This window comes from Triticum aestivum, chromosome 7B (genome assembly GCF_018294505.1).
Source record: "Triticum aestivum cultivar Chinese Spring chromosome 7B, IWGSC CS RefSeq v2.1, whole genome shotgun sequence".
In the NCBI taxonomy this organism is placed as follows: Eukaryota; Viridiplantae; Streptophyta; class Magnoliopsida; order Poales; family Poaceae; genus Triticum; species Triticum aestivum.
The window spans coordinates 578,534,930-578,607,018 of NC_057813.1; the positions used below are offsets into that span (position 1 = coordinate 578,534,930).

At 45.3% G+C, this 72,089-nt stretch overlaps 2 protein-coding genes across 2 annotated transcripts; both read left to right on the forward strand.

Annotated features, from left to right (window-relative positions):
* Nucleotides 1-39,583: 39,583 nt before the first annotated feature.
* Nucleotides 39,584-44,252, forward strand: LOC123155797 (zinc finger CCHC domain-containing protein 10). The gene is made up of 2 exons (XM_044573929.1): nt 39,584-39,865; nt 43,025-44,252. The coding sequence occupies exon 2, from the start codon at nt 43,077-43,079 to the stop codon at nt 43,878-43,880; it is 804 nt and encodes a 267-aa protein (XP_044429864.1). The 5' UTR covers nt 39,584-39,865; nt 43,025-43,076; the 3' UTR covers nt 43,881-44,252.
* A 188-nt stretch (nt 44,253-44,440) lies between these two features.
* LOC123155799 (probable inactive purple acid phosphatase 28) lies at nt 44,441-47,713 on the forward strand. Its single transcript, XM_044573930.1, has 4 exons — nt 44,441-44,674; nt 44,749-44,899; nt 46,035-46,426; nt 47,013-47,713. Exons 1-4 carry the CDS (start codon nt 44,498-44,500, stop codon nt 47,457-47,459), a joined length of 1,167 nt encoding a protein of 388 aa, XP_044429865.1. The 5' UTR covers nt 44,441-44,497; the 3' UTR covers nt 47,460-47,713.
* Nucleotides 47,714-72,089: the final 24,376 nt, after the last annotated feature.

Consider the following 72,089-nt stretch of genomic DNA (forward strand, 5'->3'; position numbering starts at 1 on the left):
TTTTCCAGCCAGAATTCCAGCTGCCGGCATTCCCCCTCTTCATGGTAAACCTTGTAAAATAAGAGAGAATAGCCATAAGTATTGATATATAATGTGTAATAACAGCCCATAATGCAATAAATATTGTAATAAAAGCATGATGCAAAATGGACGTATCAATGCTCAATGTTGTTGTAGTTCACTTGGAGCACCACTTGTAATTGAAGTTAATCTACCTACATGAGTTAGCATTGCAAGGAAGAGCACTTGTGTATCCAAAATGAAAATCATGAAATTTGATATAGATATTTGTCAAAGGATATGTTTGAAGGGTTTCATGCTTGCTTGTCTTCAACCACGGTAAAGTAGAGACTTGGTGATGTAGAGATTTCTCAAGATGTGAGTGAGTTGAAATCTCATAGATTTAGATCCATCCAAGTACCTAAATGGGTTAGATAACATGCAAGGGTCCAAATGTATCCAAGATATATGATTATCATCATAAGAGAAATATCAAGGATTAGTCAAAGGTTCATGTCTTGCATGTATCCAAATGGAGTTCCTACTCCAAGTTTGAAGCATCAATGATGTTCAATTCACCTCTTAACCTGCAAAACACTTTCTCATCAAGTGGTTTAGTGAAAATATTGGCCAATTGCTTTTCGGTGCGAACATGCTTAAGGTTAATGTCACCCCTAGCAACATGATCTCGAATGAAATGATGAAAAACTTCAATATGCTTAGTTCGAGAATGTTGCACGGGATTGTGGGTAATCTGAATAGCACTTCCATTGTCACAAAGCAAAGGAACATGTTTCACATATATCCCATAATCTTTAAGAGTTTGGGTCATCCAAAGTAATTGAGCGCAACATGATCCAGCGGCAATGTATTCCGCTTCAGCGGTGGATAAGGATACCGAGTTTTGTTTCTTGGAGGACCAAGGTACAAGAGATCTACCAAGAAATTGACAAGTACCGGAAGTGGACTTTCTATCAACCTTGTCTCTGGCATAGTCCGAGTCGGAGTAGCCAACAAGATTAAAAGAGGCCCTCTTGGGATACCAAATGCCAAAGTTTGGTCTATGAATTAAGTATCTCACTATCCTTTTCATGGCCTTAAGATGACACTCTTTAGGGGCCGCTTGATATCGTGCACACATGCACACACTTAGCATGATATTGGGATGAGAGGCACATAGATACAATAATGAACCAATCATAGAGCGATAAACCTTTTGATCAATGGGTTCACCATCCTTGGTCAAGTCAAGATGTCCACTAGTAGGCATGGGTGTACTCATACCTTTGCATTCTTGCATATTGAACTTCTTCAACAAGTCCTTGGTATACTTCGTTTGAGAGACAAAGGTACCTTCCTTAGTTTGCTTGATTTGCAAACCAAAAAAGAACTTGAGTTCACTCATCATAGACATCTCAAACTTCTCCCACATAAGCTTCCCAAACTTCTCACTAAAATGAGGGGTTAGTTGATCCAAATATAATGTCATCAACATAAATTTGGCACACAAGTAATTCTCCATTAACCCTTTTAGTGAAAAGACTAGAATCAATCTTTCCAATCTCAAAGCCTTTTTCAATAAGGAACTTGGTCAAGCATTTATACCAAGCTCTAGGAGCTTGTTTAAGACCATAAAGAGCTTTGTGAAGTTTGTAAACATGATTGGGTTTCTTAGGATTAACAAAGCCGGGAGGTTGTTTAACATAAACTTCCTCCTCAATTTCACCATTTAGAAAAGCACTTTTAATGTCCATTTGGTATAAAGTGATATCATGGTGATTAGCATAGGCAAGTAAGGTGCGAATGGACTCAAGTCTAGCAACGGGGGCATATGTCTCACCATAGTCCATACCTTCGACTTGAGTGTAGCCTTGAGCGACGAGACGTGCTTTGTTGTGAACCACTTGTCCATCTTCATCTTGCTTGTTGCGAAACACCCATTTGGTACCGATGATGTTGTGGTTGTTGTCGGACTTCTCGACCAATGTCCACACTTGGTTTCTCTCAAAGTTATGTAGTTCTTCGTGCATGGCGTTTATCCAATCCAGATCTTCCAATGCTTCTTCAACCTTCATAGGTTCAATGCTAGAGATGAATGAATAATGTTCACAAAAGTTAGCCAAACGAGATTTAGAGCGAGTGATTCTCCCGGATTGGATATCATTGTAGATTTGCTCAACGGGATGGTCTCTATCAACTCTTGCTCGAACTCATGAGAGCTTTTGCGTTGATCAGGGTGGAACATCTTCGTCATCATCTCGTTCTTCTTCGTGGCCTTCATCATTGTTGGCGTTGTCGTTCTCTCGTCGTGGTGTAGAAGGAGGTTGATGAGGTTCATCTTGGTGTACTTCCTCGTTTTCTTCATCTTGGTGTGTCCCACTTGTGGATGCTTCCATGTCAACTCTTGGTTCACCTTGTCGTGAGGTAGAAGCTTCCACTTGGACGGACGAGGTACTCTCCATCACCTCCGTTGGACAAACCTTGCCAATAGAAAAGTCTTGGATTGCTTCCGAAGGATCTTTATCTCCTACATCAATTGGCAATTGCTCTACTTGCGAGCCGTTAGATTCATCAAACTTCACATCTACCGTCTCTTCAACCTTTCGGGTGAAATTGTTGTAGACATGGTAAGTGTGGGAGTTTGAGCCATAACCAAGTAGGAATCCCTCATGATATTTAGGAGAAAATTTAGAACGATGATGCTTATCAAGAATAAAGCACTGTGAGCCGAATACTCAAAAGTATCCAACTTGCGGTTTGTTACCGGTGAGGAGCTTGTATGCCATCTTGCCGAGTAGCTTGTGAAGATACAAGCGATTTGTCTCATGACAAGCTGTCTCAACCGCTTCCTCCCAAAAGTGCTTTGGCGTCTTTTGCTCATCAAGCATCGTTCTTGCCATTTCGATGAGCGTCCGGTTCTTCCTCTCAACAACTCCATTTTGTTGAGGTGTGTACGTAGCCGAGAACTCATGTGAAATCTCTTCTTCGTCAAGGAAGGTGTCCACATTTGCGTTCTTGAACTTCGTTCCATTGTCGCTGCGAACCTTCTTGATCTTCACTTCAAATTTATTTTGAGCCTTCCTAGCGAAGTTTTTGAAGATCTTATGGACCTGCGATTTATCATCGAGAAAGAACACCCACGTAAATCTTGAAAAATCATCAACTAAAACTAGATCAAATGAGTTTCCACCGAGACTTTTGTAAGCGTTGGGACCGAAAAGATCCATGTGAAGTAGCTCGAGCGGTCTCCTTATGGTCATGATGTTCTTCACGGGGTGGCTTCCTCCAACCTGTTTACCTGCTTGACAAGCACTGCAAAGTCTATCCTTATCAAATATGACATCTTTAACACCAAGTATATGATCACCTTTAATGAGCTTGTCAAGGTTTCGCATGCCCACATGACCAAACCGTCTATGCCACAACTAGCCTTTAGAAGATTTAGCAATTAAGCAAGTTCTAGGTTGAGCCTTTTTAGTGAAGTCAACAATGTATAGATCACCTTTACGTATACCGGCAAAGACCATTTTATGATTATCTCTATGAAACACTTGGCAATCTACTTTGGTAAATAGGACATTGCAATCGAAATCAGCAAGTCTAGATACCGAAAGTAAATTATAGCCAAGATATTCAACGAGCATGACATTTTGTATGGAGCTATCATGTGAGATGGCCACCTTACCGAGGCCAACTACCTTACCCTTTGAGTTACCACCAAAAGTGACATACTTTTGAGGGCCGTTGTTTTCAGCAAGCTCACCAAACATATCTTTATCTTCGGTCATGTGATCGGTACATCCACTATCAAGGACCCATTCCTTTCCTCCTGCCATGTATCCCCGGAGATTTTCCATAAGACCAAAGTGTCTCATTGCATCATCAAGATCATAGTCACTATCATCATCCTCATCATAGTATCCATGTTCAACATCATCATGTGGTGGATAAATTCCTAGAGAGGGTGATTCATTAGATAACTGATTTTGACAATAATCATCTTTATGAATTCTAATAGCTTCGGAAATAATATCGCTAATGATTCCAACATTTCCTTTGGCACGCATAAGATTTGTAAGCTCAAATAGACAGTTACTAAACATAGGATCATTGGAATTCATCTTACTCAAGGCAATAGATTTATGGAGAATTTCATCTAGATTTTGCAAGGAATAATTTGGAAATCGTTCCTCAAGAAATTTCCATATAGTATAGGCACGCTTAAGAGTAGGCAAGCAACCAATCAAGTTTCTAGGCAAACCTCTAGTGATAAGACTAACAGTTCTAAGATTGCGAATCATATCAATTGACTCATCAAGGGTAGGATGCATAGGATCAACATGAGGTGCACAAGGTCTAGTAATGTACTTGCTCAAATGATATTCATTGAAAATCACAAGCATCTCATTTTTTCACTCATGAAAATATTCTCCATCAAGTATAGGCACTCTATGTCTAAGACTCCCCAAAGTAGACTCATCCATCTTCCTCCAATGGTGTTTAAACCAAAGAAATGGAGACCAAAGCTCTGATACCAATTGAAAGGATCGAGAAGAGGTGTCTAGAGGGGGTGAATAGACACTCAACATACAAAGTTGGCAGTTTTTAAGTTTCTCAAGTTTGGGTGGAGTTTAAGCACAAGTTTAATCATTCACGATACATATCAAGCAAGCATGCAAAGAGTATATGAGCAGCGGAAAGTAAAGCATGCAACTTGCAAGAAAGTAAGGGGATGGGATTGGAGTGTGCAAACGCAATTGGAGACACGGATGTTTTTGGCGTGGTTCCGATAGGTGGTGCTATCGTACATCCACGTTGATGGAGACTTCAACCCATGAAGGGTAACGGCTGCACGAGTCCACGGAGAGCTCCACCCACGAAGGGTCCACGAAGAAGCAACCTTGTCTATCCCACCATGGCCATCACCCATGAAGGACTTGCCTCACTAGGGTAGATCTTCACGAAGTAGGCGATCTTTTTGCCCTTACAAACTCCTTGGTTCACTCCACAATCTTGTTGGAGGCTCCCAAGTGAAACTTGTGACGCCCCCGATTCGATCGTACACTAATCATACACGCAAATGTGTACGATCAAGATCAGGGACTCACGGGAAGATATCAAAACACAACTCTAGACACAAATTAAAATAATACAAGCTTTATATTACAAGCCAGGGGCCTCGAGGGCTCGAATACATAAGCTCAAATACAAATGAGTTAGCGGAAGCAACAATATCTGAGTATAGACATAAGTTAAACAAGTTTGCCTTAAAGAAGGCTAGCACAAAAGCAACATCGATCAAAAAGGTAAGGCCTCCTACCTGGGAGCCTCCTAACTACTCCTAGTCGTCTGCGGCCTCCACGTAGTAGTAAGCATCGGCGGTGGCATCTGGCTCCTGGGCTCCGACATCTGGTTGCATCAACCGAAAAGAAGAAGAAAGGGGGAAAAGGGGGAGCATAGCAACCGTGAGTACTCATCCAAAGTACTCGCAAGCAAGTATCTACACTACATATGCATCAGTATCAATGAAATGGGTTGTATATGTGGACTGAACTGCAGAATGCCAGAAGAGAAGGGGAAAGCCTAGCCTATCAAAGACTAGCATCTTCAAGCAACTCCAAGCATCTTGCAGCATCAGAAGAGGTAAGATTAGCATAAAGTAAAGTAGTAGCAGTGTTATCAACCTCGGCCAGAGATCCTTTCTCGACTCCCTGCGAGAAAGCAACCCCAGAGCCATACTATCTAGTTCTCATCACAATCCATTACTCATCACCATCCAATTCTCATCACAAGTATCCAGTTCTAGTTGTATCGATCGGGATACAACTCCGAGTGTCCATTACCATAGGACAGGCTATCGATAGATGTTTTCTTCCCTGCAGGGGTGCACCAACTTACCCACCACGCTCGATTAACTCTGGGTAGACACACTTTCCTGGTCATGCCTGGCCTTGGCCAAACAATACGCCACAACCCGACCTAGGCTCAATAGAGAGGTCAGCACGCCGGACTAAAACCTATGCCCCCAGGGGTCATGGGCCATTGCCCCGGGGACTCCTGCATGTTGCGTACGCGGCCGATGAGCAGACCTAGCTACCTCCTTCAAAAAGGCAGGTGCTTACCAGTCCAACCCGTGTGCGCTGCTTAATCACTGATGTCTATTAAGCTTCGGCTGATGCATATGACGCAGAATGACCATACTATGCCCACGTGATGGTTAGTGCTATCAGGCCAGAGGCCCCTCAGATCAAATATCCAAATCGTAGTGGATTAGGAGCACGCGGTAACAAGTAGAGACTCACGAAAGATGTGACCATGTTGCCCCGTCTCGAGGACTTGCGGCAAGGGCTAGGAATGCCCGGCCACGCCTCGTAGTTATCTCGCGGGCACCCTCTAGGTCAACCCGACTCCACATCACTCACAATTATGCTTGCGCGGGTACCCCTCAAGGCCGACCCGTCTTTAGTAACATGGTTCAGTGTAAAGTCATAGTAACTATAGTAACCGTGTGTCCAAACATCAAGGGGAAAACCCGAGGAATCACCCCCGGTGAATTCCACTCGATGTAATCATCAAGGGGAACGTAAGAGGGACCACCCTCGAGGTTCACACTTGAGGGGTTGCATGACATAGTCGTATCGGAAGTTGTTAAAGAGGAAATCACCCTCGATGACCACGACCGAATAGCTACACTACAGGGTTAACATCAGAAGTGCTGATGAGGTCTCACCCTCGGTACTCGATAGTAACCCAGTAGTGTTGAGCAACTAAGGGGAAGTGATGTGCGGTGCCGGGGCCTGGTCTTCGATCTCGTTGATCGGGTCTTCGATGATGAAGCAGGGGCAACAAGGACAAGGTGGGGGTCACTGATGGATCATTAAATAACCTATACTAAGCAGTTTAAGATAAGCAGGTAAGGTACAATGGCAGATTACAAAAGCAGGCTATGCATCAGAATAGGAGCAAACAATAACAATAGCAAAAACTAATGCAAGCATGAGAGAATGGAATGGGCGATATCAGGATGATCAAAATGGGGGGCTTGCCTGGTTGCTCTCGCAAGGAGGGGTCGTCGTTAATGTAGCCGATCACAGGGGCGGCATCGGTCTCGGGGTCTACCAGAGAGAATAGGGGGAAGAAACAGTAAATATAAAGCAAACATAGCATCACAAAGCATAACGTGGCAACATGTTGTGCCGGGTGTGACCTAACGTATGGCTACACGATATAGGTGAAGGGGGAATTCAACTGGGAATGTATTCCCGGTTCCAGACCTGTGTCAGACAGATGACCGGAGGGAAATGTTCCATGTTCAGATGGTTAGAGGCATCTGACAGGTAAACGGACCGTGTATCCAGATTCGTTTGGATTTTTCTGAGCAACATTCATGTAGAAAGTGCCGAACGGACAGCACCTCCGCGTTCAACACACGTACGAAGCGGATGACGTCTCCTCCTTCTTGATCCAGCAAGGGGGAAGGAGAGGTTGATGAAGATCCAGCAGCACGACGGCGTGGTGGTGGATGCAGCAGGGTTCCGGCAGAGCTTCGCCGAGCTTCTGCGAGAGGGAGAGGTATAGCAGGGGAGAGGGAGGCGCCAGGACTTCAGGGTGCGGCTGCCCTCCCTCCCTCCTCTTTATATAGGGACCCCAGGGGGGCGCGGGCCCTAGAGATGGGATCTCTAGGGGGGGCGGCGGCCAAGGGGGGTGGAGTGCCCCCCAAGGCAAGTGGAGGCGCCCCCTCCCCTAGGGTTCCCAACCCTAGGCACAGAGGGGGGCCCAGAGGGGGCGCACCAGCCCACTAGGGGCTGGTTCCCCTCCCACTTCAGCCCATGGGGCCCTCCGGGATAGGTGGCCCCACCCGGTGGACCCCCGGGACCCTTCCGGTGGTCTCGGTACAATACCGGTGGACCCCGAAACTTTCCCGATGGCCGAAACTTGACTTCCCATATATAATTCTTTACCTCCGGACCATTCCGGAACTCCTCGTGACGTCTGACATCTCATACGGGACTCCGAACAACTTTCGGTTTGCTGCATACTCATATTCATACAACCCTAGCGTCACCGAACCTTAAGTGTGTAGACCCTACGGGTTTGGGAGACATGTAGACATGACCAAGATGGCTCTCCGATCAATAACCAACAGCGGGATCTGGATACCCATGTTGGCTCCCACATGCTCCTCGATGATCTCATCGGATGAACCACGATGTCAAGGATTTAAGCAATCCCGTATACAATTCCCTTTGTCAATCGGTATGTTACTTGCCCGAGATTCGATCGTCGGTATCCCAATACCTTGTTCAATCTCGTTACCGGAAAGTCACTTTACTCGTACCATAATGCATGATCCCGTGACCAGACACTTGGTCACTTTGAGCTCATTATGAGGATGCATTACCGAGTGGGCCCAGAGATACCTCTCCGTCATACGGAGTGACAAATCCCAGTCTCGATCTGTGTCAACCCAACAGACACTTTCGGAGATACCTGTAGTGCACCTTTATAGTCACCCAGTTACGTTGTGACGTTTGGTACACCCAAAGCACTCCTACGGTATCCGGGAGTTACACGATCTCATGGTCTAAGGAAAAGATACTTGACATTGGAAAAGCTCTAGCAAAACGAACTACACGATCTAGTGCTATGCTTAGGATTGGGTCTTGTCCATCACATCATTCTCCTAATGATGTGATCCCGTTATCAATGACATCTAATGTCATAGTCAGGAAACCACGACTATCTGTTGATCAATGAGCTAGTCAACTAGAGGCTCATTGTGGTCTATATATTCACACGTGTATTACGATTTCCGGATAATACAATTATAGCATGAATAAAAGACAATTATCATGAACAAGAAAATATAATAATAATCCTTTTATTATTGCCTCTAGGGCATATTTCCAATAGTCTCCCACTTGCACTAGAGTCAATAATCTAGTTACATTGTGATGAATCGAACACCCATAGAGTTCTGGTGTTGATCATGTTTTGCTCGCGGAAGAGGTTTAGTCAACGGATCTGCGACATTCAGATCTGTATGTACTTTGCAAATATCTATGCCTCCATCTTGAGCATTTTCACGAATGGAGTTGAAACGACGCTTGATGTGCCTGGTCTTCTTGTGAAACCTGGGCTCCTTGGCAAGGGCAATAGCTCCAGTGTTGTCACAGAAGAGAGTGATTGGCCCTGACGCATTGGGTATGACTCCTAGGTCGGTAATGAACTCCTTCATCCATATTGCTTCATGTGCTGCCTCCGAGGCTGCCATGTACTCCGCTTCACATGTAGATCCCGCCACGATGCTCTGCTTGCAACTGCACCAGCTTACTGCTCCACGATTCAACATATACACGTATCCGGTTTGTGACTTAGAGTCATCCAGATCTGTGTCGAAGCTAGCGTCGACGTAACCCTTTACGACGAGCTCTTCGTCACCTCCATAAACGAGAAACATGTCCTTTGTCCTTTTCAGGTATTTCATGATATTCTTGACCGCTGTCCAGTGTTCCTTGCCGGGATTACTTTGGTACCTTCCTACCAAACTTACGGCAAGGTTTACATCAGGTCTGGTACACAGCATGGCATACATAATAGATCCTATGGCTGAGGCATAGGGGATGACACTCATCTCTTCTTTATCTTTTGCCGTGGTAGGGCATTGAGCCGAGCTCAATCTCACACCTTGCAATACAGGCAAGAACCCTTTCTTGGACTGATCCATTTTGAACTTCTTCAATATATTATCAAGGTATGTGCTTTGTGAAAGACCTATGAGGCGTCTCGATCTATCCCTATAGATCTTGATGCTTAATATGTAAGCAGCTTCTCCAAGGTCCTTCATTGAAAAACACTTATTCAAGTAGGCCTTAATGTTGTCCAAAAGTTCTATATCATTTCCCATCAAAAGTATGTCATCTACATATAATATGAGAAATGCTACAGAGCTCCCACTCACTTTCTTGTAAACGCAGGCTTCTCCATAAGTCTGCATAAACCCAAACGCTTTGATCATCTCATCAAAGCGAATGTTCCAACTCCGAGATGCTTGCACCAGCCCATAAATGGATCGCTGGATCTTGCATACCTTGTTATCGTTCTTAGGATCGACAAAACCCTCCGGCTGCATCATATACAGTTCTTCCTTAAGATAGCCGTTAAGGAATGCGTTTTGACGTCCATCTGCCATATCTCATAATCATAGTATGCGGCAATTGCTAGCATGATTCGGACGGACTTCAGCTTCGCTACGGGAGAGAAAGTCTCATCGTAGTCAACCCCTTGAACTTGCCGATAACCCTTAGCGACAAGTCGAGCTTTATAGATGGTAACATTACCATCCGCGTCCGTCTTCTTCTTAAAGATCCATTTGTTTTCTATCACTCGCCGATCATCGGGCAAGTCTGTCAAAGTCCATACTTTGTTTTCATACATGGATTCTATCTCGGATTGCATGGCTTCAAGCCATTTGTTGGAATCTAGGCCTGCCATCGCTTCTTCATAGTTCGAAGGTTCACCGTTGTCTAACAACATGATTTCCAGGACAGGGTTGCCATACCACTCTGGTGTGGAATGTGTCCTTGTGGACCTACGAAGTTCAGTAGCAACTTGATCCGAAGTACCTTGATCATCATCATTAATTTCCTCTCCAGTCGGTGTAGGCACCACAGGAACATTTTCCTGAGCTGCACTACTTTCCGGTTCAAGAGGTAGTACTTCATCGAGTTCTACTTTCCTCCCACTTACTTCTTTCAAGAGAAACTCTTTTTCCAGAAAGGATCCGTTCTTGGCAACAAAGATCTTGCCTTCGGATCTAAGGTAGAAGGTATACCCAATGGTTTCCTTAGGGTATCCTATGAAGACGCATTTTTCTGACTTGGGTTCGAGCTTGAAGTTTCTTGACATAAGCATCGCATCCCCAAACTTTTAGAAATGACATCTTAGGTTTCTTCCCAAACCATAATTCATACGGTGTCGTCTCAACGGATTTAGACGGAGCCCTATTTAAAGTGAATGTAGCTGTCTCTATAGCGTATCCCCAAAATGATAGTGGTAAATCGGTAAGGCACATCATAGATCGCACCATATCCAATAGAGTGCAATTACGACGTTCGGACACACCGTTACGCTGAGGTGTTCCAGGCGGCGTGAGTTGTGAAATGATTCCACATTTTCTTAAGTGTGTACCAAATTCGTGACTTAAATATTCTCCTCCACAATCTGATCGTAAGAATTTTATCTTTCGGTCACGTTGATTCTCTACCTCATTCTGAAATTCCTTGAACTTTTCAAAGGTCTCAGACTTGTGTTTCATTATGTAGACATACCCATATCTACTCAAGTCATCAGTGAGAGTGAGAACATAACGATATCCTCCGCGAGCCTCAACGCTCATTGAACCGCACACATCGGTATGTATGATTTCCAATAAGTTGGTTGCTCGCTCCATTGTTCCGGAGAACGGAGTCTTGGTCATTTTGCCCATGAGGCATGGTTTGCATGTGTCAAATGATTCATAATCGAGAGACTCTAAAAGTCCATCGGCATGGAGCTTCTTCATGCGCTTGACACCAATGTGACCAAGGCGGCAGTGCCACAAGTATGTGGGACTATTGTCAGTGTCAAAACCGGCGGATCTCGGGTAGGGGGTCCCGAACTGTGCGTCTAGGCGGATGGTAACAGGAGACAAGGGACACGATGTTTTACCCAGGTTCGGGCCCTCTTGATGTAGGTAAAACCCTACGTCCTGCTTGATTAATATTGATGATGTGTGTTACAAGAGTAGATCTACCACGAGATCAAGGAGGCTAAACCCTAGAAGCTAGCCTATGGTATGATTGTTGTTCGTCCTATGGACTAAAGCCATCCGGTTTATATAGACACCGGAGAGGGCTAGGGTTACATAGAGTCGGTTACAATGGTAGGAGATCTACATATCCGTATCGCCAAGCTTGTCCTCCACGCCAAGGAAAGTCCCATCCGGACACGGGACGAAGTCTTCAATCTTGTATCTTCATAGTCTTGGAGTCCGGACGATGATGATAGTTCGGCTATCCGGACACCCCCTAGTCCGGGACTCCCTCAGTAGCCCCTGAACCAGGCTTCAATGAAGATGAGTCCGGCGCGCATATTGTCTTCGGCATTGCAAGGCGGGTTCCTCCTCTGAATAATTTATAGAAGATTGTGAACACCAGGATAGTGTCCGGCTCTGCAAAATAAATTCCACGTACCACCGTAGAGAGAATAATATTTACACGAGTTCAATCTGCTGACGTATTTGGTGGAGTGACGTCACACCACTACCAAGCCTTTACTCGAATTGTTTTTATTGTACCACCTCAGCGCGTTTAGCGAAGCGGTTCCCTTGGCACTCTTGTCGAAGCAGAGATCGTGTTCCCCTTATTCCGGGATTCCCATCAATACGGACGTGGGCAACCCAACCATGCCATTGATTGCGGCGCTTGGGAGATAAGCGAGTTTTATCAGGCCGGTGGGGACACATGTTTTCGTCCGCCCATATAAGGGGATAAAGATCCAACCCTTTTACCTGCGCCTTCTTCCTCCTTGGCTTATCCATCTCTGCGAACTCGAGCTCCAGCGCCCAAGTCCGCACATCTCACCTCAACCTTCTCCAACTATGTCCGGAGCGGGAGGCAAGTGGATGGCCTCCTCCGTCACGGAGGGGCACATCCAGAAGCTGCGCAGCACCGGATATTTATCCAGCAACATCTTGCATCGGCTCCCCGACGAGGGAGAGCTCATCCCCACCCCCAGGCCCCATCAGAGGGTAGTATTTCTTACCCATTTCCTCCGCGGACTGGGCTTCCCACTCCATCCCTTTGTCCGGGGGCTCATGTTCTACTACGGCCTGGATTTCCATGATCTGGCCCCAAATTTTATCCTCAACATCTCGGCGTTTATCATCGTGTGTGAGGCCTTCCTCTGCATCCAGCCCCACTTCGGCTTGTGGCTCAAGACCTTCAGTGTAAAGCCGAAGGTTGTGAAGGGCAGCCAAGCGGAGTGCGGAGGCGCCATGGTGGGCAGGATGTCCAACGTTACTTGGCTTGAGGGCACTTTCGTGGAAACCATTAAGGGGTGGCAATCGGGGTGGTTCTACATCACCGAGCTGCCTGACCCCGAATGGGCAGCGGCCCCCGAATTCAGATCTGGCATCCCCACACGGCTCACCTCCTGGAAAGAGAGCGGCCGGACATGGGGTGATTCAGAGGAGCTGACCGGACTCCAAGCCTGTGTCCAAAAGCTAGTGGACAAGAAGCTCAAGCTTGTCAACATAGTCCAGGTCATGCTCATCCACCGGATCCTCCCGTGCCAACGACGGGGATTCAACATGTGGGAGTTCGATCCGGCGCAGCACCAGACTTTGAGCGGGCTCTTTGACACTATGTATGAAGATGTCTGGAAGGTGCTGTTCAAAGGCGCCGAGGCTCCCGCATCCGCTACCGAAGATCGCAGATTCAGCTCGCAGCGTCCGGCTGACGAGGTAAGCGATTTTGTCCTTTACGGGACGCTTGTTTTCCATAGTTTGACTCTATGCGGGATCTAAACTCCCTTTCCTTTGACAGGACTGGCTGACGAAGGCCGAACAGACTATCTGTCCAGTCCCATTGCCAGAGGACCCAGCGGACGCCCGCCTAACGGGGCTGCTGGCTCTGGCACCCCACGTGGTGCTGGAGAAGAAGGCCAAGAAGAAGTCCACGGGCACTCGGAAGAGTTCCCGTTTTCAGGTGCTATCGGATGATGACTCCGAGGCAGACTCCTCTCACAAAGGTGAGGAGGAGAAGAAGAAAGCCTCTCCCCCAGCGGGGGGAGGGAGGAAAAGGAACGCCTCCCCAACGAGGGAGGCCGAAGGGTCCAAGAAGGTAAAAACTCTTTCCCCGGACTGCTCTGCCAACGCCAGTGACGACGACGAGGACTGGCCTCCAAGGGCCAAGCCCCTAGCGAGATCATAAGTATCCGGACTCCCGAATAACTTCATGGTTTTTCTTTTTTGCCACACAATGTCTTTCTAATGCCGCATACAACCCTGCAGTCCGCCCAAGGATGATCTTCCCGCTTCGTCGAGCGGGTCCTTAGGTGCGTCGGATATGGATTCTCTTCCGACCGCCTCCACCCCCCGTGATGCGGATGATGCCGAGGTGGGATCCCGGGAAGGGACCCTCCAGGAGGATGAGGCCCCAGAGGTGTCACGGGACAACCTCCCGGACTTTGCACCGGACTCGGCCCTGGAACCCATAGTGGCTCCGGAGTCCGGCGGGCGGCCCCTTCGTAAGAAGGGCAAGACCGTGACGCCGGCAGCCTCCGTCCAACCGGAGGCGCCGGATAGCTTGCTGGAGGCACTCAATGGCGCCTCCATCAAAGAGGAACACCGCCCTGTTATGAGTGTGGTGATTCAGAAGGTTCAGCTCGCCAAGAGCGGGCTGACCGAAGCCTGCAGCAGCCTTCTAACAGGCTTTGAGGTAAGAATTTTGGTACATGTAAGATAGTACCGCATAGACAGTAGCCCCTGATGCTCGGTTCGGTGTTCGGAAAGAAAAGCTGGACTGAGGATCTAAAAAGATATATGCAGGAGTCATAAAAAATATGTCAATATGGGATTGCAGGCTGCGCTGCTGACCTCTGCCGCACTGACTGCGGAGGTCAATACTTTGAAGCAAAGCCTCGAGCAGTCCGAGAACAAGCTCGGCCGTGCGAAGAAGCAGCTCGAGGACAAGGAAGGTGAGTAACACCTTAGTAAAATTGTACCTTACAGAAAAGGATTTTGGTTGCAAGAAGAATGACAAGGATAACGTGGGTATTGCAGGGGCCACTAACGAGGCGGCTACCCTGAAGGAGGCAGTGGCCGCGGCCGAACGTAATGCGGTCGCGGAGCGCACTAAGCGAGAGAAGCAGGAGGCGCGGGTGGCGGAGGTACAGCAAGAGCTCCAGGATCTCGTGAAAAAACATGAGAGCCTGGAGGGTGACTCGAAGACTCGAGAGTCTGAGCATGCAACGGCTCTTGAGAGTGCCAAAACCGCTAAGGGCAAAGCCTACAAGGCCCTCCAAGAAATCTAGGCGTTGAAGAAAATAGCAGCGGGTAAGGCATTTTTCATGCAAAGTAAGCATGTGAGTGTTAATTACCGGTTGCTTACCCGAATTCGGAGCTCTCCAGGAGCGTTCGCAGATCTTCCTTGCAGCGTGTCCGATGCTGCCGCGTTCTACAGGGCCGAGGAGGGGAGCTCGGCGGAGAAGGTCTTCTGGTCTCAGTATGCTGAGGCCGGACATCCGGTGCCCCTTAGCGACCAGCTGAAGCAGCTGGTCGAGCTCCACAAGGTGGCCGAATAGGCCATGAAGGGCCTCATTGTTCGGCTGTGGCCGAAGGAGGCCATGCCTGGGAGCTGCTTCGGCCTGGTGCGGCGGCTGGTGGATGCGTGTCCATGGGTTGAAGTCATCAAGCACTCCGCCTGTATTGAAGGTGCCCGTCGGGCCCTTGCCCGCGCAAAGGTGCATTGGGGCAAGATGGATGCTCAGAAGCTTGTGACGGACGGGCCACCGCAGGGCAAGGAGTATCATACTCCCGAGATGTATTATAAGACTGTGCTGAAGGGTGCCTGCACTATTGCGGGTGAGTGCTCCAAAGATGTAATATTTTAGTAGACTCACATTTTGTTATCATGTGCGCTGAAAACTTAGTTCATATGCGCTAAGCAACGCTTGTTAATTTAAAATATTACCTTCTATGCGGTTGTTTATCAAATCTGAGAGATGGCAAGTCGTCGGCTTCAGCCCCCATGCCACGAGTGCTGGGGTGTTCGGGATAAACTTGAGCACTCTTGTTCCCATTTTTGGGTCCATCTAGGGAGGCGCTCAACACAGCAAACAAGGCAACCGGACTTATAATGCTTGAACACTCTCACTTAGCCATAGAATTCTATAATTTTAAATTTCGGCGAAGCCCCTAGTCTTCGGAAGGCCGAATTTGGGGCGCTATCCACGCCTGGGCTGGACAAAGCTGGCTCCTCGCTCTAAGCGGCATAAGTCTTTAAGGACTCGCAAAAAACCTCTCGAACAGCGACCAGCTCTCGCCTCATCATGACGGTCAGTTTTAGCTTTCTCCACTGAGGTGCTCGCCCAGCTCAACTGGGGCGCAATCGCAGTGGTTCTCCCAGTGCTACCTTAGCCGATACAACGGAACGTAAGGTACCAAAACATGGGAGCCGGGCAAACCCAACTATTGACCCAAGACATGATTCAGAGCCGATGCATATAATGCTATAAGTTCGGGGTGCCGCACTTGTGAAAGTGTTTGGACTTATCACACCATGATGCGGGAAACATAAGCCCCTGGTGTATTTAGCCATACCAAAATGTACGGATGCCACAGGTCATAAATGAACATATGTATAAGAAAGAAATGCAATTGGAAGCAAAAAGGTGCTGCATTACTTATTCAAGAAAAACTGTTGTAAATGCAGAACGGTACAAATTGTGCGATAAGCAAGGGATGGGACTATTAAACATGTCCCCCTCCAGGGGTAGGCTGTGGAATGGTGCATAAAACAGATTTAATGCTCGTAATGGAGACCACCTGGATATTCGTTGTAGCCTTTCTCCTTCCCTGGCTGTTGCATCGTGAGTTCGGCAGGTCTGCTACCGGACAGGGCCTCTGACGAATGGAGTCCTGTGGGTAAAAATAAAAAGGAAAAAGAAAAAAAGGGAACGACACACTTGAGAGCCCCTGGAGTGGTTGAGCCGCATTCTGGGACTATCGTGGTCGAGTCCCTCTCCCCATGCCCATGGTATCTTCAGAGCGTAATGGTGTACGCGAAGGACCTGTCTTGACGTTTTGCAGGGGCTGGGGTTGGGGCCGCACTGCTACGCGTGCTCGGAACGTGCCATGTGGTCTTGTTGTATGTTACTCCGGGCGCGTTTAGCCGTGTCCAGTCGCTTAACGGCCGGACTCGAGAATTGCCTTAAGAGGTTGCACAGTACTTCTGCCGCGAGAGCCGCTGTATGTTCCTCCGTTCGAAGAGAGCGTTCAGTGTTTCCGTTGACCGTGATGACTCCTCGAGGGCCTGGCATCTTGAGCTTGAGGTATGCGTAGTGCGGCACCACGTTGAACTTTGCGAACACGGTACGTCCGAGCAGAGCATGATAGCCGCTGCGGAACGGAACTATGTCGAAGATTAACTCCTCACTTCGGAAGTTATCCGGGGATCCGAAGACCACTTCCAGTGTAACTGAGCCTGTACAATTGGCTTCTACACCTGGTATGACGCCTTTAAAGGTCGTCTTGGTAGGTTTAATCCTTGAGGGGTCTATGCCCATTTTGCGCACTGTATCCTGATAAAGCAGATTCAGGCTGCTGCCGCCGTCCATCAGGACTCTGGTGAGGTGAAATCCATCGACGATTGGGTCTAAAACCAATGCGGCAAATCCGCCATGGCGGATGCTGGTGGGGTGGTCCCTTCGGTCAAAAGTGATCGGGCAGGAGGACCATGGATTGAACTTCGGGGCAACTGGCTCCATCACGTATACATCCCTGAGTACACGCTTTCGCTCCCTTTTGGGTATGTGCGTTGCGTATATCATGTTCACCGTCCGCACCTGTGGGGGGAAACCCTTCTGTCCTCTATTGTTTGGCGGTCGGGTCTCTTCCTCGTCATCGCTATGCAGCCCCTTGTCATTGTTTTCGGCAATTAACTTGCCTGCCTGCTTGAATACCCAACAGTCCCTGTTGGTGTGGTTGGCTGGCTTTTCGGGGGTGCCGTGTATCTGGCACGAGCGGTCGAGTATTCGGTCCAAATTGGACGGACCCGGAGTAGTTCTTTTGAATGGCTTTTTCCGCTGACCGGGTTTAGAGCCTCTGAATCTGGCATTGACTGCCGTATCTTCACTATTATCGCTGTTAATGCGGCGTTTGTTTTTGTTGTGACGCGACCTGCCATTACGGTCCTTGATATCTGGACTGCCAGAATTTTTGCTGAGGTTGTTGCTACGTGCTAGCCAGCTGTCCTCACCCGCGCAGAAGCGGGTCATGAGTGATGTGAGGGCTGCCATGGATTTCGGCTTTTCCTGTCCCAGGTGCCGGGCAAGCCACTCGTCACGGATGTTATGCTTGAAGGCCGCGAGGGCCTCCGCATCTGGACAGTCGACGATTTGGTTTTTCTTGGTTAAGAACCGTGTCCAGAATTGTCTGGCCGATTCGTCTGGCTGCTGAATTATGTGGCTTAGGTCATCAGCGTCTGGTGGTCGCACATACGTGCCTTGGAAGTTATCGAGGAATGCGGCTTCCAGGTCTTCCCAACTCCTGATTGACTCTGCTGGCAAGCTGTTAAGCCAATGCCGGGCTGGTCCTTTAAGTTTGAATGGGAGATATTTGATGGCGTGAAGATCATCACTGCGGGCCATGTGGATGTGGAGGAGATAGTCTTCGATCCAAACTGCAGGGTCTGTTGTGCCATCGTAAGATTCAATATTCACGGGTTTAAACCCTTTGGGGATTTGATGATCCATTACTTCATCTGTGAAGCATAGTGGGTGTGCGGCGCCTCTGTACTGGGCGATATCACGACGGAGCTCAAAAGAGCTTTGTCTATTTTGTTCGGCCCGGCCGGACTTACTGTGTCCGGCGCGACGGTTGTCGTCACGTATCATGGGGCGCCCACGTGATCCATAGATCGATCTTGATTGTCTTGCCTTATCCTCCAATATATCTCGCAAGTCCAGAGGGTTCCCCTGTGGCCTTGTGCTTTTCGAGCGATGCCGGGGTACGGTTCTAGTGAAGGGCCTAGGGGCCTCTCTGTCGCAACCACGGGGTGGTCGGTCAGCTGTATTGTCTACTGGTGATGCAGGTTCATACGCCTCCTCCTCTAATTGGGGGAGTAGCTTGCGTTTAGGGTAGCTTTTGGAGGGGCATTCGAGCTCATGCTCTTCGGCCGCGAGGACTTCAGTCCATCTGTCGGCTAGCAGATCTTGATCAGCTCTAAGCTGTTGCTGCTTTTTCTTGGGGCTGTTTGCCGTGGCCGTAAGCCGGCGTTTACTTGTTCGACGGGATCCTCAGGCACGACGAATTCATCATCGTCGAGGCTTGCCTCATCTCCGGAGGGAGGCATATAATCCTCTACCTCTTCTTCTGCCGCTCTCTCATGAGGGCTGGCGTCTCCGTCCTCCTATGTTGAATCTTGCTGGAGTGAGTTGTCTTCGGCATTGTCTGGGGTGTTGTTATCTCTGGTGCCGGAATCTTCATTCTTGTTGTGGCGGGATTTAGAGCGGCGCCGCTGACGCCGGCGCTTGGGCTGTTTCTTGGAGGGGTCATCCTCCGCTGTTCCTTCGCCATTCCCATCCTTTGGGATATCCACCATGTATATGTCATATGATGAGGTGGCTTTCCAGTGCCCGGTAGGCGCCGGTTCTTGGTTGTCTCCGGCATCGTCGTCCATACCGTCGATGTCTTCGGAGTCGTAGTCTAGCATGTCGGTTAGATCGTCGGTAGTGGCTACCAAGTGGGTGGTGGGTGGGTTTTGAATTTCTTCATCGTCCGCATCCCAACCATCCTGACCGTAGTCCAGCCAGGGCTCTCCTGATAACGAGAGATACTTTAGCGAACTCAAGATGTCGCCGAAAGGTGAGTGTTGAAAGATGTCCGCGGCGGTGAACTTCATGATCGGCGCCCAACCGGATTCGATTGGAGGGGGCACGGGAGGTTCGGAGTCCGGCAAGGAGTCCGGCACCTCGGAGTCACGAGCTTCGTGAGGGACAAGGTCAGTGTTCGGCTCTATCGCCGTAGAGGTTGCAGCCCCCGAGGCAGTGTCTAGCCATCCGTCCTCGATCTGCACAGCCAGCTCCGAATTGAAGATCGGAACGGGCTCGAGTGCGGCCTCCAGGGTACTGTCCGGCTGCAGAGCTAGATCATGCCCGTCGTGACAGTGCAGCGCGCTTGGCTGTGGCTCGAATCCATCGAAGATCAAGTCCCCGCGGATGTCAGCCGTGAAGTTCAAACTTCCAAATCTGACCTGACGGCCAGGGGCGTAGCTTTCGATCTGCTCCAGATGGCCAAGCGAATTGGCCCGCAGTGCAAAGCCACCGAATACGAAGATCTGTCCGGGGAGGAAGGTCTCACCCTGGACTACGTCGTTGATGATGATCGAAGAAGCCATCGAGCCTATCGGTGACGACACAGAGGAACTCTCAATGAAAGCACCAATGTCGGTATCAAAACCGGCGGATCTCGGGTAGGGGGTCCCGAACTGTGCGTCTAGGCGGATGGTAACAGTAGACAAGGGACACGATGTTTTACCCAGGTTCAGGCCCTCTTGATGGAGGTAAAACCCTACGTCCTGCTTGATTAATATTGATGATGTGTGTTACAAGAGTAGATCTACCACGAGATCAAGGAGGCTAAACCCTAGAAGCTAGCCTATGGTATGATTGTTGTTCGTCCTATGGACTAAAGCCATCCGGTTTATATAGACACTGGAGAGGGCTAGGGTTACACAGAGTCGATTACAATGGTAGGAGATCTACATATCCATATCGCCAAGCTTGCCCTCCACGCCAAGGAAAGTCCCATCCGGACACGGGACGAAGTCTTCAATCTTGTATTTTCATAGTCTTGGAGTCCAGCCGATGATGATAGTTCGGCTATCCGAACACCCCCTAGTCCGGGACTCCCTCAACTATCATTATCAACTTTACATCTTTTGGTATTCACACTATGAATATGTGTAACATTACGTTCGAGATTCATTAAGAATAAACCATTGACCATCGGGGCATGACCATAAAACATATCTCTCATATAAATAGAACAACCATTATTCTCGGATTTAAATGAGTAGCCATCTCGTATTAAACAAGATCCAGATACAATGTTCATGCTCAAACTTGGGACTAAATAACAATTATTGAGGTTTAAAACTAATCCCGTAGGTAAATGTAGAGGTAGTGTGCCGACGGCGATCACATCGACCTTGGAACCATTCCCGACGCGCATCGTCACCTCGTCCTTCGCCAGTCGCCGCTTATTCCGCAGCTCCTGCTGTGAGTTACAAATATGAGCAACGGCACTGGTATCAAATACCCAGGAGTTACTACGAGTACTGGTAAGGTACACATCAATTACATGTATATCACATATACCTTTAGTGTTGCCGGCCTTCTTGTCCGCTAAGTATTTGGGGCAGTTCCGCTTCCAGTGAGCCTTCCCTTTGCAATAAAAGCACTCGGTCTCAGGCTTGGGTCCATTCTTTGACTTCTTCCTGGCAACTGGCTTATTGGGTGCGGCAACATCCTTGCCGTCCTTCTTGAAGTTCTTCTTACCCTTGCCCTTCTTGAACTTAGTGGTTTTATTGACCATCAACACTTGATGTTCCTTCTTGATTTCTACCTCTGCTGACTTCGGCATTGAAAATACTTTAGGAATAGTTTTCACCATCCCCTACATATTGTAGTTCATCACAAAGCTCTTGTAGCTTGGTGGGAGCGACTGAAGGATTCTGTCAATGACCGCCTCGTCCGGGAGGTTAATGTCCAGTTGGGACAGGCGGTTGTGCAACCCAGAGATTTTGAGTATGTGCTCACTAACAGAACTATTTTCCTCCATCTTACAACTATAGAACTTGTCGGAGACTTCATATCTCTCGACCCGGGCATGAGCTTGGAAAACCATTTTCAGCTCCTCGAACATCTCATATGCTCCGTGTTGCTCAAAATGCTTTTGGAGCCCCGGTTCTAAGTTGTAAAGCATGCCGCACTAAACGGGGGAGTAATCATCAGCACGTGACTGCCAAGCGTTCATAACGTCTTGGTTCTCTGGGATGGGTGCTTCACCTAGCGGTCCTTCTAGGACATATGCTTTCTTGGCATCTATGAGGATGATCCTCAGGTTCCGGACCCAGTCCGAATAGTTGTTACCATCATCTTTCAGCTTGGTTTTCTCTAGGAACGCGTTGAAGTTCATGTTGACATGAGCGTTGGCCATTTGATCTACAAGACATATTTTGCAAAGATTTTAGACTAAGTTCATGATAATTAAGTTCATCTAATCAAATTATTTAATGAACTCCCACTCAGATTAGACATCCCTCTAGTCATCTAAGTGTTACACGATCCGAGTCGACTAGGCCGTGTCTGATCATCACGTGAGACGGACTAGTCATCATCGGTGAACATCTCCATGTTGATCGTATCTTCCATATGACTCATGTTCGACCTTTCGGTCTTTGTGTTCCGAGGCCATGTCTTTACATGCTAGGCTCGTCAAGTTAACCCTATGTCTTTTTGCATGTGTAAAACTGTCTTACACCCGTTGTATGTGAACGTAAGAATCTATCACACCCGATCATCATGTGGTGCTTCAAAACGATGAACTTTAGCAACGGCGCACAGTTAGGGGGAACACTTTCTTGAAATTATTATAAGGGATCATCTTATTTACTACCGTCGTTCTAAGTAAACAAGATGCATAAACATAATAAACATCACATGCAATTATATAGTAGTGACATGATATGGCCAATATCATATAGCTCCTTTGATCTTCATCTTCGGGGCTCCATGATCATCTTCGTCACCGGCATGACACCATGATCTCCATCATCATGATCTCCATCATTGTGTCTCCATGAAGTTGCTCGCCAACTATTACTTCTACTACTATGGCTAACGGTTTAGCAATAAAGTAAAGTAATTACATGGCATTAAATCATTGACACGCAGGTCATACAATAATTAAGACAACTCCTATGGCTCCTGCCGGTTGTCATACTCATCGACATGCAAGTCGTGATTCCTATTACAAGAACATGATCTCATACATCACAATATATCATTCATCATTCATCACAACTTTTGGCCATATCACATCATATAGCAATTGCTGCAAAAACAAGTGAGACGTCCTCTTGTTGCATCTTTTACGTGGCTGCAATTGGGTTCTAGCAAGAATGTTTTCTTACCTACGAATAACCACAACGTGATTTTGTCAACTTCTATTTACCCTTCATAAGGACACTTTTCATGGAATCCGCTCCAACTAAAGTGGGAGAGACAGACACCCGCTAGCCACCTTATGCAACTAGTGCATGTCAGTCGGTGGAACCTGTCTCACGTAAGCGTACGTGTAAGGTCGGTCCGGGACTCTTCATCCCACAATACCGCTGAAGCAAAATAAGACTAGTAATGGCAAGCAAGTTGACAAGATCTACGCCCATAACAGATTTGTGTTCTACTCGTGCAATAGAGAACTACGTATAGACCTAGCTCTGATACCACTATTGGGGAACGTTGCAGAAAATAAAAAATTTCCTACGGTTTCACCAAGATCCATTTATGAGTTCATCTAGCAACGAGTGATAGTAGTGCATCTACATACCTTTGTAGATCGCGAGCGGAAGCGTTCAAGAGAACGGGGTTGAGGGAGTCGTACTCGTCGTGATCCAAATCACCGATGACCAAGTGCCGAACGGACAGCACCTCCGCGTTCAACACACGTACGGAGCGGATGACGTCTCCTACTTCTTGATCCAGCAAGGGGGAAGGAGAGGTTGATGAAGATCCAGCAGCACGACGACGTGGTGGTGGATGCAGCGGGGTTCCGGCAGAGCTTCGCCGAGCTTCTGCGAGAGGGAGAGGTATAGCAGGGGAGAGGGAGGCGCCAAGACTTCAGGGTGCGGCTGCCCTCCCTCCCCCCCTCTTTATATAGGGACCCCAGGTGGGGCGCCGGCCCTAGAGATGGGATCTCTAGGGGGGCGGCCAAGGGGGGTGGAGTGCCCCCCAAGGCAAGTGGAGGCGCCCCCTCCCGTAGGGTTCCCAACCCTAGGCGCAGAGGGGGGCCCAGGGGGGGCGCACCAGCCCACTAGGGGCTGGTTCCCCTCCCACTTCATCCCATGGGGCCCTCCGGGATAGGTGGCCCCACCCGGTGGACCCCCGGGACCCTTCCGGTGGTCCCGGTACAATACCGGTGTACCCCGAAACTTTCCCGATGGCCGAAACTTGACTTCCCATATATAATTCTTTACCTACGGACCATTCCGGAACTCCTCGTGACGTACGGGATCTCATCCGGGACTCCGAACAACTTTCGGTTTGCTGCATACTCATATTCATACAACCCTAGCGTCACCGAACCTTAAGTGTGTAGACCCTATGGGTTCGGGAGACATGTAGACATGACCGAGACGGCTCTCCGGTCAATAACCAACAGCGGGATCTGGATACCCATGTTGGCTCCCACATGCTCCTCGATGATCTCATCAGATGAACCACGATGTCGAGGATTTAAGCAACCCCGTATACAATTCCCTTTGTCAATCAGTACGTTACTTGACCGAGATTCGATCGTCGGTATCCCAATACCTTGTTCAATCTCGTTACCGGCAAGTCACTTTACTCGTACCGTAATGCATGATCCCATGACTAGACACTTGGTCACTTTGAGCTCATTATGATGATGCATTATCGAGTGGGCCCAGAGATACCTCTCTGTCATACGGAGTGACAAATCCCAGTCTCGATCCGTGTCAACCCAACAGACACTTTCGGAGATACCTGTAGTGCACCTTTATAGTCACCCAGTTACGTTGTGACGTTTGGTACACCCAAAGAACTCCTACGGTATCCGGGAGTTACACGATCTCATGGTCTAAGGAAAAGATACGTGACATTGGAACAGCTCTAGCAAAACGAACTACACGATCTTGTGCTATGCTTAGGATTGGGTCTTGTCCATCACATCATTCTCCTAATGATGTGATCCCGTTATCAATGACATCTAATGTCCATAGTCAAGAAACCACGACTATCTGTTGATCAACGAGCTAGTCAACTAGAGGCTCACTAGGGACATATTGTGGTCTATGTATTCACATGTGTATTACGATTTCCGGATAATACAATTATATCATGAATAAAAGACAATTATCATGAACAAGGAAATATAATAATAATCCTTTTATTAGTGCCTCTAGGGCATATTTCCAACATTTGGAGCATACCACTAAGCACTTTGAGCAAGCAAGCCATTAAGCAACACATCATCCCCTTTTAATAGTATTGGCTTTCCTATAGACTCAATGTGATCTTGGATCACTGAAAATTGAAAATGTAGAGTCCTGAGCTTTGAGTTTGAACCAATCCTTTGTCCTTAGCATCTTGAAGGGGTTTCACATCCTCTTGTCCATGCCACTCCACTATTGAACTTATCCGAAATATACTGGATAAAAGTATTAGTCCAACAAGAGATATGTTGACATTAATTACCAAAATCACCCATGAAGCACTTGTGTTTTCACTTTTGCACTTTGGCTTATAAGCCGGAAAGGTACATATATATGGGGTTTTGGATTTGGCTTTTGACAAGCCAAGAATAAGTCCAATCAAACACATAGCCACTTGCGAGATGAAGCACCTCGGGGCATTCACCTTGTAGTGCCTAGTAAACTTCACTTGCAATTTGTCCTCTTCGATGTCATATCTCTTGGTTTCCCCGGTTTGTCCATAAAATGTCACAAAATGGACAAGATAGTGAGTTAGTATCCAACCATATATGAACTAAAACAAAAGGATAATCAATCTGTTTTGAAAGCAAGCATCATTTATGGTTCTCCATGTTGATCACTAGGAAAATGGCACAGATATTCTAAAGAATCTAGCCAACTTAGACAAGAATCATGATATGCTTGCATGAATCATGGCATAAAATCAATGACATAGGACTTAGATGTGAAATACTTAAAGCACATCTAGATGTGCTTTAGCAAAACTGTATTACTAAAACCTCGAGCGATATCTAGGCTTCAAGAATCTCCCCTATGTTAGGGATGACAAACAATGTTAAAAATGATTACAAACTTTGATAGGATATATCCATATGTACTTTTGTGCATCTTTTATAATGTACCCACGATCGGAAAAGCGGAGGAGTATACGCATGCCGTAGACACCGCCTCCCGCCGGCGCCACCGCTGGTCTGCCTCCTATCCGGTGCCCTTAAGGCCATGGGGGTAGATGTCACATCCTTAGTTCCGGTATGCACTAGGCTAGACCTTCGTGTGAGCATCATGTTTAAATTCAAATGAAATTTGAATTGAGGAATTTTCAAAAGCCTCAGAAGACCTCTAACAATAACCAACATTTAAAATCTCTTCAAAGAAGTCCAAGAAAATGTTCCTCTTAGTCTCTGAAAATATTGGCAAGAGGTAAAATTCAAACCAATATTTTTGGTATCTCAGAAACATTTACTTTGGGCCTTTGAATTAATTCAATAACTATTTGCATTGGATATATATTTTTATATAATTAATATATGTCCAATAATTCTAGAACATTTTATGTGGTTTGGTATATTTTAGTTCTAGCCACATAATTATTTTCAGGATTTTATAAAATGGTTTGGTGTTAAAACTAAACCCAAAACAAATAACAGAAATAGAAAAGAAAATAAAAGAAAGAGAGAGAGGAAGGATTGACCTGCACTACCTGGCCATCCCTGTAGCAGCCCAGCTGGGCAAAGCTAGCCCGGCCCACCAGGGGCAGCACTGTCTTCTTCCTCTTGCCAGGAGGAGAAGCAGCTGCGTGCCCGGCGCGCAGGCGAGCCGCGCCAGCTCCTCCCTGCCTACCTGGCTGCCCCCTCGTCGCCCAGGACGCCTTCCGCGATGCCATGCAGCCCCCTTGCTCCTCTCCCTCACTCTCTGCTCTCTCCCTCGCCCTCCAGTCCCTTCCTCGAGCGCGACAGAACGCAGCCGTCGCCACCGACGATGATCACCGTGGCCACCGTCCACCCTACCCTCTCTGTACCGTCCAACGGCTCCGCTGTGATGTCCTCTTCCTCATCGCCAAGCCACGTGACGCTGGGAGCCTCGTGCCGTCGTCCTCGCCCTTGTCTTCTTCCGCGGGATCCGATGACAACCGCCGACGATTCGATGTCGTCTGGCCTCCCTCGAGCTCGCCGACCACCTCTACGACCCCGCTGTGAGCTCCACCATCGTTTCCCCCTCTCCCTGTACTCTACCTCCCTCTCTAGCCGCCGTTCGTAACGAGCCCGAGAGCTCTTCGCCGCCGGCCATGTCACCGCCATGGCTACGGCTGCTGGAGCTCTCACTCGAGCACACCACTGCGCTCAGTGCCTCCCCATGAGCCCGCAGCACGCCCCAGCTCGCCTTCCCATGCCCCTAGCTCTCACTCGCATCTCGCCCGAACTCCGGCCGCCGCCTTGGAGCTCGCCGTCGTCGGCTCCGGCCACCATAGGTCTGGCCGCCACCACCACTTGACCCGCGCCAGCGAGAGCTCTCCAACGAGCCCAAGAACGGCCTCGTCCGTGCCCTGTGGGCGTTCTCTGAGCCGCGCCACCGTCTCGGGCCTCGCCATTGTTGAGTCGCCGGTGCGTTTGACCCCGCCGTCCTGGGTTTGACCCACTTTGACCCCGATCGGGCCCCACCTGGCTCAATGACATGTGGGGCCGGCACTAGTTGGATTAGTTAGATGTTAGTTAGTGCTAATCACCACTGTTAGGTGCTAATCCCCTTGCTAAACTAAACTTGAGCCACTAACATGTGGGCCCAGCCCTACTGACATTTTTGTTAGTATTAGTTTAACCCTAATCAACTCAGTTAACCAACTGAGTCACTGACCAGTGGACCCCACTGGTCAGGTTTGACCTGGCCTCGCCTGTTGACCTGCTGAGGTCAGCATGATCTAATGCTGACGCAGTAAAGTATTTCTGGAATTACAATAAATCAGGAAATGATTTATAAATTTCAAAAAATATCCCAAACTTCTAAAAATCATAGAAAAATAACCGTAACTCAGAATGAAATAAATTATATATGAAAAATGATCAGAAAAATCCAATCTATACATCTGTACCATTTTCATGCATGTTAGAACAACTTATATCTACTGTTTAGGCCAAATCATATAAATGGCATTTGAATTTCACATATGGAGTTTGGATTTGAACTTAGGGTTCAAACCAACTTCATTTAACTTTGTTGCTAGTTGCATTAGCTCAAAACACCAGCATGTTTCCATGTCATGATCATGCATCATAATGCTGCATTGCATTGATTGTGTTTCCTCTCTGTTGCCGGTAATTGTTCCCTATCAGTAGACGTGGTTTCGACGATGAGATCAATGACACCGATGAAGAGCTATATTATCTTCAGAAGTGCTAGGCAAGCAAAACCCCCTTGTTCATTTCGATACAATCCCAATCTCTCGCTCCTGCTCTCTTTTACTGCATTAGGACAACAACGATTCAACTGTTACATGTTGTGGTAGCTGAACCCCTTTATCCTCTGCATGACCTGTCACTGCCACAGTAAATAGATGAAACCCACTAGCATGAGTAGGAGTTGTTTGAGCCCTGATGTGCCTACTCATTCATGTTTGTTTGTCATGCTTGCTACTGCTTAGAGTTGAGTCAGGTCTGATTCATTGGGGATGAATCAGAGGTGTGTGAACATGTCCTATTTTGTGTGGTCTAAGTGTGTGAACACGATTTGGTAAAGGTAGCGGTGAGAGGCCATGTAGGAGTACATCGTGGGTTGTCTCATTGCAGCCGTCCTCAGGAACTGAGTTCTGTGTTTGTGATTCATGAACATCTACTACCACACATTGGAATGCTTAAGTGCCCCTCTCGACTTATTAATCAACCTGATCTCTGTCCAGGAGTTGCAACTAGTTTCTAGTGTTTGTAGGTAGTGTTAGTAGTCTACCAAGTGGCACCCGGTACAGGTGGGTTTGGGACAGACTAGGCATAGTGGCACGGTGTACCAAGTGGCACCCGGATGGTGGGCTTGGGAACCCTGCTCACATCGTTTGGGGCCGTGAGCGACACCCCGGCCGGATCTCCTTGCGGATGGAACCCGAATAGGCGATAAACCTGGACGAGAGACTTGTGTGGTTAGTCAGGTCGTGGCCGACACCCTCGCTGGGCTTCCGCTTGAAGGTTGCCGAGTACATGTCGTGTAAACGGCGGTAAGTGGTGAGAGTGTGTGTGAAGAAGTACACCCCTGCAGGGTTAATATGATCTATTCGAATAGCCGTGTCCGCGGTAAAGGACTTCTGGGTTGCCTATAACAGTTCATAGACAAGTGAAAGTGGATACTCTAAAGTACGCAAGATAAGCGTGAGTGCTAGGGATGGCGTTCTCGTAGGGAGATGGGAGCGGATCCATAGTGGTGTATTGATAAGGTGAATATGTGAACTCGTGTGCGCCACCTCAAAAGAGTTACTTGCAGTCGTAGTTCAGGTTAGCCACTGAGTCAGAGCTGGCTTGCTGCAGTTAAACCCCACCACCCCTTTGTTGATAATGGTGCATATGTAGTTAATTCTGATGTAAGTCTTGCTGGGTACATTTGTACTCACGTTGCTTAATTTATGTTTTTGCAGAGAGACTTCAGTCTCGCTAGTAGTTCCACGTGGACTTCGACGTTTAGCTTGTTACATCAGCTACGATCTTGTGCCCTCGGCAGGATCTGGTAGATAGACAGGCTTCTCAGCCTTTTTCATTTGTAGATGTCTGTACTCAGACATGTTACGCTTCCGCATGTGCTTTGACTTGTATGCTCTGATTGTTGGGTCATGAGACCCATGTTTGTAATATCTCGCTCCTCGGAGCCTATTGAATGAAATACTTGAGTCATAGAGTCATGTTGTGATGCCATGTTGTATTTGCACATATCGAGCATATTGTGTGTATGTCATTGAAATGCTTGGTATGTGTGGGATCTGACAACCTAGTTGTTTATCCTTGGTAGCCTCTCCTACCGGGAAATGTCTCCTAGTGCTTCCACTGAGCCCTGGTAGCTTGCTACTGCTCCGGAACACTTAGGTTGGCCGGCATGTGTCCTTCTTCGTTCCTGTGTCTGTCCCTTCGGGGAAATGTCACGCGGTGTCTACCGGAGTCCTGTTAGCTTGCTACAGCCCGGTTTACCGGAGTCCTGCTAGCCCAGTTGCTACAGCCCGGATTCACTCGCTGTTGACCGACACATTCGTTGTTGGGTCATGTATGCCTGTACCTGTAAGTTAGTGCCAGTTTGGGTTCACGACTCGCCATGTCAGCCCGGGTTCTTTGTCATATGGATGCTAGCGGCACTATAATATACGTGAGCCAAAAGGCGCAAACGGTCCCGGGGCAGGTAAGGTGGCACCCGTGGGAATACCGTGCGTGAGGCCGCAAAGTGATATGATGTGTTACATGCTAGATCGGTGTGACTTAGGATCGGGGTCCTGACAGCTTTGGTATCAGAGCTTGACTGCCTGTAGGATTACCAAGCCAAACTGGTCGAAGTTGAGTCTAGAAATGCTTTAGTTATATAAGGGAATTGATTGTGGGATGGAACGTAAGGCTCTTTTTACTCCTTATACCTTATGCCCTTCTGATCCGAGTCATCTTATCTTTCCTACGGGGTTAAGGAACTAGGCTTTCTCTTCTTTCTATTAGGATCATGTGTTACTACTCTGTAGACTTGTAAGATTGTTGGATTTAAGCCTCTGCTCAGTTTCTACTACCTCCGTGTGTTCATAGTTAATCTCAGAACCTTGATATTATGATGATCAAGTGGTTATGCCACCATTTTTGTAGCATGTCTTAAATCTTTTCGAGCATTTATAGCCGTTATGCTGTCCGAGTCATCCCAGGTTTCTAAATAATCTGATGCTTTTGCAAAATACTTTCCCTCTGGTTTCGATGTTCCTTTAGGCCAAGTTAATCACATTAATTGTTGAGTTGAGGTATTTTTTTTGCCTCGACATATATGTTGGAATTATTATTATGACCCTAGGTGTCTTAGGGGGTCATCAAGTAATCTAGCCGTGTTCTGTGTCCCAGTGTGATGACTCTGGCCATCATTCTCGAAAGCATCCCGTGATGCCACTTAGTAGTAGGTATTCTACTTCTGGGTTCTTGAACCCGAGATTCACCCCACTTACCTCATGTTGGTAGTCTTTGCTCGTTCCTTTAGGATATTAGTAACCTTTTTATTAGTCCTCGAGGTCCGTGGTATTTCCTTCTTCCAAATACCAAGAACTACTTATGGTAGAAGTTCTTTTGAACCAAAAGATCACAACCAGAGTGCTCTTGATGAGTTCTCCATTCGTAGTTGTGACTCTGCCAGTTCTACCTTTCTGCATGGGTTATTCGGAAGAAATATGCCGAACTCGTTCGACATGCTAATCTATGCATCCACAACTCAGAAAATCATATGTTCTTTTGAGTTGTCCCTCTTTAGTTGTCTTCTGACCTCGTCTATCAATTGATAGTCAAGAGTATGTGTGCATCCGTAATCGATGCTTATTACCCTTGTGGTCCGTCAAACCATTCTAATCCGGAATGACTAGGAGAAACAAACTCCAGAACCTCATCCATATCTAGGATTGGGTCAAAGCAATTGTATTCCGCAGATCAAAATGCCAATCCAGCTTCTGCTCTGCTCTACCTTGGAGTATTACCATCTTTATATTAAGAATATCATGGGAATTGCACATCATCTTATGAATTCTTGATACAGTGATAATTCTCACCATCATAATTCATTCCTCAGTTCCGTGTTGACGTAACTGGAATACCGACAAGTGAATCGTGATGTGTGAAATCAATACTGCTAGCAACCCCGTTGCTTGGTAGTTAAAGGACAATAATTTCATTCTTAGCATATTCGTTCTTGAATCATCATTCTAAGATAGATCGTGCTACCTAGTCCTTATTTTCGGTGCACCTTTCGATCAATGAGTTGGGGCTATGCCAATCCCTTGCTTATTTGATCATATCGTCTTGCCCTGAAAAGCAAGATTGTTCTCGAGCTTAGTAACATATCGGTGGTTCGTGATTTCCTGAATATCTTCTCGGAAGTATTACCAGGTTGTCCCCTGACCTTATGTTGAGTTCGTGATCAAGTTGGTTTCTTGTAAACCACCCCCTTATCCAAGGATCTGTGTTGGATACCCCTGAGCTAGTTGGTCAAGCTAAATAAAAACTTGAAGAGTTGGAAGATAAACGCTTGTCTAACCTAGTTCATTTCCAAAGGGAAATCCTGTGTTGGTGTGTATTGAAGAAGGATGGTATTTCCATCGATTAACCTTGTGATCAGTTAATGGACATATCAACTTATCTAATCTTTGATTTGAGTATGGATTATTGTCAAATCAAATTAGAACCAACGATATTCGTAATGTTGTCTTACTCGTGGTTGATCCCTTGAGCATACACCATTATATCTTTTGCTCTGACCAATACTATCGCCGTGTTCACTTAATCGTGGAATTCCATTTATATGGAAACTAGATGAATTGTTGTTGAGCCCATCGACAACATCCTTATCTTGTCCATGATTCATGTTGAACATTAAGCTAGTGTTGGAAACTTTTGAAAGCATTTCTTCATGCTAGCTCATGAAGCATATGTTCGGATGAAAGAAGTGACTTCCTCTAATTCATGTGCATTTGATGCAAGTTGCCGCCGTGAATTTGAGAAAGCATGTTTTTACCTCCTCTGGAATCATCCCAAGTCAGTTATGCACGTGCGAAGTATTCCGTGGTCTGTTAGACTGATCATCTTCATTCCATATGAATTCCCTAGCACACCAAGCCACTAACTGATTTGTTCCAGGAAAAGGAATTCCTTCATAAGAGCTAACCCGGGCTTATACAAGGACTTCGATATCCTCAATGATGGTTCCCCACCTGAACTCGGTAGTGTTTTATTATAAGACTACTATGTGGTCATGCTTGTCTGGGACAACGTGTTCACATGTTTGTAGCAGAACCAACTCATGTTTTGGAGCTTACTACCGTAGTCCATTTCCCGAGAATCTCGCAATGTCGTCTCGTCGATTTGTGTTGTAAACTATCCTTTTCTTTCTAGACTTGATGAGTTTGGAATATTCTGAAACCAACCAGATCTGAATCTCAGGCTGATATGATGGTTGGAATGTTTCCCAAGAACTATAATATTGGTCTCACCGTAACCGGTAAAGTGGATGTCGTGGCCAACGCACCCAACCGGAAGACCTATTATTGTAGTATCTTGATTGAGGAAGTTGGCCACATCCCATAAAGATTTCGTAGGATTTATTTCCTAGTTGTCCCTTATGGATTTTTGTGTTCCCGAAGTCTGGCCTTTTACTTGATGTTCTAGATACCAAACCATGTAAATGGGTTACGCTAGCACATCAAGGAGAACATTAGAAGCGGAGTGCTAAATGTCTCTCGGTCGATCATCCAGATTTTGTTTCCTTGGCCTCGCTAAGGTGAAATCTGAGAAAGTGTTATCTTCCTATGCGTCTGCATCGTCCATCACTACTCATCATGGTAGTATGTTGTGTTGCCAGGATCCTTGACACGGATATTGGTAAAACCTTGATGAATATGGAAATGCTCAAGTTCTTGAGAGCATGTGCAAGTGCTAGGCTTTATCGTTGGCATTAATTGCACATTGCTCTCAATTTCCTCGGTTATGCTATAACCTTTTCAAATAGTGGACTCACCCTCTACTGTTGAGCTTCTCCCCAGTTACTAAAATCATCCCTTGTGTTGTTTTCAACAAGGTAATCCACATCATCCATTCTAGCCCGAGTGTGTCGTTCTCCCGAACTCTGTCAAACGATCGTTCGTAAATTGCCTCAGGCTGGTGAGGAGAGTTCCAATGATCTATGTATCAAAAGAAATTCTTTTTGCCACTTGAGGGAATAATTCTACGAGTCACCTCCCCCAAGGTGCCCCATTATGGTATCATAGTATTTGTTTCCTCGCTACTTTGAAACCCTCGTCAAATTGTTTCTTCCATCCCTCCTGATGCATGTCTTGCCTCTCAGCTCCAGAGATGTTTCTAGTGAGTTGATCTCGTGATCATTGAGATGATCCTGAGTCGTTCGATCTTCGAGAAGATCGATCCTTCTAGAGTTTCCTTCTCCTCTCGTTGTCACATTGGCTGGAGTTCTCAGAGCAAGACGTCGAGACAAAGATGGTGATTGAATCGACGTTCTTATGAAGTGCAACCTGGATCATGAAGATTGTGCCAGTTTGCGTTCCCCCTTCATCTTACCCTACGCTTGAATCTCGGGACGAGATTCTTGTTTAGTGGGGGTGAGTTGTCACATCCTTAGTTCTGGTATGCACTAGGCTAGACCTTCGTGTGAGCATCATGTTTAAATTCAAATGAAATTTGAATTGAGGAATTTTCAAAAGCCTCAGAAGACCTCTAACAATAACCAACATTTAAAATCTCTTCAAAGAAGTCCAAGAAAATGTTCCTCTTAGTCTCTGAAAATATTGGCAAGAGGTAAAATTCAAACCAATATTTTTGGTATCTCAGAAACATTTATTTTGGGCCTTTGAATTAATTCAATAACTATTTGCATTGGATATATATTTTTATATAATTAATATATGTCCAATAATTCTGGAACATTTTATGTGGTTTGGTATATTTTAGTTCTAGCCACATAATTATTTTCAGGATTTTATAAAATTGTTTGGTGTTAAAACTAAACCCAAAACAAATAACAGAAATAGAAAAGAAAATAAAAGAAAGAGAGAGAGATGAAGGACTGACCTGCCCTACCTGGCCATCCCTGTAGCAGCCCAGCTGGGCAAAGCCAGCCCGGCCCACCAGGGGCAGCACTGTCTTCTTCCTCTTGCCAGGAGGAGAAGCAGCTGCGTGCCCGGTGCGCAGGCGAGCCGCGCCAGCTCCTCCCTGCCTGCCTGGCTGCCCCCTCGTCGCCCTGGACGCCTTCCGCGACGCCACGCAGCCCCCTTGCTCCTCTCCCTCACTCTCTGCTCTCTCCCTCGCCCTCCAGTCCCTTCCTCGAGCGCGACCGAACACAGCCGTCGCCGCCGCCAACGATCACCGTGGCCACCGTCCACCCTACCCTCTCTGTACTGTCCAACGGCTCTGCCGCAACGTTCTCTTCCTCATCGCCAAGCCACGTGACGCTGGGAGCCTCATGCCGTCGTCCTCGCCCTCGTCTTCTTCCGCGGGATCCGATGACAACCGCCGACGATTCGACGCCGTCCGGCCTCCCTTGAGCTCGCCGACCACCTCTACGACCCCGCTGTGAGCTCCGCCATCGTTTCCCCCTCTCCTCGTACTCTACCTCCCTCTCTAGCCGCTGTTCGTAACGAGCCCGGGAGCTCTTCGCCGCCGGCCATGTCGCCGCCATGGCTACGGCTGCTGGAGCTCGCACTCGAGCACACCACTGCGCTCAGTGCCTCCCCACGAGCCCGCAGCACGCCCCAGCTCGCCTTCCCGTGCCCCCTAGCTCTCACTCGCATCTCGCCCGAACTCCGGCCGCCGCCTTGGAGCTCGCCGTCGTCGGCTCCGGCCACCATAGGTCTGGCCGCCACCACCACTTGACCCGCGCCAGCGAGAGCTCTCCAACGAGCCCAAGAACGGCCTCGTCCGTGCCCTGTGGGCGTTCTCTGAGCTGCGCCACCGTCTCGGGCCTCGCCGTCGTTGAGTCGCCGGTGGGTTTGACCCCGCCGGCCTGGGTTTGACCCACTTTGACCCCGGTCGGGCCCCACTTGGCTCAATGACATGTGGGGCCGGCACTAGTTGGATTAGTTAGATGTTAGTTAGTGCTAATCACCACTGTTAGGTGCTAATCCCCTCGCTAAACTAAACTTGAGCCACTGACATGTGGGCCCAGCCCTGCTGACATTTTTGTTAGTATTAGTTTAACCCTAATCAACTCAGTTAACCAACTGAGTCACTGACCAGTGGACCCCACTGGTCAGGTTTGACCTGGCCGCACCTGTTGACCTGCTGAGGTCAGCATGATCTAATGCTGACGCAGTAAAGTATTTCTGGAATTACAATAAATCAGGAAATGATTTATGAATTTCAGAAAATACCCCAAACTTCTAAAAATCATAGAAAAATAACCGTAACTCAGAATGAAATAAATTATATATGAAAAATGATCAGAAAAATCCAATCTATCCATCTGTACCATTATCATGCATGTTAGAACAACTTATATCTACTGTTTAGGCCAAATCATATAAATGGCATTTGAATTTCACATATGGAGTTTGGATTTGAACTTAGGGTTCAAACCAACTTCATTTAACTTTGTTGCTAGTTGCATTAGCTCAAAACACCAGCATGTTTCCATGTCATGATCATGCATCATAATGCTGCATTGCATTGATTGTGTTTCCTCTCTGTTGCCGGTAATTGTTCCCTCTCAGTAGACGTGGTTTCGACGATGAGATCAATGACACCGATAAAGAGCTATATTATCTTCAGAAGTGCCAGGCAAGCAAAAACCCCTTGTTCATTCCGATGCAATCGCACTCTTTCGCTCCTGCTCTCTTTTACTGCATTAGGATAACAACGATTCAACTAATACATGATGCGGTAGCTGAACCCCTTTATCCTCTGCATGACCTGTCATTGCCACAGTAAATAGATGAAACCCACTAGCATGAGTAGGAGTTGTTTGAGCCCTGATGTGCCTACTCATTCATGTTTGTTTGTCATGCTTGCTACTGCTTAGAGTTGAGTCAGGTCTGATTCATTGGGGATGAATCAGAGGTGTGTGAACATGTCCTATTTTGTGTGGTCTAAGCGTGTGAACACAATTTGGTAAAGGTAGCGGTGAGAGGCCATGTAGGAGTACATGGTGGGTTGTCTCATTGCAGCCGTCCTCAGGAACTGAGGTCTGTGTTTGTGATCCATGAACAGCTACTACCACGCATTGGAATGCTTAAGTGCCCCTCTCGACTTATTAATCAACCTGATCTCTGTCCAGGAGTTGCAACTAGTTTCTGGTGTTTGTAGGTAGTGTTAGTAGTCTACCAAGTGGCACCCGGTACAGGTGGGCTTGGGACAGACTAGGCACAGTGGCACGGTGTACCAAGTGGCACCCGGATGGTGGGCTTGGGAACCCTGCTCACATCGTTTGGGGCCGTGAGCGATACCCCAGCCGGATCTCCTTGCGGATGGAACCCGAATAGGCGATAAACCTGGACGAGAGACTTGTGTGGTTAGTCAGGTCATGGCCGACACCCTCGCTGGGCTTCCGCTTGAAGGTTGCCGAGTACATGTCGTGTAAACGACGGTAAGTGGTGAGAGCGTGTGTGAAGAAGTACACCCCTACAGGGTTAATATGATCTATTCGAATAGCCGTGTCCGCGGTAAAGGACTTCTGGGTTGCCTATAACAGTTCATAGACAAGTGAAAGTGGATACTCTAAAATACGCAAGATAAGCGTGAGTGCTATGGATGGCGTTCTCGTAGGGAGACGGGAGCAGATCCATAGTGGTGTATTGATATGGTGAATATGTGGACTCGTGTGCGCCACCTCAAAAGAGTTACTTGCAGTCGTAGTTCAGGTTAGACACTGAGTCAAAGCTGGCTTGCTGTAGTTAAACCCCACCACCCCTTTGTTGATAATGGTGCATATGTAGTTAGTTCTGATGTAAGTCTTGCTGGGTACATTTGTACTCACGTTGCTTAATTTATGTTTTTGCAGAGAGACTTCAATCTCGCTAGTAGTTCCACGTGGACTTCGACTTTTAGCTTGTTACCTCAGCTACGATCTTGTGCCCTCGGCAGGATCTGGTAGATAGACAGACTTCTCAGCCTTTTTCATTTGTAGATGTCTGTGCTCAGACATGTTACGCTTCCGCATGTGCTTTGACTTGTATGCTCTGATTGTTGGGTCATGAGACCCATGTTTGTAATATCTCGCTCCTCGGAGCCTATTGAATGAAATACTTGAGTCATAGAGTCATGTTGTGATGCCATGTTGTATTTGCACATATCGAGCATATTGTGTGTATGTCATTGAAATGCTTGGTATGTGTGGGATCTGACATCCTAGTTGTTTATCCTTGGTAGCCTCTCCTATCGGGAAATGTCTCCTAGTGCTTCCACTGAGCCCTGGTAGCTTGCTACTGTCCGGAACACTTAGGCTGGCCGGCATGTGTCCTTCTTCGTTCCTGTGTCTGTCCCTTCGAAGAAATGTCACGCGGTGTCTACCGGAGTCCTGTTAGCCTGCTACAGCCCGGTTTACCAGAGTCCTGCTAGCCCAGTTGCTACAGCCAGATTCACTCATTGTTGACCGACGCGTTCGTTGTTGGGTCATGTATGCCTGTCCCTGTAAGTCAGTGCCACTTTGGGTTCACGACTAGCCATGTCAGCCCGGGTTCTTTGTCATATGGATGCTAGCGGCACTATCATATACGTGAGCCAAAAGGCGCAAACGGTCCCGGGGCAGGTAAGGTGGCACCCGTGGAAATACCGTGCGTGAGGGCGCAAAGTGATATGATGTGTTACATGCTAGATCGGTGTGACTTAGGATCGGGGTCCTGACAGTAGAGTGGGTCCCAGTCCTTGTCGGTGGGAGGGCTCCGTTTTTAGATCTTTCTTCGAGTTTTGTTAGTGTTCGTGTTCTGCTCAGAAAGGCGAGACGGCGGTGGCTCTTTGAAGATGAAATAAAGGTCTCTCTGCCTAATCCCCATTTCGGTGATGCGTCTAGCATTGCGGTGGACGTGTGGAGTTGTGTCTCCGGCAGATATGTCTTTGGTGGATTTGCTCGGATCGAGTCATCGTTTGTCTATGTTCGTGTGTCTTCAGGTTGGAACCTTCTGATCTACGTTATTTTTCATTGGCGGCGGTTGCTGTTCTGGTGCGTTGGTCCTATGAGGCCTTAGCATGGCGTCTTCTCGACTGTCTAGTACGACATGTTTGCCCGGCTCCGGCGAGGGAGGGGCGATGGCAGTGGCGCACCTTTATTGTACTACCATGATTGAAGATGAATAGATCGAAAGTTTTTCTGCAAAAGAAAGTAGCGCAGAGTTCTTTAAAAATAATATTACAAACTCTGGCACTAATTCAGAAATGTTAAAAATCCCACTTCACATTTTTAGCGCTAAAAATCTAACAACCAGATTTGCCATGCAAACAGATAAATCTAACAACCAGATTTGCCATGCGAACAGATAAAATTGCCATGCATGTGAATAAAATTTGTCATGTTCTTATAATAAAAATTACCATGTACTCGCTTCGTCCCATAATGTAAGACGTTTTTTGACACTACACTAGTATCAAAAAACGTCTTACATTACAAGACGGAGTGAGTCGTAGAAAAAATCAACGGAATTTTTGTCATCGTGCAAGCGTGCAACGATTAATTGTCATGGATTTGATCATGATTCGACGTGTCTGACCGCGCAAGAATTTTAACCCTACAAATCTGATGTTAGATTTATATTGAAGTTCAAATAATTCAGTTTACAGTAGAATAAGAGAAGATGTTGGAGTGCGGTTATTCGGCTCCCGAGCTCATCTGATCGCGTGATGAACAGTAAATTAAAAAAAAATAGACAAATTCAAAAAATCTATTTCCTTTCAGGAACCAAATCATCTTCATACAATTTCTTTTAGATTTATCTAGTGTTTTTTTTTGAATTTTCTCTTAACCGGATCCAGATGAGCCAGAGCTCAGAAATGGATACTCGAAAATATCATCACATTAATTTGTTTTTCTTTTCGATTTCAAATACACCCCGCAAAAATAAATAAATAAAATACGCACACCCTAGATCCACCGTCAGATCGCGGTAGACTTTTCTCTCCTTCACCGTCTCCGTGTCTTTCTCCCCTTCCCCTCCGCCGACTCCTAAAATCCCCAACCCGACCCGAGCCGCGGCTCCTGACGAAAATCAATCCTCCATCCATCGTCGTGCCCTAGCGCTACCGCGGCCTCGCCGCCGACGCCTCAACCACCCCCCGGACGAGCCCCTCGCCTCTGCCGCGCGTCGCCGCCGCCGTCGACGTTCCTGTCCTACCTCGCCGCGTAGTCGCGGACCCTGCCCCCGCCCTACTCCGTCCGCGACTGCGCCGTTGGTCTTCGAGGTATGGTTGGTTCTCCGGTATCCGGTGATTAGTAGATTAAACCCCGCTGACCTCCGCCAATTTTGCTTGTGCTGGTGTGCGCCCTACAGATCCGCCCCTGGTTATTGCTTACATGTACCCAATTAGATGGCTGTTGTTTTGGTTGTGTCCTTATGTGTAGTCTGACTCAGATGGGTTATTCTGTTCGAGGTTATGTGCATGGAAGGGCCTTGAAGCAGCATAGTTGCTTTTGGTATATATAACTACGAATGTGTTTGTTGGCTAATGGGTAGTTTTGAGTTGCCACTGTATTTCTTTAGTTTAACATGACATTTTAAGGTTCTGGTATCATGTAATTTGCACTTCCTAGTAGAGTATCTATTTACTTACTCCCTCCTTCCATCTATATAGGGCCTAATGCGTTTTTTAAGACCGCCTTTGACTATTGACAAGATTAATAGTACATGACATGCACAATGTGAAAATTATATCATTGAAAGCTCCTTTCACACACGAATTTAACGGTGTGCTTTGTGTAAGTTGCATGCCATATATTATTGCTCTAATATTTGGTCAAAGTTAGCCTCAAAAAACGCATTAGTCCCTATATAGATGGAAGGAGGGAGTACTTATAGTTGTAAGAAGAGTCAATTACACCACCGGTGCCACAACTTGACGCGAAAAGTCAGTTTAGTGCTACAACTTGCGGCATACATTGAATTGGTGTCATAACTTGGCTTTGATGTGCATATACGGTGCAAATCACGTTTCTATACAAACATGGTGCTGATTAGGCACGCCGATGTGTGCGACTGGACGACGTGTGTCTGCTATTTGAGCAAGAAAAACCATCGGTATATTCTTTTTCTCATGAAAAAGCACCTGGTAGCGACCCATTTTTTCTCGCAGATGGGGCCTATTTTCGATCACGTGACCTGAGGCCAAACAAATACACCCAACATCATTACTTGTAAGTGGGCTGGAGTCCCAGTGACCCATTTACCGCCGGCCAAACAAATACACTCAACATCATTACTTGTGATTAACTGATACAAAAAGCATACAACCGTTCTGACTTCAGTGGGCTGGAGTCCCAGCGATCCATTTTACACCGTTATTTTTGTTAAAAAATACATGTAAATTGTAACCGCGCGTTAAAGTAAAATAAATTTAAAAATAACAGTGAAAACTTTCATATACTAATATTTTTTAACTCATGAACATTCTAAACTTTTATTAGCATTTATTGAAATAGAATATATATTTTATAAATTCCTAAAAAAAAGTAACGTTGTTGGGTGGTGTGGTGGCCACTCACACATGGTGGCATGTGCTACATATCGCTGCTTGTAATCCCAGCCAACTATTTTTACATTATATGAATATATGTTTTTAAAGCATGAACACTTTTATATACTACGTGAATATTTTAAAACTTATTTAAGAATTTATGAAAATATATAGTAAAATAAAAAACATTCTTAAAGCATGAACATTTTTATACACAACATGATTCTTTGTAATAGTGAACATTTTTAAACTCTTATAAATACTTACTTTAAGAATGAAACTTTTGTAGTATATTACATAAATATTTGGATGAAACTGTGACCAATTTTAAACTTATATAAGAATTTACCGAATATATGTTCTTATTCAATATGCAAATTATTACATGAACAATTTTGTACTTCATAATTTGATATATGGATGAATACTAAATCCATACACGATTGTTTTATACATATATATCATTTATAACACACTATTATTTTTACATATATTCTATAAATTTTTGAAAAGAGAAGTGCAAAATGAGATGTAGGGACTGCAACCTAGTTAGCAGTCAAAAAATATACAGCAGCAGCATCCAGTTATTAATAAATGTGGCTGATTGTCAGGTGGTTATACTTGCGCTGCTGCTAGCTACAGGGCAGTTGTTTGAGTCCCTCACGTACCAATTTTTCATTTATTTGTGGGAGGCTGACAAGTGGACCCTTGCAGCCATGGCATAGTATTTTTCATGAGAACAATATTTCGAGGTTTATTTGTTGCAAAAAAGCAGGCCACACGTCCACTTTGCCGCTAGTCGTTGACAGCAGGCCCCGTGCCATGTTGGCGTGCCTAATCAATATCCTGTTTGTATAGAAACGTGATTTGCACCGTATATGTACGTCAAAGCCAAGTTATGGCATCAGTTTAATGTATGCCGCAAGTTTTAGCACTAAACTGATTTTTCATGCCAAGTTGTGGCACCGGTGGTGTAATTGACTCTTGTAAGAAGACAAATCTCTGCTATTATTTTTCAGTTCATATGCGTCAAAGTTTATTTGTGTTTTGTGATATTCATACATATTGGTGTCTGATGTGTTGATTTGTTTAATGTTTAAGCAGTACTGGTTGCTATTCTATAACAGAGTCTCTATGTAGATTTTGTTAGCACCATGAGTGTAGTTTTCTTGCACTCCCAAGTGACGAAGGTCCTAAGGTTAACGTTGCAGTAAACGAAATGGTCTGAATGTGTTTGTTTCATGACTGCCTGTGTGAATTTTAGCTAGCTAGACAAATGTTTACTTTAGCTAAAAGACGATGACCTCGTCACGCTAGTAGTAACCGATATAGTTTGATTCCTTCCAGGATATTGAGATTGCTGGTCCTTTATAACCTTTTCTTCTTGGATGTAGCTCTGAATGTTTTAGCTAGTGAATAGTTTTGAGTTGCCACTGTGTTTATTTCTTTAATTCCACATGACATTTTAAGATTCCGATGTCATGCAATTTGCACCCTAGTAGAATATATATTTATTTACTTGCTTGCAAGAAAATAAATCTGAACTATGATTGTCCAGTTCATATACGTGAGAGGTTTATTGGTGATATGCATACCCTATTGGTGTTTGATTTGTTGACTTGGTTTATTTATAATCAGTACTGGTTGCAGTTCTATAACAGTCTTTATGTAGATTTTGTTAGCGCCATAAGTGTGCATTTTCTTGTCCTACCAAGTGACGAAATTCCTTCGGTTATGCAGTAAATGAATTTGTTTGGGACTATAGGCTTTGTTGTTGTTGTATGCGTGAAAGGTCTGAATTTGTTTGTCTGCATAACTGCCGCTGTGAATTTTAGATAGCCATGGCCTCATCACTTCACTACTAACCGATAGAGTTTGTTTTCCTTGCAGGATTTTCAGACTTGCTGGTCTTGTATAACCTTTTCTTCGTGGGTGTATCAAGATGTCTGGAAATGATTCTCAGGCTGCAGCTGACAGAATAAAGGCACAGGCCTTATCAAATGCAAAGGGATTGAGCAGGGCTCAAGCCGAACGTGCAGCGGAAGCTGCCGCTCGCAATGTCAATGCCTATGGGCAGAAGGAAGAGGGACCAAGTCGCTGGCAGGAGAGGAAGGAAGCGAAGAGGCAGATGTATCTGATGAGTACAGAGAAGGCTGTGAGGCTGGGTGTGAGACCAAATGCTGCACCAGCTTCTGCAACTGCTGGGGGCCAATGTCAGAAGTGCTTCCAGCCTGGGCACTGGACATACGAGTGCAAGAATGAACGGGTCTACATATCGCGGCCCTCCAGGACGGATCAGCTTAAGGACCCCAGGTTGAAGAAGGCGTGGCTGCCGGCACCCTCTCAGTTCGTGAACCCTGATCTGGAGAAGGAGATGGAGGAGGAAAGGAAGCTGATGCGAGAAAAGCTGAAGAAGGAGAAGTCTGAGAAAAGGAAGGCAAGGAGCAAGTCAAAGAGCAAGAGGAAACATCGCGCCTTGGTGTCTGACTCCGACTCAGACTCTGAATCATCGGGGACCGGCTCCGAGTACTCTTCTGAGAGCGGCAGCTCAAGCTACAGCTCCTCAGACTCGGAGGACAAGAAGAAGCGCCGACGCAAGACGATGCAAAAGAAGAGAAGGCATCGGAGGGACAGCACGTCGTCGTCCTCCTCTAGGTCTGAATCTGAGTCCGAGTCTGATTCTGATTCTGACGGCAAGGGCAGCCGGAAGAAGAGCAAGAAGCGCGGCGACAAGCGCCGATCCTGAAGAACCGGAGAAGGCGCCAGATGCGGCCGAATACTGCCCACATATCATGTGCTTTTCAGTGCAGCCGTGGCTTCGAGTGCCGAGCGCCCTCTCAAGAGATATATTGCAAATGTATCAGTTGATTTCCTGAACGCTAGATGATTTCCTGTTATTGTTCCCCCTGTGCTAAGTAGTACTCTCTTTTATCCTAAAGATTACTAAGAACTTGGAAGTGCTTGAAGCTATAGATTGTTTCCTACCCTGTGATGCCTGTGAGCAGCAGCAAATCCTGCAACTATATTCATCATCATCTGTAAGCTTGTTGTGCTTGACTGCTGTGTAATAATCGTTTGATATTGTTTTTGTGAAGATAAATCATTTTGACCTTACTTACTCCCTCCTTGCCGAATTATAGCGCATTTTTCAAAAAGGGGTCAAACTTTGTAAACCTTAAAGTTTACGGACAATTATCAACACTTACAATACAGAATAAGTGCCATTTGATTCATCATAATGAGCACGTATTTTCATATTCGGTATTGTAAATGTTCATTACAGCTCTTGCTTAACCACTTGACGGTTTTTACCCAACGAGTCTTCCGCGAGTCGTGCGGGCTGTGTCTGGCACTGGCAGTGAGATGGCACTGCCGGTGAGCCCGGCCGGTCTCCTCTCGCTCCTTGTCCCCTGCCTCCTCTCCTTCGTCCTCCTCCGCTTCTCCGCCTTGCTGGATCCCGGCGCCGCCGTGCCCCGCGTCAAGAGGTCCCCTCCACTGCCCCTCCGCTTCCGCCATGACGGCGCCTTCAAGATTCTCCAGGTTGGTAGCTGGCTGGCTCGCTCGTCCCTCCTGATTTCCTCCGCTGGCCCTGCTAAGCTCGCTGTCGTTGTCAGGTGGCGGACATGCACTTCGGCAACGGCGCCGCTACGCGCTGCCGGGACGTGGCGCCGGAGGTCGGCGGCGCGCGCTGCTCCGACCGCAACACCACGCGCTTCCTGCGCAGGCTCATCCAGGCGGAGAGGCCCGACCTCATAGCCTTCACCGGTGCGTGCTTTGGTTTGCTCCCCCCGCGGCTTCTCTTCTCTTACTGCCGCTGCTAGGTGGCCATCTAGCCCCAGAGATCGCTACTCCACCCCGTGCGATCCCCCCTGGCCTGGCCTTGCTCATGTCATGTGGCCGTCCCTGCCATTGATAAGTCTTGCAGATTTGTCAGTTGAAATGATGCAACGGCATTGGATCCAATCGATTAGTTGGTCAATTTGCCTGTGACATACCAGCGATATGCAACGACAAAGTTGGTGCTCTATGTGGTGCCAGCTTGATGGAGCTTGTAAGTTGACTTTATGAATGCTCCCGTTTGCATTCAGATGTCAGAGGGGGTGGCTGGAAACTTTCACTATGGGTTACACTATTATCGCCTATTTACTTGTAGCTCATCGATGATGCTCGGCTGTTATGGATTATCTGATGTGGCCTGTGGATGGCATTTGTATAACCCCGCGGGAATTTACTTCCCAAGCAATGTGAACTCGTCAGCACTGATGCTTAGAGGTTTAACACTGGATGGAGCTAATGTTAGAGTACTAAGCTTGCATTCTTCTTTTATAACTAATTAACTATATCGAGTGAGTTCTCTCTTGTATGCAAGGGATTCACACATCGCTCCTCTTGGTTCTGAACTTCTGATGATGGCATTGATGCATGATTACATCAGTAAGGTGATTGGTGCAAAGAGACCAAACTCCAAGATCACCAAACTATTAGCAGTCAATAGTAGAATTTGGATGAGATCCACATTCAACATGAACATGAGTAATGTTCCCTCTTAGGCTCTTAGCTGTAACAGAATATGGATGATCCTGTGTGAACAAAAGCCAACGGTTATTTTTCTGTCCTGTTGAGTCAGTAGAGTTTGGACTACAAAACAATCTAAAACAGTCCACCAACTCTTGGGGTAGCCGCTAACATAAGCATGTTATGGCCTGCGAGTAAATAGTTATTGACCATAACCGCTGCTTTCTTTTTCCATCAGCCCCTCTCTGACAAGTTTTAGTATACCTTGATTTAATAAACTTGCGATTTTTCAGTTACTACATTATTTACTTGTTTCCAGTTCTCTTAATCATAAAAAAGGCTGAGTAACTTAAAATTTAATCCTTCTGCTTTAATTTTGAATCAGGGGATAACATATTTGGGGGCAGTGCAACTGATGCAGCAGAATCACTACTCAGAGCAATTAGCCCTGCTATAGAGTACAAGGTACCATGGGCCGCCATATTAGGAAATCATGACCAGGAATCCACAATGACGCGAGAGGAACTGATGATGTTCTTGTCTTTGATGGATTACTCAGTTTCTCAAGTAAACCCTCCTGGTTTTCTGGTACATGGGTTTGGCAATTATCATGTTGGCATACATGGGCCATTTGGATCAGGGTTGGTCAATGCTAGTCTGCTTAACCTTTACTTCCTGGATAGTGGGGATCGTGAAGTGGTCGATGGAATTAAAACTTATGGATGGATCAAAGAATCTCAACTTGCTTGGCTCAGTGCTACTTCAAGAGAACTCCAGGTAGTCATGCTAAATACTAAATTGATCACAGTACCAAAGATCCCAGTTTGGAATGTGTCACCATTTTGGATGAAGATCCTAACAACTAGTATAAATGTGTCATATCTGTTGGTCTATTACTCTTGCCTTTTCTGTTATACGTTGATGAACATATTTGTAACCAATTCTGGATTATTGTTCTGTTCATATTTACCAGTGTTTGAACTAAATTTCTTTTTGACCCGAAGCTATGATAATTTGTTCTCACATCATATTTTTATTGATTTTATAAGGGTTTATGTGCAGAAAGCACAAAGAAAAACTATGCCCTAGGGAGTTCCAAAAAAGATAAATTACAACAGCTACAACAACAGCATCATTGGAGAAATCAAGATGATTCTCATCCAAAACCTATCTAAGTTTTAAAACCCAATCAGGCAAAGCAGCATAAGCTAACTCCCATATCACATTCACATTACGGGATTTGCACCATGCTCATTAGTAACTTCTGTTGTTTATCAGCATTGTTTGAAATAACAAATGCTACTCCTTTTTGTAATATATATTCTTTGACAACCGGTACCTGACAATTTCCTTTATTTGACAGCAAAATTCGCCTGCCCCCGCGTTATCATTCTTCCACATCCCAAATCCAGAAGTCCAAGAGCTGTGGTACACAGATTTTAAGGGTGAGTACCAGGAAGCAGTGGCTTGCTCATTAGTTAACTCTGGTGTCCTTGACACCCTCGTCTCCATGGGAGATGTGAAAGGTGTCTTTCTTGGTCATGATCATCTTAATGATTTCTGTGGCAACCTTAACGGCATATGGTTCTGTTATGGCGGTGGCTTTGGTTACCATGCCTATGGAAGGCCTCATTGGCCGAGGAGAGCTCGGGTAATTTATACTCAACTCAAGAAAGGGCAGAGATCGTGGACGGGAGTCGAGTCGATACAGACTTGGAAGTTGCTTGACGATGAAAACCTTTCCAAGATCGATGAGCAGGTTCTCTGGAGAGACAGTGACGATGACTCTTACCAGAGTGTCCACTTGTAAGCTCCGGACACTAAAAGATCTCTTTGTATGTTGTAAACATGTTTGATAAATTACAATACATCAAATTGGTAGGTTTGATCAAATTAGTCATGGTTGGCCATGGACCAAATTAGTCATCACCTGTATATGATACTGCTGTATCTTGTTCATATGCAAATCCCTTGCTTGGGTTGTTGAAACCAGTTCTGAACATGATGTGAAGAGGTAATTTGTCCCCTTGATGTGGCAGTTAGCCTGAATATTTTTCTTGTGTATGGATTGACTGTTATCTGTACTTCATTATACTCACAAAAGATAATACTGTATGAATTAGACAACATATGCCTGCTTTTAATAACAAAAAAACACCTGTTTAATACTCCCTCCGTCCGGAAATACTTGTCGTGGAAATGGATAAAAATAGATGTATCTTAAACTAAAATACATCTAAATACATCCATTTCTTCGACAAGTATTTCCGGACAGAGGGAGTAAAAAGAAAGAAAGCTGGGCATCTTATATAGTGTTAAATTAAATAGACTTGATGGCTCTTGTGGCCCTTCATTCTATCAAGCAGGAAAGAAATAACCCAAGGTATTCATAAAGCAAAAAAAGCGAGTATGAACTATCCATAAAGTTTTCTGATGTACTCCCTCCGTTCGGAATTACTTGCCGCAAAAATGGATGTATCTAGACGTATTTTAGTTCTAGATACATCAATTTCTGAGACAAGTAATTCCGAACGGAGGGAGTACCAAGGTATTGTCAACCGTCTGATCTTCAACTTCTGGTTCAGATATAGGCCTTCAATCATTTTTGGACCACAACCTTGAGCTCTATCAAAATCAACCTTAACCGTGCCCCTCTCTCTTCCGTTATTTAATCCATGCATTTCAAATTTGCTCAAAGGAAAAAAAAGGGCCATGAATTTTAAACCTGATATCTGATTCCTGACCAGTTTGGATCATCCCCTTCCACCTGACACCATCTTTGAAACAAACCAATGTCGAATATGATTTTGAAATTTTAGTTTGTCTGACTTAACTGAAAAAATCATGAAACTTTCAGGAACCATTATTTTATTTATGCAAATATCGTATAAGGATTTTGGTGAGCCTCACTATCGTTTCGTAATTTCATAGAACTTTGAGAAAAGTTCACTTTTCATTCCTCAACTATTTGGGAAGTCTAGATTTAGTCCCTCAACTCCTAAACCAGTCAACTTGCACCCCTAACTCTTCAAACCGGACAAGTTAGTCCCTTGTCTCGGCCAACTATGGGACAAGCACGTCATCCACGAGGTTGGTGCACCCGTCCTCCATACTCGTGCCATACGCCCTTGGTGACGTCATCCGTCATCCCACCATAGTCGTTGTTGTTCTCTGTGTCGAAGAAGCTCGACGTGAGCTGCCTCTTGTCCCAGTTCATGCCCCCGATGGCGCATACGGCCCGGGAGAGGGGCTTGACTGCTTTGGACCAATGGCAGCATAATGAGTCCATTGTCTCGAAAATGCTGCCATGGCAACAAAAAAGGTTAAGAAACTGCCATGGCAACATAATGAGCCCTTCGGCCCAAAAATGATGCCATGGCAAAAAAAGGGCTAAAAAATGATGGCATAGCAGCAAAAGTGAGTAGAAAGGCATAATGAGCCCTTTGGCTAAAAAAAGCTTCCATGGCAACAAAATGAACACTTTGGATAAAAAATGTTGCCATGACAGCCAAAATGAGCCATTTGGCTAAAAAATGCAAAAATTTAATGAATGTATTTCATAATTTGCAATTCTTTTATACTGGCAATTATTACAAGTGGTGTGTAGCAAAAGTTAAGCACCAACACTAGTACAGGAAACGCTAACACTTGCTGCAGGGTCCATGTTTCACGCACCACCGTCATCTCCTTTCTAGGTCACCCACTTCCACGTATCGCCATTGTAGCAAAGCAACTCATTGTTTGTAGCTTTTCAGTTCCTTGATAGCTACAAAATTTGCAACATTGTAGTGGTCGAGGAGCTACAACTGACGAAGGGTTTGCCCCAAAAAACGGTGGGCCGTGAGTTGCAACAAGTGATTTTTTTTCAAAAGCTGGAACTATCAATTTAAAACGATGCAAACAGTTGAAACAAAAGTTGCAAATGGTGATTCAAAAAGTTGCTCCATTGATAAAAAAATTGTGCAAACGAGCTGAACTAAAGCTGGAACCTGCGATTCAAAAAGATGCAATCGGCTGATCGAAAAGTTGCAACTGATGATTTTGAAACCGGTACTGGGCAACTAGCGATCCAAAAAAGCTACAACCGATGATTTTGGAAGTTGGAACCGGTGATTTCATAAAGAAGCAACCGATGATTTTGAAAAGCTGGAACTGAACAAGTTAAAAAGATTCAACTGGTTAAGCAAAAAGCTTCTACTGGCGATCCAAAAAAATGCAATCGATAGGCAACTGAAAAAGACAAGGGAGAGCTTCCATAGGCTATGCAGGGGTTCGCTGGAGTTGCAAGGCGAAGACCACGCCCAGTAGTGAGCTCGGTTTTTTGTGGCGGTTGTGAAGGTGCTCGCAGCAGCGGGGCTCCAGGCTATTCTGTAGCGGAGAAGCCACCGAGCGCGGGGGGGGGGGGGGGGGGGGGGCATGGCTGATGCGAGAGAGAGGAGGAGAAATTGAGGGAAGGAAGTGGCTGGCTCGGGAAGAGATAAAGTTCAATGGGTACATGGGTCCCACATAAAAGCCTGTGCATGCGGGTGCATGGAACACAATGTGTGCCGCATGATCTTGTTTGATGAAGCGTAGTGTGTGCAACCGGCCAAAGAGCTGGCATGAATCATTTACCTTTGGACCCTGACAAGTGTTACACGTGTGATACAAATACATGGCAACTTCGAATGTTTTTTATGACAAGTTTAGTGATGCGAGGATGGCAACTTTAGTTGTCAAGCATGACAACTTTTTTTGGATGGCAAGTTTCAATGTTTTGGAGGTTTCTTTTTCTTTTTAGATGACAATTTTAGTTGTAAAAAAACTCAGGCCCAAATTGCTTCGTGCCACACATGTGGCACTACCGGCAGGGGCGGAGCTTTGTTGGGGCTAAACCGGGCCATGGCCCGCCCAGGTTTCTGTGGTATACCTATAATGCTAATACTTCCTAGCCCATTCAGCCCAGTCCACTACATCGAGTATAGATTGATCAAAGCCTTCAATCTAACTCGAGCATACGTAGCAGGAGCAGCAGCCGCCTGCCGGCATCTTGCACAGGCGTCGGACAGCCATGACGCACAACAAAAATAGCAACTTCCTCGCTGCTAAACGCACATGCACCTTTGCTTACTTTGCCGTCGGTCGCCTCCGCCTATGTTGCACCGCCCTCCCCGGCCCTCCGTGCGACCTCGTTGTAGCGCCATCCTCCCTTCCGTCTGGGCTCCGGCCTCCGCACTGGCCAGTCCTGGCCTCGACCATCAGGGTAAAAAATATTGTCCCATTTGGGGCAGGTTATGGTATAAGCTTCTCACAAACCAGAGCTTCTCACAAGAAGCCTCATGGTTTCATTAGGGAAACGTGTCACCATTGTGGACAAAACGATATTCGTCACCACTTCTTCCTTTCATTTTTTTCCTGGTGTCAACATAAAACAACATGAGTGTTGTGTTAATTTTTTGTTTTTTTGGGGATAGTTTGGACATTTTTATACGTCAATTGAGTTTTATAGGCATAGTGCATAATTGAACTACATGCACATGCTCCAGTCCATAAAAACGGGTTGCAAAATCAAATGTTTGTCCTTGGTTGCAAGCTTAGGTCACATGCAAGAAATGAGAATGAATATCAAACACCTTGACACTGTCGCTCGACTGCTAACATTGAGATACATGGTTTTAAAATTCTAGTAAATTGAAAACTCGTCTGAAATTCATGAAACTTGACATGATATCATGGAACATCATCGACATACCGTGGTAAAAATATTATCCCATTTGGGGCAGGTTTGGGTATAAGCTGCTCGCAAACCAGAGTTTCTCTCACAACAAGCCTGATGCTTTCGTAGAGTACGCGCCACCTTGGGGGACGAAACGATATATGTTGCCTCTTCTTACTTCCAAATTTTTTCTTGTGTCAATATAGAACTGTTGTGTCAATTTTTGTGATTTTTCAGGGTTCACTTGGACATGTTTATACATTAACTGAGTTTTCTATGCGTTCATGTGCATAATTCAAATTTGAACTACAGACACATGCTCTAATGCATATAAATTAGTTGAAAATTCAAATCTGTATCCTTGGTCATGCTTAGGTCCCATGCAAGAAATGAGAATGAATGTCAACCACCCTGCCACCGTCACTCGTCCGCAAACATTGAGATACCTGGTTTTTAAATTCTAGTAAATCCAAAACTAATCTGAAATTCATGAAACTTGGCATGCTATCATGGAGCGGCATCAACATGTCATGGTAATTTTTTTGTCCCATTTGGGGCAGGTTTGGGTATATGCTTCTCACAAATCAGAGCTTCTAGCAACAAGCCTGATGGTTTCAGTAGGGAACGTCCCACCTTTGGGAACGAAACGATATCCGTTGCCTCTTATTGCTTTTAAAAAATTTCTCGTGTCAACATAGAACAACAAGAGTGTTGTGTCAAATTTTAGGATTTTTCGGGGTTTGTTTGGACATTTTTATGCATTAATTGAGTTTTTAATGCATTTATGTGCATAATTTAAATTTGAACTACACGCACATGCTCTAATGCATATAAATTGGTTGAAAATTCAAATCTGTGTCCTTGGTTGCATGATTAGGTCACATGCAAGAAATGGGAATGAATGTCAAACACCCTGCCACCGTCACTCGTCCGCAAACATTGAGGTACCTGGTTTTTAAATTCTAGTAAATCCAAAACTCTTCTGAAATTCATGAAACTTGGCATGCTATCATGGAGCAGCATCAACATGCCGTGGTAATTTTTTTGTCCCATTTAGGGCAGGTTTGGGTATAAGCTTCTCACAAACCAGAGCTTCTTACAACAAGCCTGATGGTTTAGGTAGAGAACGTGCCACCTTTGGGGACGAAACGATATCCACTGCCTCCTATTGCTTTCAAAAAAAATTCCAGTGTCAACATAGAACAACAAGAGTGCTGTGTTAAATTTTAGAATTTTTCGGGGTTTATTTGGACATTTTTATACATTAACTGGGTTCTCTAGGCATTTTATGTGCATAATTCAAATTTGAACTACATGCACATGCTCCAGTGCATATAAATTGGTTGAAAAATCAAATCTGTGTTCTTGGGTGCGTGCTTAGGTCCCATGCAAGAAATGAGAATGAATTTCAAACACCAGGGCACTGTTGATTGCCAGCAAAACATTGAGATACTTTGTTTCTAAAATGTAGTAAATCCAAAACTCGTTTGAAATTCATGAAACCTGGCATGCTATCATGGAATGGCACCCGACATGTTGTGGTATTTTTCGTGTCCATTTTGAGAGAAGGCGCACTCAAATAATAGCCAATAAAGGCATTTTGAAACAAATAGCTACTACTCTAACATCGCAAACGTTTGTATTATTCAAATCGTGTGTGTTATGTTAACCATTCATGTGACGTCACGTGTCTTGGTTTTAATGGCTATAGGAGGTGTCGTGCGGACAGTTGCTTGACTGAACGGGAGGCGTGCGAGTGCAGTCTGGTGCGCAGGCTGACCAAGAGGCATGCAAGCTATCCTCCAATGCGCAGGCTCATCGGGAAGTGTGCGAGCTATATGCTGCGCAGGCTCACTGGGAAGTGAGCCCTTTGACTTTCATGGCCGCCCGCCTTCCTCTCCATTAATGGTGCCCGAGCCGTTGCTTAATACGGGCGGCCTTACTGTTTGCCTCCCCCCCCCCCCCCCCCCCCCCCCGCAGACCTCCACCAACGCCATGGTGCACAAGGATCATATGCCACTAGTCTTCAAGTTTGGTGAAGTCGACTCCGAGCCAGACGAGATAGAAAATAAGGAGGAATGGGGCCTCATGGACATGGCCCTGAACGAGCTGGTCACGGCGGTTGCTGCCCGCGCTCCCGTCCTAGCTCCCATCCCCGTGCTCGCACCGGCGACCATCCCTATAGCATTAACGGGCTGGTCGGCGATCACTATCACAGAGTTAGAAGCCGCGAGCGTCAGCGAGGTCTCCACGGACCCGCGTGAGCTCGTGTACATGCCAGCGCCAGCGCCCATGCCCGTGCGCGCCCCTCCACCCACCACGACGCCGATCCCCGTGCGTTTGGCTGCACTCGCTGCGCCCGTGCCCGTGCGCGCTCCCCCCTCAGCGGCATGGGACGCCGCCGTCGACCGCTACCTCTTAGCGCCGCCAGATGCCATCCTCTTGCGCCCCGCCCGTCGATCGCGCGTCACATGATGCTTGATTTACAAGTGAAGAACATTATGTGCTGCCTTGAAGACTTCAACAATAGTGTCCTGGAGGACGTCAACGACAACGACGATGCGACACGCCGCCGGAAATAGTTTTTTTGGGTTTAATATTGTATCTCGATCATATGAATATAAATTCGCAATGTGACTGAATGAAAGATATGGTTTGAACGAACTTGCGTTTTTCTCTCAATGTACAGACTTATCAAACGATTTTCTTTTGAAAAAAACATGAATGGTTTTTAAATATCAAACACTCATCGTAAACGTTTTAGTTAGAACACCCGTATGCAAACCGACAGCTTCCCCAACAAGCCAAGGGAAAATGTGCCGAGCAAGATTTGTGCAGCTTTTGATCGCAAATGTTTTAGATAGAACACCCCTATGCAAAGTGAGAGCTATGATCTTCCCCCTTAAGTCAAGGGAAAATTTGTAGTGTAGGATTTATGCATTTCTTCAATGCAAACGGTTCAATTGAATATGGTATGCAAATCCAGACTTCGGTGCTAAGCCAAGAGAAAATGTGTCGAGCAGAATTTTTGCATCCCTTCAACGCAAACGGTTGTTTTGGATGACCCGTGTGCAATCACTTACAAACAATTTGGTAAGATTTGCATCTGTTATATTGGGTATGTTGTCATTTGTCAAACTGGAAAGATTGACATTTTTTGATCTAGTAACAATGCCATTTGTCAACCTTGTAACACTGTGATTTGTCAAAATATGCAGCTAAAAATCACTAGCAGTATCTAATTTTTGCAACTAAACTTCAGTAATTAAGCATAGATTTCATTCATAGATTAAGCAGTCGTTCTTTATACAGACAGTTCAACTCGACAGCTGAACCAACCAAACTTTTCCCCAATTGTTGCCAACCACGTACTGAAATAGCTAGTTCAACTATATATACTAGCTAATTTTAAGTATGTTGTACAGTTCCACCACATCTATAGTCAGATGAAATGAACAAAATAGCCCATAAATACAACAACAACAACAACTACTACTACAACTACAAAGGAGCTTTGTACTACTTCCGACAGCCTCTCCTCTGCCGAGCGTGCCCAGTAAGAGGCAGAGGAGGAGGAGCCTACCGACGAGCTGGACAACTGCAATACGGTGCTTGCCGCTGCTGCACCTTCAGCGACGTTCACCTCGAACGCCCTTTGCCGCTCTAGACGACCCCTCTCAAAGCGGTGGTTCTCCTCGTAGATCTCCTGATTTCTCGCCTCTTAGGCGGCGTGTGTCGCGACCATGGCGGCGGTAAGGATCTTTGCATGCTCGACAAGGCGCTCCTCCTCCTCCCACATGAACTCGGTGTAGCGCGCAAGGTCGCTGATGCATGTGTGGGCATCCACCTCCGCCTCCCGCCTTCGAGCAGCGATGGTGGAGCGGGTGATGACCCCGGCGGCCGACGATGGGGTGGCGGCCACGACCACCACCTCCCGCCTTCGGGCCTCGATGGAGGAGTGGGTGATGGCCGCGGTGGCCAGCAGTGGGGTGGCGGCCTATTGGGGAACGTAGCATGCAATTTCAAAAAAATTCCTACGATCACGCAAGATCTATCTAGGAGATGCATAGCAATGAGAGGGGGATAGTGTGTCCACGTACCCTTGTAGACCGAAAGTAGAAGCGTTAGTTAACGCGGTTAATGTAGTCGAACATCTTCACAATCCGATCGATCCAAGTATCGAATGTACGGCACCTCCATGTTCAGCACGCGTTCAGCTCGATGACATCCCTCGAGCTGTTGATACAATAGAGGGTCGAGGGAGATTTCTGTTAGTGATGTCTACTACGCAACCTTCTTCTTGTAGGCATTGTTGGGCCTCCAAGTGCAGAGGTTTGTAGGACAGTAGCAAATTTCCCTCAAGTGGATGACCTAAGGTTTATCAATCCGTGGGAGGCGTAGGATGAAGATAGTCTCTCTCAAACAACCCCGCAACCAAATAACAAAGAGTCTCTTATGTCCCCAACATACCCAATACAATTGTAAATTGTATAGGTGCACTAGTTCAGTGAAGAGATGGTGATACAAGTGCAATATGGATGGTAGATATAGGTTTTTGTAATATGAAAATATAAAAACAGCAAGGTAGCAAGTAACAATAGTGAGCGAAAACGGTATTGCAATGCTTGGAAACAAGGCCTAGGGTTCATACTTTCACTAGTGCAAGTTCTCTCAACAATAATAACATAATTGGATCATATAACAATCCCTCAACATGCAACAAAGAGTCACTCCAAAGTCACTAATAGCGGAGAACAAACGAAGAGATTATTGTAGGGTACGAAACCACCTCAAAGTTGTTCTTTTCGATCAATCCATCGGGCTATTCCTATAAGTGTCACAAACAGCCCTAGAGTTCGTAGTAAAATAACACCTTAAGACACATATCAACCAAAACCCTAATGTCACCTAGATACTCCAATGTCACCTCAAGTATTCGTGGGGTATGATTATACGATATGCATCGCACAATCTCAGATTCATCTATTCAACCAACACAAATAACTTCAAAGAGTGCCCCAAAGTTTCTACCGGAGAGTCAGGATGAAAACGTGTGCCAACCCCTATGCATAGATTCCCAAGGTCACGGAACCTGCAAGTTGATCACCAAAACATACATCAAGTGAGTCAATAGAATACCCTATTGTCACCACGGGTATCCCACGCAAGAAATACATCAAGTGTTCTCAAATCCTTAAAGACCCAATCCGATAAGATAACTTCAAAGGGAAAACTCAATCCATTACAAGAAGGTAGAGGGGGAGAAACATCATATGATCCAACTATAATAGGAAAGCTCGCTGTACATCAAGATCGTGCCAAATCAAGAACATGAGAGAGAGAGAGAGAGATTGATCAAACACATAGCTACTGGTACATACCCTCAGCCCCGAGGGTGAACTACTCCCTCCTCGTCATGGAGAGTGCCGGGATGATGAAGATGGCCACCGGTGATGGATCCCCCCTCCGACATGGTGCTAAAACAGGGTCCCGAGAGGTTTTTGGTGGCTACAGAGGCTTGCGGCGGTGGACTCCCAATCTAGGTTATTTTTTTGGAGGTTTCTGTATATATAGGAATTTTTGGCGTCGGTCTCACGTCAGGGGGGGGGGTATCCAAGTCATCCATGAGATAGGGGGGGGGGGGCGCCTAAGGGGGTAGGGCGCGCCCTCCACCCTCATGGATGGCTCGGGACTCTTCTGGCGCAACTCTTTTACTTCGGGGGGCTTCTTTTGGTCCAACAAAAATCATCAAAAATTGGCACGTCAATTGGTCTCCGTTTGGTATTCCTTTTCTGTAAAACTCAAAAAGAAGGAAAAACAAAAACTGGCACTGGGCTCTTGGTTAATAGGTTAGTCCCAAAAATCATATAAAATAGCATATAAATGCATATAAAACATCCAAGATGGGTAATATAATAGCATGGAACAATAAAAAATTATAGATACGTTGTAGACGTATCAAGCATCCCCTAGCTTAATTCCTGCTCGTCCTCGAGTAGGTAAATGATAAAAACAAAATTTTTGATGTGGAATGCTACCTAACATATTTATCAATGTAATCTTCTTTATTGTGGCAAGAATATTCAGATCCATAAGATTCAAAACAAAAGTTTAATATTGACATAAAAACGATAATACTTCAAGCATACTAATAATGCAATCATGCCTTCTCAAAATAACATGGCCGAAGAAATCTATCCCTACAAAGTCATATAGTCTGGCTATGCTCTATCTTCATCACACAAAATATTTAAATCATGCACAACCCCGATGAAAAGCCAAGCAATTGTTTCATACTTTTTATGTTCTCAAACTTTTTCAATCTTCACGCAATACATTAGCGTGAGCCATGGAATATCACTAAGGCGGAATAGAATATGGTGGTTGTGGAGAAGACAAAAAGGAAGAAGATAGTCTCACATCAACTAGGTGTATCAACGGGCCATGGAGATGCCCATCAATAGATATCAATGTGAGTGAGTAGGGATTGCCATGCAAACGGATGCACTAGAGCTATAAGTGTATGAAAGCTCAAAAAGAAACTAAGTGGGTGTGCATCCAACTTGCTTGATCACAAAGACCTAGGGAAATTTTAGGAAGCCCATCATTGGAATATACAAGCCAAGTTCTATAATGAAAATTCCCACTAGTATATGAAAGTGACAACATAGGAGACTCTCTATCATGAAGATCATGGTGCTACTTTGAAGCACAAGTGTGGTAAAAGGATAGTAGCATTGCTCCTTCTCTCTTTTTTTTCCTTCTCTTTTTTTGCCTCTTTTTTTATTTTTTTATTTTTTATATTTTTTCGTCCTGAGTCTCATCCCGACTTTTTGGGGAATCATAGTCTCCATCATCCTTTCCTCACCGAGACAATGCTCTAATAATGATGATAATCACACATTTATTTACTTACAACTCAAGAATTACAACTCGATACTTAGAACAACATATGACTCTATCTGAATGCCTACGACGGTGTACTGGGATGTGCAATGATTCAATAGTACATGTATGAAAGAATTATGAACGGTGGCTTTGCCACAAATACGATGTCAACTACATGATCATGCAAAGCAATATGACAATGATGGAGCGTGCCATAATAAATGGAATAGTGGAAAGTTGCATGGCTATATATCTCGGAATGTCTATGGAAATGCCATAATAGGTAGGTATGGTGGGTGTCTTGAGGAAGGTATATGGTATCGGCGAAAATTGCGCGACACAAGAGAGGCTAGCAATGGTGGAAGGGTGAGAGTGCGTATAATCCATGGACTCAACATTAGTCATAAAGAACTCACATACTTATTGCAAAAATCTAGTACTCCCTCCGTCCGGAAATACTTGTCATCAAAATGGATGAAAATGAATGTATCTACAACTAAAATACATCTAGATACATCTATTTCAATGACAAGTATTTCCGGACGGAGGGAGTAGTTATCGAAATGAAGTACTACACACATGCTCCTAGGGGGATATATTGGTAGGAAAAGACCATCGCTCGTCCCCGACCTCCAATCATAAGGAAGATAATCAATAAATACTTCATGCTCCAACTTCATCACATAACGGTTCACCCTATGTGCATGCTATGGGAATCACAAACTTTAACACAAGTATCTCTCAAATTCACAACTACTCCACTATCATGACTCTAATATCACCATCTCCATATCTCAAAACAATCATAAAGAATCAAACTTCTCATAGTATTCAATGCACTTTATATGAAAGTTTTTATTATATCCCTCTTGGATGCCCATCATATTAGGACTAAATTCATAACCAAAGAAAATTACCATGCTGTTTAAGACTCTACAAATAATATAAGTGAAGCATGAGAGTTCATCTATTTCTTAAAATAAAACTACCATCGTGCTCTAAAAAAGATATAAGTGAAGCACTAGAGCAAACGACAAACTACTCTAGAAGATATAAGTGAAGATCAATGAGTAGTTGAATAATTATGTAACTATGTGAAGACTCTCTAACATTTCAGAATTTCAGATCTGAAGTACTTTATTCAAACATCACACAAAACAAAATAAAATAAAATGACGCTCCAAGCAAAACACATATCATGTGGTGAATAAAAACATAGCTCCAAGTAAAGTTACCGATGAACGAAGACGAAAGAGGGGATGCCTTCCGGGGCATCCCCAAGATTAGGCTCTTTTTTGTCCTTGAATATTAGCTTGGGATGCCTTGGTAATCCCCAAGCTTAGGCTCTTGCCACTCCTTATTCCATAGTCCATCGAATCTTTACCCAAAACTTGAAAACTTGACAACACAAAACTCAACAGAAAATCTTATGAGCTCCATTAGTATAAGAAAATAAATAACCACTTAGGTACTGTTTTGAACTCATTCTAAATTAATATTGGTGTTATATCTACTGTATTCAATCTTCTCCATGGTTCATACCCTCTGATACTACTCATAGATTCATCAAAATAAGTAAACAACGCATAGAAAATAGAAGCTGTCAAAAATAGAACAGTCTGTAGTAATCTGTAACTCTCAAATACTTCTGTAACTCCAAAAATTCTGAAATAAATTGGTGGACGTGAGGAATTTGTCTATTAATCTTCTTAAAAAATAATCAACTCAAAATCACTCCTCTGTAAAAAACGACATCTAATATTGTGAGCGCAAAGTTTCTGTTTTTTACAGCAAGATCGCATTAACTTTCACCCAAGCCTTCCCAAAGGTTCTACTTGGCACTTTATTGAAACAAAAGCTACAAAACATGATTACTACAGTAGCTTAATCATGTGTACACACAAAACAGTAGGGGCAAATATTGGGTTGTCTCCCAACAAGCGCTTTTCTTTAATACATTTTTAGCTAGGCATGATGATTTCAATGGTGCTCACATAAAAGATAAGAATTGAAACATAAAGAGAGCATCATGAAGAATATTACTAGCACATTTAAGTCTAACCCACTACCTATGCATAGGGATTTTGTGAGAAAACAACTTATGGGAGCAAGAATCAACTATCATAGGAAGGCAATACAAGCATAACATCAAAAATTTCAACACATAGAGAGGAAACTTGATATTATTGCAATTCCTACAAGCATATATTCCTCCCTCATAATATTTTTCAGTAGAATCATGAATGAATTCAATGATATAACTATCACATAAATCACTATTTTCATGATGCACAAGCATAGAGTTTTTATTACTCTCCACATAAGCAAATTTCTTCTCATGAATAGTAGTGGGAGCAAACTCAACAAAATAACTATCATGTGATACTTTATTCACATAATCAATTTGAGCATTAAAATCATGATGACAAGTTTCATGGATATCATTACTCTTTATAGCATAAATTTCATCACAATAATCATCATAGATAGGAGGCATTCTATCATCATAATATATTTTCTCATCAAAACTTGGGGGACTAAAAATATCCTATTCATCAAACATAGCATCCACAAGCTTGTAGCTTTGCATATTATTAGCATCATGGATAATCAAGGAATTCATACTAACAACATTGCAATTATATTAGCGGCACAATTTTCCTTTCCATCATTTTCACGAAATATATTAAAAAGGTGCAGCATATGAGTCAACCCCAATTCCATTTTTTTGTAGGTTTCTTTTATAGACTAAACTAGTGATAAAACAAGAAACTAAAAGATTCAATTGCAAGATCTAAAGATATACCTTCAAGCACTAACCTCCCCGGCAATAGCGCCAGAAAAGAGCTTAGTTGACGGGGTGTTAGTGCCGCTTACCTAGCCTCCCCGGCAACGGCGCTAGAAAAGAGCTTGATGTCTACTATGCAACCTTCTTCTTGTAGACGTTGTTGGGCCTCCAAGTGCAGTGGTTTGTAGGACAGTAGCAAATTTCCCTCAAGTGGATGACCTAAGGTTTATCAATCCGTGGGAGGCGTAGGATGAAGATGGTCTCTCTCAAACAACCCTGCAACCAAATAACAAAGAGTCTCTTGTGTCCCCAAGACACCCAATACAATGGCAAATTGTATAGGTGCACTAGTTCGGCGAAGAGATGGTGATACAAGTGAAAACGATTCAGATTAAATATGATATGCAAATCCAGACCTCGGCGCTAAGCCAACAGAAAATGTGCCGAGCATGATTTTTGCATCCCTTCAACACAAACGGTTGTTTTGGATGACCCGCGTGCAACCACTTACAAACAATTTGGTAAGATTTTCATCTGTCATATTGGGTATGTTGCCATTTGTCAAACTGGAAAGATTGACATTTTTTGATCTAGTAACAATGTGTCAACCTTGCAACACTTCGATTGTCCAAATATGCAGCTAAAAATCACTAGTAGTATCTAATTTTTGCAACTAAACTTCAGTAATTAACCATAGATTTCATTCATAGATTAAGCAGTCGTTCTTTATACAAACAGTTCAACTCGACAGCTGAACCAACCAAACGTTTTCCCAATTGTTGCCAACCACGTACTGAAATAGCTAGTTCAACTATATATACCACTCCCTCCGTCCCATAATGTAAGACGTTTTTTGACACTGCACTAGTGTCAAAAAACGTCTTACATAGTGTCAAAAAACGTCTTACATTATGGGACGGAGGGAGGAGATAATTCTAAGTACGTTGTACAGTTTCACCACATCTATAGTCAGATGAACTGAACAAAATAGCCCCTAAATACTACTACTACTATAGAGGGGCTTTGTACTACTTCCCGCAGCCTCTCCTTTGCCGAGCACGCTCAGTAAGAGGTAGAGGAGGAGGAGCCTACCGACGAGCTGGACAACTGCAATACGGTGCCTGCCACTGCTGCACCTTCAGCGACGTTCACCTTGAACGCCCTCTGCCGCTCCAGACGACCCCTCTCGAAGCGGTGGTTCTCCTTGTAGATCTCCTGATTTCTCGCCTCTGAGGAAGTGTGTGCCGTGACCATGGCGGTGGTAAGGCTCTTTGCATGCTCGATGAGGCGCTCCTCCTTCTCCCATAGGAACTTGGTGTAGCGCGCAAGGTCGCTGACGCACGTGTGGGCATCCACCACTGCCTCGCGCCTTCGGGTAGCGATGGCGGAGCGGGAGATGACCCCGGCGACCGATGATAGGGTGGCGGCCATGACCACCACCTCCCGCCTTCGGGACGCGATGGCGGAGTAGGTGATGGCCACGATAGCCGGCAGTGGGTTGGCGGCCTGTTGGGGAACATAGCATGCAGTTTCAAAAAAATTCCTACCATCACACAAGATCTATCTAGGAGGTGCATAACAATGAGAGGGGGAGAGTGTGTCCACGTACCCTTGTAGACCGAAAGCGGAAGCGTTAGTTAACGCGGTTGATGTAGTCGAACGTCTTCACGATCCAACTGATCCAAGTACTGAACGTATGACACCTCCGTGTTCAGAACACATTCAGCTCAATGACGTCCCTCAAGCTCTTGATCCAGTAGAGGGTCGAGGGATAGTTCCGTTAGTGATGTCTACTACGCAACCTTCTTCTTGTCGATGTTGTTGGGCCTCCAAGTACACAGGTGTAGCGACAAGACCGCAAACAGTCTGATCTCTGTGCTCAGTGTCATCCCTGAATCAGTAATGCTGACACGCACAGTACTTGAGAATTTATAACAGAGTAGCAATCACACACTTATTACATCGAATGTCTCCAAAAGAGAGCTTGGAAGATAAAGTGAGTCCATCAACTTCAACGGCATCACTGAGTGAAAGATCATGACCTAAGGCACCTTACTCGTCGTCTGAAAAGTCTGCAACATGAACATTGCAGCCCAAAAATAGGCCAGCACATGGAATATGCTGGCAGTGTAACACATAGAGTAATGAGCAGAATAATTGCTATCACTACATGCAATATGGCTGGTGGAAAGACCTATGGTTACAGTTTTGCATAAAGCCAAATTTTCCCTACAACAAAGGAATAAATTTGATTTAACTATCATGATGGTTGTTAAACATCATCATTAAACCCAATCAAGTTATATTAAGAGTGATGAGATCAACAAGATAATCCAAGAACTAGATCCTCAAGATGTCCATAACCGAGGACACGACTAACCATGATTAGTTTGTACACTCTGCTGAGGTTTGCGCACTTTTCCCCACAAGACACGATTACATCCATGGTTGGAGAATCGAGACACAGTCTTTCTGAAGCATTAACTCTCTAATCTGGATAGACAGTACCACCTACAACCCAACTACATCTGCTAGTCTACCTCTTCAAGAGCTTCACGCAACTTACTCAACTATGCCAGAGCCCATATTGGATTGTGGCTGCACACGGAAGTTTCTAGCATGAATAGTCTTATGATCCCTTTGAGCCTGGGTGGCGGACCGTAGGATGATCACATGGGTACTCCGGGATATCCTAGGACAACACTGGATTCTCCAGGTGCCCTAACAACCACTGGGTACTCCAGGGTGCCTTCAAGCAATCCACCCAGATGTGTATTTAAATAGCCACCTTAATTCAACCATTAATTAACAACACTCACATCTATCATGAATCACTGGAACTAAACCATGCCTACGAGCATAACATAGCAATATAAGCATAACATAGAAGTAACTTCCCAAGGTTTGATAATAATCAGGACAATATGTACTACCTCATCTACTTGCCAAACCCACATATTAATCAGATCCTAACCATGCAATTGTTTGTGGATTGATCTAATGCAATAAAACTAGGTAGTAAAGAGGTATGATCAAAGTGTTACTTGCCTTGCTGATGATCCACAAAACCTAGAGACTCGTAGTAGCATGCTTCGCACTCTGGGTACTCTATCGCAAACAAACAAGCATACAATAAGCACTCAACTAGAAGCATGGGTAAAACTCAAATAAAAGATCTAACCAGAAAGTTCAACTTAAGAACTCTGGTTTGCAAAAAGAATCAAATCAAACAAACTACCAAAGAAACAAGATCCAATTACTAATCTGGACTAAAGTCAAATTTACAGTACCAAAATCTTGTTCAAGTTGGTTAAATAGAAAGAGGGCTTCAAAACAAAGATCTAGGCGCTTGAATCGCCTGTTTCCGACAAAAGAGCGAAAAGATAAACTAAAACTAAGATCCAGGCTAAAATCGGAAAAAAATAATCGCGGAAAACCCTGGAAAAAGAAAAACTGACGAACAGGCTAACAAATGAATGTTCGCTGTCTGCAGCTAAACGGTGAAAAATGTTCGTTAAAACGCACGTACGAACGGGCGTTCGCTAAATAACTAAACCGAAAAAAACTTAAACCGGTCTAATAAAAAAACCCTAGGATTTTCTAAAAAAACCGAACGATTTTTCTTTGAAAACCAGGCTACCTCGGAAAACGTGTCGGTGGCGGCGGCGGCTCCAGGCGGCGGCGACGGTAGCGGGCTGCGGCGGGGGGGGGGGGGGGCTGGCTAGGGTTTGGGGGTTTGGGCCTCCGGCTTATAAAGGCCGGCCAGGCCTTAGAGTCCTAGTCGGGTACGGCCCGACTAAGTCGGTTGTTTTTTTTTAAATAATTTTGCGAATAGAAAATCAAAGAAGTTGTACTAAATGGACTCCAAAAATCCTGAAATAAAATTTCCTTGTCCTCTAAAAATAAGGCGGACCGGGTGAACATTTATTTGGGCCTCTAATGCAATTTTGAAAAACGCATTTTTTCCTAATTCAAATAAAATAGCAATAAAACTCCGAATAACTTTTTTATTTGATTTTAATATTTAACCTCCAATATTTCTTTATTTTGGGGAAGTCATTTTATCCCCTCTCTTTTATTTTCATAGAGGAAATATTTGAAGAGAAAATAATTAAAATCAAATGATCCTCTTTTCAAAATTTGAGAAATCTCAAATAGGAAAATAACGAAATCCCCAACTCTCTCCTCGGGTCCTTGAGTTGCGTAGAATTTCTAGGATCAAGCCAAAATGCAATAAAATATGATATGCAATGATGATCTAATGTATAACATTCCAAATTGAAAATTTGGGATGTTACAAACCTAACCCCTTAAGATGAATCTCGCCCTCGAGATTCAGGTTGGCTAGAAAATAGGTGAGGGTGGTCCTTCCATTGGTCTTCCTCTCGTTCCATGGTGGCTTCATCTTTGGTATGGTGGCTCCACTGAACTTTGCAGAACTTTATAGCCTTGCCGCGTGTGACTCAGCTGGCAAACTCAAGAATCTTCACTGGTTTCTCCTCGTAGGTCAAATCGCTATCCAACTGAATCGCTTCCAGTGGCACTGTATCTCTTAGAGGAATATCAACCATCTCTGCGTGGCACTTCTTCAACTGGGAAATGTGAAACACATTGTGAACTCCTGACAATCCTTCGGGCAGCTCCAACTTGCAAGCAACTTCTCACATACGTTCCAAAACTTTGTATGGTCCCACAAAACGTGGTGCTAACTTTCTCTTGACTCCAAAACGTTTAACTCCTTGAAGTGGGGACACTTGAAGATAAACTCTGTCTCCGACTTTGTAAACTGTCTTCTTGCATTTCGAATCCGCATAGCTCTTCTGTCTGGACTGAGCTACCTTGAGTCTATCACGAATCAACTTAACCTTCTCTCTAGACTCCTTGATCAAATCTGGTCCAAACAACTGACGGTCTCCAACTTCGTCCCACAACAATGGTGTCTTGCACCTCCTTCCGTACAAGGCTTCGAAAGGGGCCATCTTCAAACTGGCTTGATAGCTGTTGTTGTATGAGAAATCTGCATATGGCAAATTGTCGTCCCAACTAGATCCATAATCTAGCGCACAAGCTCTCAACATGTCCTCCAGAATCTGATTGACTCTCTCGGTCTGTCCATCTGTCTGCGGGTGAAAAGCTGTACTGAACTCTAGCCTGGTACCCAAAGTTTCATGCAACTGATTCCAGAACTTTGAGGTAAACTGGGTTCCTCTATCTGATACAATGGTCCTCGGAACTCCATGCAGACATACGATCCTGGTCATATATATCTTCGCCAACTTAGCACTGGTGTAAGTGGTCTTCACTGGGATGAAATGAGCTACCTTTGTCAAACGATCGACTACAACCCATATTGAGTCATAGCCGGAACGTGTCCTGGGCAATCCCGTGATAAAATCTATGCCTAGATTATCCCACTTCCATTCGGGTATCGGCAACGGTTGCAGCAATCCTACTGGCTTATGATGTTCTGCCTTTACTCTCTGACAAACATCACAAATTGCTACATACTCCGCAATATCCTTCTTCATTCCGGTCCACCAAAATCTGTCCTTCAAATCCAAATACATCTTGGTGTTTCCTGGGAGAATCGAGTATGGTGAATCATGGGCCTCCTGCAGAATCAACTTCCTGATCTCCGAGTCATTGGGCACATAAACGCGGTCCTCAAACCATGTATCGTGTTCGTCCTCATGAAATCCCTTAGCTTTTCCCTTGCTCATTTTTTCCTTTATCTCGGCAATCTCCTTGTCTGTCTTCTGAGCTTCTCTGATCTTATCCATCAATGTAGACTGGACTTCCAATGCTGCTACATAGCCTCTCGCAACTATTTCCAAACATAGTTCACGAAGATCCTCTGCTAACTCCTTGGGTAACTCTTCGGTTATGAGTGTGTTGACATGGCTCTTGCGACTCAATGCATCAGCTACTATGTTTGCCTTTCCGGGATGATAATGCAACTTTATGTCATAATCCTTGATGAGTTTATACATTAACTGAGTTTTCTATGCGTTCATGTGCATTATTCAAATTTGAACTACAGGCACATGCTCTAATGCATATAAATTAGTTGAAAATTCAAATCTGTATCCTTGGTTATGCTTAGGTCCCATGCAAGAAATGAGAATGAATGTCAAACACCCTGCCACCGTCACTCGTCCGCAAACATTGAGATACCTGGTTTTCAAATTCTAGTAAATCCAAAACTAGTCTGAAATTCATGAAACTTGGCATGCTATCATGGAGCGGCATCAACATGTCATGGTAATTTTTTTGTCCCATTTGGGGCAGGTTTGGGTATATGCTTCTCACAAATCAGAGCTTCTAGCAACAAGCCTGATGGTTTCAGTAGGGAACGTCCCACCTTTGGGAACGAAACGATATCTGTTGCCTCTTATTGCTTTTAAAAAATTTCTCGTGTCAACATAGAACAACAGGAGTGTTGTGTCAAATTTTAGGATTTTTGGGGTTTGTTTGGACATTTTTATGCATTAATTGAGTTTTTAATGCATTTATGTGCATAATTTAAATTTGAACTACACGCACATGCTCTAATGCATATAAATTGGTTGAAAATTCAAATCTGTGTCCTTGGTTGCATGATTAGGTCACATGCAAGAAATGGGAATGAATGTCAAACACCCTGCCACCGTCACTCGTCCGCAAACATTGAGATACCTGGTTTTTAAATTCTAGTAAATCCAAAACTCTTCTGAAATTCATGAAACTTGGCATGCTATCATGGAGCAGCATCAACATGCCGTGGTAATTTTTTTGTCCCATTTAGGGCAGGTTTTGGTATAAGCTTCTCACAAACCAGAGCTTCTCACAACAAGCCTGATGGTTTAGGTAGAGAACGTGCCACCTTTGGGGACGAAACGATATCCACTGCCTCCTATTGCTTTCAAAAAAAATTCCAGTGTCAACATAGAACAACAAGAGTGCTGTGTTAAATTTTAGAATTTTTCGGGGTTCATTTGGACATTTTTATACATTAACTGGGTTTTCTAGGCATTTTATGTGCATAATTAAAATTTGAACTACATGCACATGCTCCAGTGCATATAAATTGGTTGAAAAATCAAATCTGTGTTCTTGGGTGCGTGCTTAGGTCCCATGCAAGAAATGAGAATGAATTTCAAACACCAGGGCACTGTTGATTGCCAGCAAAACATTGAGATACTTTGTTTCTAAAATGTAGTAAATCCAAAACTCGTTTGAAATTCATGAAACCTGGCATGCTATCATGGAATGGCACCCGACATGTTGTGGTATTTTTCATGTCCATTTTGAGAGAAGGCGCACTCAAATAATAGCCAATAAAGGCATTTTGAAACAAATAGCTGCTACTCTAACATCGCAAACGTTTGTATTATTCAAATCGTGTGTGTTATGTTAACCATTCATGTGACGTCACGTGTCTTGGTTTTAATGGCTATAGGAGGTGTCGTGCGGACAGTTGCTTGACTGAACGGGAGGCGTGCGAGTGCAGTCTGGTGCGCAGGCTTACCGAGAGGCGTGCAAGCTATCCTCCAATGCGCAGGCTCATCGGGAAGTGTGCGAGCTATATGCTGCACAGGCTCACTGGGAAGTGAGCCCTTTGACTTCCATGGCCGCCCGCCTTCCTCTCCATTAATGGTGCCCGAGCCGTTGCTTAATACGGGCGGCCTTACTGTTTGCCTCCCCCCCCGCAGACCTCCACCAATGCCATGGTGCACAAGGATCATATGCCACTAGTCTTCAAGTTTGGTGAAGTCGACTCCGAGCCAGACGAGATAGAAAATAAGGAGGAATGGGGCCTCATGGACATGGCCCTGAACGAGCTGGTCATGGCGGTTGCTGCCCGCGCTCCCGTCCTAGCTCCCATCCCCGCGCTCGCACCGACGACCATCCCTGTAGCATTAACGGGCTGGTCGGCGATCACTATCATAGAGTTAGAAGCCGCGAGCGTCAGCGAGGTCTCCACGGACCCGCGTGAGCTCGTGTACATGCCAGCGCCAGCGCCCGTGCCCGTGCGCGCCCCTCCACCCACCACGACGCCGATCCCCGTGCGTTTGGCTGCACTCGCTACGCCCGTGCCCGTGCGCGCTCCCCCCTCAGCGGCATGGGACACCGCCGTCGACCGCTACCTCTTAGCGCCGCCAGATGCCATCCTCTTGCGCCCCGCCCGTCGATCGCGCGATGACATGATGCTTGATTTACAAGTGAAGAACATTATGTGCTGCCTTGAAGACTTCAACAATAGTGTCCTGGAGGACGTCAACGACAACGACGATGCGACACGCCGCCGGAAATAGTTTTTTTGGGTCTAATATTGTATCTCGATCATATGAATATAAATTCGCAATGTGACTGAATGAAAGATATGGTTTGAACGAACTTGCGTTTTTCTCTCAATGTACAGACTTATCAAACGATTTTCTTTTAAAAAAACATGAATGGTTTTTAAATATCAAACACTCATCGTAAACGTTTTAGTTAGAACACCCGTATGCAAACCGACAGCTTCCCCAGCAAGCCAAGGGAAAATGTGCCGAGCAAGATTTGTGCAGCTTTTGATCGCAAATGTTTTAGATAGAACACCCCTATGCAAAGTGAGAGCTATGATCTTCCCCTTAAGTCAAGGGAAAATTTGTAGTGTAGGATTTATGCATTTCTTCAATGCAAACGGTTCAATTGAATATGGTATGCAAATCCAGACTTCGGTGCTAAGCCAAGAGAAAATGTGTCGAGCAGAATTTCTGCATCCCTTCAACGCAAGCGGTTGTTTTGGATGACCCGTGTGCAATCACTTACAAACAATTTGGTAAGATTTGCATCTGTTATATTGGGTATGTTGTCATTTGTCAAACTGGAAAGATTGACATTTTTTGATCTAGTAACAATGCCATTTGCAACCTTGTAACACTGTGATTTGTCAAAATATGCAGCTAAAAATCACTAGCAGTATCTAATTTTTGCAACTAAACTTCAGTAACTAAGCATAGATTTCATTCATAGATTAAGCAGTCGTTCTTTATGAAGACAGTTCAACTCGACAGCTGAACCAACCAAACTTTTCCCCAATTGTTGCCAACCACGTACTGAAATAGCTAGTTCAACTATATATACTAGCTAATTTTAAGTATGTTGTACAGTTCCACCACATCTATAGTCAGATGAAATGAACAAAATAGCCCATAAATACAAGAACAACAACAACTACTACAACTACAAAGGAGCTTTGTACTACTTCCGACAGCCTCTCCTCTGCCGAGCGTGCCCAGTAAGAGGCAGAGGAGGAGGAGCCTACCGACGAGCTGGACAACTGCAATACGGTGCTTGCCGCTGCTGCACCTTCAGCGACGTTCACCTCGAACGCCCTTTGCCGCTCTAGACGACCCCTCTCAAAGTGGTGGTTCTCCTCGTAGATCTCCTGATTTCTCGCCTCTTAGGCGGCGTGTGTCGCGACCATGGCGGCGGTAAGGATCTTTGCATGCTCGACAAGGCGCTCCTCCTCCTCCCACATGAACTCGGTGTAGCGCGCAAGGTCGCTGATGCATGTGTGGGCATCCACCTCCGCCTCCCGCCTTCGGGCAGCGATGGTGGAGCGGGTGATGACCCCGGCGGCCGACGATGGGGTGGCGGCCACGACCACCACCTCCTGCCTTCGGGCCGCGACGGAGGAGTGGGTGATGGCCGCGGTGGCCAGCAGTGGGGTGGCGGCCTATTGGGGAACGTAGCATGCAATTTCAAAAAAATTCCTACGATCACGCAAGATCTATCTAGGAGATGCATAGCAATGAGAGGGGGATAGTGTGTCCATGTACCCTTGTAGACCGAAAGCAGAAGCGTTAGTTAACGCGGCTAATGTAGTCGAACATCTTCACAATCCGATCGATCCAAGTATCGAATGTACGACACCTCCATGTTCAGCACGCGTTCAGCTCGATGACATCCCTCGAGCTCTTGATACAATAGAGGGTCGAGGGAGATTTCTGTTAGTGATGTCTACTACGCAACCTTCTTCTTGTAGGCATTGTTGGGCCTCCAAGTGCAGAGGTTTGTAGGACAGTAGCAAATTTCCCTCAAGTGGATGACCTAAGGTTTATCAATCCGTGGGAGGCGTAGGATGAAGATAGTCTCTCTCAAACAACCCTGCAACCAAATAACAAAGAGTCTCTTATGTCCCCAACATACCCAATACAATTGTAAATTGTATAGGTGCACTAGTTCAGTGAAGAGATGGTGATACAAGTGCAATATGGATGGTAGATATAGGTTTTTGTAATATGAAAATATAAAAACAGCAAGGTAGCAACTAACAATAGTGAGCGAAAACGGTATTGCAATGCTTGGAAACAAGGCCTAGGGTTCATACTTTCACTAGTGCAAGTTCTCTCAACAATAATAACATAATTGGATCATATAACAATCCCTCAACATGCAACAAAGAGTCACTCCAAAGTCACTAATAGCGGAGAACAAACGAAGAGATTATTGTAGGGTACGAAACCACCTCAAAGTTGTTCTTTTCGATCAATCCATCGGGCTATTCCTATAAGTGTCACAAACAGCCCTAGAGTTCGTAGTAAAATAACACCTTAAGACACATATCAACCAAAACCCTAATGTCACCTAGATACTCCAATGTCACCTCAAGTATTCGTGGGGTATGATTATACGATATGCATCGCACAATCTCAGATTCATCTATTCAACCAACACAAATAACTTCAAAGAGTGCCCCAAAGTTTCTACCGGAGAGTCAAGATGAAAACGTGTGCCAACCCCTATGCATAGATTCCCAAGGTCACGGAACCTGCAAGTTGATCACCAAAACATACATCAAGTGAGTCAATAGAATACCCTATTGTCACCACGGGTATCCCACGCAAGAAATACATCAAGTGTTCTCAAATCCTTAAAGACCCAATCCGATAAGATAACTTCAAAGGGAAAACTCAATCCATTACAAGAAGGTAGAGGGGGAGAAACATCATATGATCCAACTATAATAGGAAAGCTCATTGTACATCAAGATCGTGCCAAATCAAGAACATGAGAGAGAGAGAGAGAGAGAGAGAGATTGA

Bases quoted from the DNA above. Each gene is read 5' to 3' on its own strand.
- LOC123155797 (XM_044573929.1), top strand. From the start codon at position 43,077: ATGTCTGGAAATGATTCTCAGGCTGCAGCTGACAGAATAAAGGCACAG.
- LOC123155799 (XM_044573930.1), top strand. From the start codon at position 44,498: ATGGCACTGCCGGTGAGCCCGGCCGGTCTCCTCTCGCTCCTTGTCCCC. The intron at 44,675-44,748 runs GTTGGTAGCTGG...TGTCGTTGTCAG, and splicing joins GCGCCTTCAAGATTCTCCAG to GTGGCGGACATGCACTTCGG. The intron at 44,900-46,034 runs GTGCGTGCTTTG...ATTTTGAATCAG, and splicing joins CGACCTCATAGCCTTCACCG to GGGATAACATATTTGGGGGC.